The sequence below is a fragment of the Lolium rigidum genome, chromosome 6 (assembly GCF_022539505.1).
Source record: "Lolium rigidum isolate FL_2022 chromosome 6, APGP_CSIRO_Lrig_0.1, whole genome shotgun sequence".
Taxonomy (NCBI): Eukaryota; Viridiplantae; Streptophyta; class Magnoliopsida; order Poales; family Poaceae; genus Lolium; species Lolium rigidum.
In genome coordinates this window covers 72778818-72850288 of record NC_061513.1, presented here as the reverse complement: position 1 = coordinate 72850288, position 71471 = coordinate 72778818, and the positions used below count along the sequence as shown (strand labels likewise).

The 71471-nt window shown below is 44.3% G+C and overlaps 4 protein-coding genes, 1 non-coding gene and 1 pseudogene across 5 annotated transcripts; 2 read left to right on the top strand and 4 right to left on the bottom strand.

Annotated features, from left to right (window-relative positions):
* The first annotated feature begins 7756 nt into the window (after positions 1-7756).
* On the top strand, positions 7757-13628 carry LOC124665322 (probable methyltransferase PMT11). Its single transcript, XM_047202737.1, has 9 exons — positions 7757-8497; positions 8744-8893; positions 9162-9432; positions 9555-9665; positions 10634-10793; positions 11271-11528; positions 12223-12345; positions 12706-12783; positions 13156-13628. Exons 1-9 carry the CDS (start codon positions 7757-7759, stop codon positions 13358-13360), a joined length of 2097 nt encoding a protein of 698 aa, XP_047058693.1. The 3' UTR covers positions 13361-13628.
* Positions 13629-14230: 602 nt separating this feature from the next.
* Positions 14231-14391, top strand: LOC124668907. Its single transcript, XR_006991973.1, has one exon. It is a non-coding gene; the product is annotated as a U1 spliceosomal RNA (small nuclear RNA).
* Positions 14392-14505: 114 nt separating this feature from the next.
* LOC124665321 lies at positions 14506-25444 on the bottom strand (annotated as a pseudogene).
* An 11791-nt stretch (positions 25445-37235) lies between these two features.
* LOC124662799 (protein HESO1-like) lies at positions 37236-39774 on the bottom strand. The gene is made up of 8 exons (XM_047200592.1): positions 39730-39774; positions 39065-39224; positions 38360-38521; positions 37939-38117; positions 37759-37854; positions 37605-37665; positions 37384-37511; positions 37236-37256 (listed from the first exon to the last, which is right to left on the bottom strand). The coding sequence occupies exons 1-8, from the start codon at positions 39772-39774 to the stop codon at positions 37236-37238; spliced, it is 852 nt and encodes a 283-aa protein (XP_047056548.1).
* A 5984-nt stretch (positions 39775-45758) lies between these two features.
* On the bottom strand, positions 45759-49004 carry LOC124662798 (protein HESO1-like). The gene is made up of 9 exons (XM_047200591.1): positions 48951-49004; positions 48695-48854; positions 47943-48104; positions 47491-47669; positions 47307-47402; positions 47150-47210; positions 46931-47061; positions 46247-46348; positions 45759-46145 (listed from the first exon to the last, which is right to left on the bottom strand). Exons 1-9 carry the CDS (start codon positions 49002-49004, stop codon positions 45759-45761), a joined length of 1332 nt encoding a protein of 443 aa, XP_047056547.1.
* A 15824-nt stretch (positions 49005-64828) lies between these two features.
* LOC124668398 (protein HESO1-like) lies at positions 64829-69339 on the bottom strand. Its single transcript, XM_047205546.1, has 8 exons — positions 69183-69339; positions 68289-68450; positions 67702-67880; positions 67522-67617; positions 67360-67429; positions 67150-67280; positions 66136-66246; positions 64829-66034 (listed from the first exon to the last, which is right to left on the bottom strand). Exons 1-8 carry the CDS (start codon positions 69331-69333, stop codon positions 64958-64960), a joined length of 1977 nt encoding a protein of 658 aa, XP_047061502.1. The 5' UTR covers positions 69334-69339; the 3' UTR covers positions 64829-64957.
* Positions 69340-71471: the final 2132 nt, after the last annotated feature.

The following is a 71471-nucleotide window of genomic DNA, read 5'->3' as shown; positions in this document are numbered from 1 at the left end:
TTGAATGCAGGGGAGTGACAAGCAACCCCTAAGGTTGTGGATGTGCTTGTTGCCACTAGGGATAAAACATCAATGCTTTGTCTAAGGATATTTGTATTGTTTACATTACGCACGATACTTAATGCAATTGTCTGTTGTTTGCAACCTAATACTCGGAAGGGGTGCGGATGCTAACCCGAAGGTGGACTTTTTAGGCATAGATGCATGCTGGATGGCGGTCTATGTTCTTTGTCGTAATGCCCTAAGTAAATCTCATAGTAGTCATCATGATATGTATATGCATCTCTATTTGTCAATTGCCCAACCGTAATTTGTTCACCCAACATGCTATTTATCTTATTGGAGAGACACCACTAGTGAACCGTGGACCCCGGTCCTTTCTTTTACATCCGAAATACAACCTACCGCAATCACTCGGGTTCTCTCGTTGTTTTCTCGCAAGCAAACATAATCCTCCACACCATACGTTTAATCCTTTGTTTTCAGCAAGCCGGTGAGATTGACAACCTCACCGTTAAGTTGGGGCAAAGTAGTTTGATTGTGTTGTGCGAGTTCCACGTTGGCGCCGGAATCACCGGTGTTGCGCCGCACTACACTCCTTCACCAACAACCTTCACGTGGCCTTCATCTCCTACTGGTTCGATAAACCTTGGTTTCTTACTAAGGGAAAACTCACTGCTGTACTCATCATACCTTCCTCTTGGGGTTCCCAACGGATGCTTTACCGTCACAAGGAGCTGCCTCCCACGCAAGCATCAGTGTGCATCGAGCAACCACACCTCAAGGTGAGGCCTCTTGTGGCGTTCGGGAGCACTAAGCCACCGCACCTCTCCAACGTAGATTAGCACTCGCAAGAGTGTGAACTTCGGGATTAATCATCATCTCCCGCGTGCCTCGGTTATCTCTATACTCGATATCTTTACTTATGCACTTTGCTTTGTGATAGCCTTCGTTCTTGAAGTTATATATATCTTGCAATCACATAGTTGCTTATCTTGCTTAGCATAAGTTGTTGGTGCACATAGGTGAACCATAGTATATAGGAGTCGGGCTTGACAAAGTAAACGCTAGTTTTATTCCGCTTTTGTTAAGCCCATCTCGTAAAGTTTTGAACCGCCTATTCACCCCCTGTAGGCGACATTCGAGTTCTTTCAATTGGTATTAGATCAAGGTCTCTCATCTCAGGCTTCACCGCCTTGAGAGTAAAGATGTCGGCTAGGGAATTAGTGCACAATGACACTCTTATATTAGATGGCACATATTATGATATTTCGAAAATTTGCATGCTTAGTCATTTTTGGGACATTGACCCTCATATGGAGAAAGTTGTACATATAGGTTTTTCTCCTCCTATGGATTCATAAAATCTATCTTTAGAGGATGGGAAAAATCTATATCTCAATTCTCAAGCTTCTAATGTTCTTATGAATGCTTTGAGAGATGTAGGTCTTTTTCCATTCTTGCCTTTTTGGAGCGCTCATGAGTTATGGACAAAGATTCAAGATAAATACGATGTGTCCAATATTATTAAGGATGATTGCATTGCTTCCACTTCCGTCCGTGATGAGTTCTCATCTTCATCCACTTCACCAATGTGTGGCAAGACACAAGGTAATGATATGGTGAGTGGTGATGAAAATTGCAATAATGATATTGAGCTTACCATTGACGATCCCTCATCTCTATCTCATTGCAATGCTTCATATTTGGACTTAAACACTTCTAGAAATGTATAAAGATGAAGCAAAAAACCAACCAACCAACTTGATTGAAAGATGAAGAGGCTTAGGTCCAATCGTGATGTAGAGTTTTTTTCTAATGAATTTTGATTCCTTTTGTGTGGAACATGGTATAATCCATGAGAGGATGCCTACCGACTCACACTAGTCAAAGGGTTTGCCAAAATAAAATACCACACCCTAACTGATTTGGTTAGCATCATGTCCAACACATTGGGTCCCCCCAAGGCATGGCAGGGGATGCGATATTGACTGTGTGTCATGTCCAAAACTAAGTTCCCACAAAGAACAAAGAGATGACTCCGTTTAATTAACTAGAGAAGAAGAGTTTAAAACTCTCTTACTTATGGACTTGTTGTTTGCCAAAGTTAATGTGCCAATTCCAAAGAAGCGCAATCTTGGACTAAAAACCCTAAATTTTGTATTTCTTGCTATGTTCTTCATAGAATTGGTTGTAGATTCTTGATAGTAAAATTAGAGGTATCTGACATGTAGTTGGTACAATCATGGACTTGAACCGTGCGACTTTATTTGAGGATATATTTTCCATGAAGAATATGCCTATAGATCATCGAATTAGGAGATGCTTAGCTCATCTGGACAGGAATGAGAAACATTTATTGAACCTACCATTCTAATTGAACATTTTGAATATCATACCGAGGGAGAGAATGAAACTCCTAAAAGGAGAAAGAGAAAAATTATTGCGAAGTATTTTTGTGATGATTGTACTGTGTGCCTCGTGGACGACACTTCCATTTCTATTTAGAAGTCTATGCATCTTCGGATGCTTACTAATGGAATGAAGTTGTTCATAGTGATATGGATTCCATCTTGGCTAATGGAACTTGGGAGATCAGTTGTTGTCCTTATAGGTGCAAACATGTAGGATGTACGTAAGTGGATGTTCAATAAGAAGTTTAGGTTTGATGGTACTATTTAGAAGTACAAGGCAGAACTTGTAGCCAAGGGTTACACCCAAAAAAGAAGGCAAGGACTTCCTTGATAATGACTCAACTTTAGCCATACTGACCACCATTCAATTACTACTCTCATTGCTTTGCTCACATTTGTCTTCTCATTCATTAAATAAGCATTAAGACGAAATTCCTAAATGGGGAGTTGGACGAGGAAATTTAGTAATTTGCGTGCAACAACCACATGGATTTGTAGTAAATTGTCTAGAAGGAAAAGTATGCAGGTAGTTGATACGTCTCCAACGTATCTATAATTTCTGATGTTCCATGCTTGTTTTATGACAATACTTACATGTTTTGTTCACACTTTATGATGTTTTGATGCATTTTCCGGAACTAACCTATTAACAAGATGCCGAAGTGCCAGTTCCTGTTTTCTGCTGTTTTTGGTTCCAGAAATCCTACAAAGGAAATATTCTCGGAATTGGACGAAATCAACCCCCAAGATCTTATTTTTCCCGGAAGCTTCCAGAGAGCCACAGAGGCGCCAGAGGGCTGGGAGCCAGGGGGGCCCCACCCCACAGGGCGGCGCGGCCTGGACCCTGGGCGCGCTCCCCTATGGTGTGGCCCCACCAGGCCCCCTCTGAGGCTGCCCTTCCGCCTATATATTCTTCCAGGGGCGAAAACCCTAAGGAGATAAGCCACAATACGAGAAAAGTTCTAGAGCCGCCGCCATCGCGAAGCCAAGATTCGGGGGACAGAAGTCTCTGGTCCGGCACGCCGCCGGGACGGGGAATTGCCCCCGAAAGGCATCTCCATCGACACCACCGCCATCTTCATCAACGCTGCTGCTCCCATGATGAGGAGGGAGTAGTTCTCCCTTGAGGCTAAGGGTTGTACCGGTAGCTATGTGGTTAATCTCTCTCTCATGTACCCCAATACAATGATCTCATGAATTGCTTTGCATGATTGAGATCCATATGATGAGCTTTGTATCGCTATTAGTCTATGTGCTACTCACGTGATGTTATTAAAGTAGTCTATTCCTCCTTCATGGTGTAATGGTGACAGTGTGTGCATCGTGTAGTTCTTGGCATAGGTTATGATCATAATCTCTTGTAGGTTATGGAGTTAATTATCACTATGATAGTATTGATGTGATCTATTCCCCCTTCATAGTGTAATGGTGACAGTGTGTATGCTATGTTAGTACTCGGTTTAGATTGCAAAGATATCTATTATGCTCTAAGGTTACTTAAATATGAATGCCGAATGTTGTGACGCTTGTTAACTCCGGCTTGAGGGAGCTCTTGTAGCCCTACACAATGAATGGTGTTTGTCATCCAACAAAAGAGTGTATGTAGCACAAGTGAGAGAAGTTATTTATTTATTATGTGATCAATGTTGAGAGTGTCCAATAGTGAAAGTATGATCCCTAGGCCTTGTTTCCAATACTGCAAACATCGCTTGTTTACTGTTTTACTGCATCTTTACTTCCTGCAATATTACCACCATCAATACCACCTGTGTTTTACTATCTCTTCGCCGAACTAGTGCGCCTATACATCTGACAAGTGTATTAGGTGTCTTGGGGACACAAGAGACTTCTTGTATCTTAATTACAGGGTTGCTTGAGAGGACTATCTTTGACCTCTACCTCCCTGAGTTCGATAAACCTTGGGTGATTCACTTAAGGGAAACTTGCTGCTGTTCTACAAACCTCTGCTCTTGGAGGCCCAACACTGTCTACAAGAATAGAAGTACACGTAGACATCGGTAGTAGAAGCATTTATATGGTTCTAAGTAACCCCATAAGAAGTGGCATGAGAAATTGAAAGAACTTCAACTCTTGCAAGATTTTTTATAAACGAGGTTGAACTATCATCATGGTGGGGACAAGAGACACATACTAATTTTTGGACCAACCTTAGTGTGAGGAGGTCTAAGATTTCTTGTCTTGTTATTTTAAGATTGAAGGATCTAACATTAGATGATGTTATCTTGAACATCAAGCTATTCAGAGATAACAATGGTGGGATTACCCTGCTTTAATCTCACTATGTGGAAACGATCTTGATTCGTTTTAGGTATAGCAACGAGAGTTATTCTCGAACACCATATGATTGTAGTGTGTTGCTTCGAAATAATCGGAAGATGGCTAGAGATCAACGGAGATACTCTCAACTTATTGGTTCTCTTACTTATTTAGCTAGAGTTACAAGGCATGCCTTTTTTTGCTATGAGAAAATTTTGTAGATTTGTTTCAGACCCGAGATATGATCATTGGAATGCTCTTGAGAGAGTTATGCGTGGTCTAAAAGACACTTTGAGCTATGGAATTCACTCTACTAGGCATCCGTGGGTAGTTGATGGTTATAATGACAAAAAAATGGATATATGATGCTTGTGGGATTAAGGTCTTGAGTGGATATGTGTTTACACTTGGTGGTGGAGCAGTTTCTTGGACGTCTTGCAAACATACCATCTTAACATGGTCAACAATGGAAACATAACTCACAACATTAGACACAACCACCGTTGTTCAAGTAGAGTTTCTAACTTGCTTTTAGTTGTAAAACCAATACCCTCTATCCTAATGAACTTATAATCAAACTATGATTATTAAGGTGCACAATTCTAAGTATAATAGGAATTCATCAAGATATGTGAAGAGGATACATAAATCAACCATAATAGTGAGAAACTATGTAATTATTGTGTTGGATTACATCCAAACATCTAAAAGTTTGGTAGATCTTTGTGAAGGGTTTATGAAGCAATTTCATAGAGAATGCATCAAAGGAGATGGGTATGAGATCCACAATATGAGTTGTCCAATGTGGTAACCCGCTCTATATGATCGGATATCGTGTAAAGGATAATGGGGAGATAAATTGTTGGTCGACTGAGAGGACAATATCCTTACTTTTGAATAATACCACTTCATGGAGATGCAATACTCTCCTAATTTTCATTGAAGGTTGATGTTTATCTTAATGTGTTATAAGAGACTTCTTTAAGCAAAGATGTTTTACCGCAGAATATCTTTTGAAGAACATACCTATATGAGTCCGAATGTTATATGTCATAGTCCATGAAAATTGGGTGCTCTAATTAAAATCATGAAATACCTTGGGTATGACACATAAAATCGACCCGTGGGGAAGCTCTGCGGTAGCAAAGAACTGGTTAAGTCTTTGCGTGAAGCTAGATTCGCATAAGCTTGCAGTTCAAGACATAATCCGCTGTTTAAGCTGCAAGCTAGTGTAGCACACATGTGAAAGTTCAACTTAAGAGTCTTCACCATAGTACCAGTATATACATAATATTTGGAAACCTTAGGAAAACTCTATGTGCCTCTGGGATCTGGTAGGGTAGTTGAAATTATTGGGATAACCCATTAATCTTTACCCAACAAACCAAAGTAGAAAATATCAATGGCCCAATTGTTCCATCCATGCATGGGAAGAGGTGAGACTAAAGTTTAGTCACACATTGCTTGTTTAGTGAGAGTCACACATCCTCATTAGAGTCTATTGTACCAGTTGTATGAACTCGAGAGGGGCACTCCTACATGTGGGTTCCTCCTTTGCGACCCGCTCATCATACCTTTCCCTCGTCGACTTGTGTGCATCGGGTGTTTCGTGAATGAGCTAAACCGAGGTAGCACATATGGGTTCGATTGTTGCTTGTTCGGTTTTTCTCCCGGCTCTTCATTTCATCTTCTGTCTAGACTATTCGCCTCCTACTACCGTGTCTATATAAATAGTAAAATACACCACAAGTACTAAAACTATCTAAGGGTTGACCCGTTAATCCTACTCCTACTGGTATGAAAGTGCATATCCAAGTCCTAAGAAACTCACAAAGTGCGTCACCCAAGGTCCAATTCATGACACATCAGCTTTAACTTATGCTTGTGGCATGTTGTGTGATGGCAATTTTTTTACACAAAACTCCCTAATTATTCATTTCTTATATTTTTTGCCCTTCCTGGTTATGTGCCCTTCGCCACCTTCCTATCTAGATTTGCCTCTGTCGGCTGTAGACTTGTCAAGATCGCTGGATGTAGCACACAACAACGAGCTCTCCCGTGAGAAATGTTATTGCAGTAACTCATCTCATCCTTTCTCCCTGGCAGTTGGGTGTATATTTTGGTTTCTTAGGTCTTGCTTTCCTCCACCTTCCTGCTTTTATAGGTCAGTTTTCACATGGACTTGGGCAAAAAATCTGTTCAGTGTTCAACAAGGACCTAGGGCGTGTGCGCCGCGGTGAGGGAAACGCGGAGGAGGGGAGCGATGCCATCGATGAGGAAGCATTTGGCATCCTAGACGTTGAGCGACGCGACTGACAACATGAGGGATCTCCCTGCGGCTCCGAGCCGTGGTCGATGGCGAGCGTGACAAGATTGTACGTTGCGGGTTAATGGAGAATGTGCATTTGAATTACAAGTTGGGTTGTAACTGAGATAAAATCTTCGGATTATCCCAATTGAATTTCGGATAATCCATATCCGCGTGCTATTTGCTATACCATATCCTATACCGTATCTGGAGCACCACTTCAAAATCGAATATCCTTATCTGCCGGATTCATTTAAAATTAAATATAAACACCTTAAAAATGAATACATGATCGATTTCAGCGCGAAAATTATCCTACCCACTTACATCCTAACTATTCCCTCCGTTCATAAATAGATGTCTTATATTTGTCTAAATTTGGATGTATCTATACACTAAATAATATCTATATACATTCAAAATTTGATAAGTTTAAGACATCTATTTATGGACAGAGGTAGAGGTAGTACTAGACACAAGCTTTGTTCTCGCTTTACTTAAGAACTAGCAATTCCAAAAAAAAAAAAAACCCTACAGATTGACCAGATGCACTAGAGAGCCATTGCGTCACTGACAACCATGGCCCATCTGAGAACAAACAACGACAGAAGTAGAGTTTCCTGTTGAAGTAACACACCGGAGTCCAGTTCACTCTGCCTCCGCGATACGATCCCATCCCCTCCGCATCCGCAAGGCACCGCGCCGGCGCCGACGCCGACGCCGACGCCGATCGCTCCCCGCTCAACGGCGGGCCACCATGAAGGCCCTCGGCACCGACCTGCTACCCGGCTCGCGCCTCCTGCGCGCCACCCTACTCGCCTTCGCCTGCGCCGCCGCCTTCCTCATCGGCTACCGCTGGTCCGGCGCCTCCCCGAGCCTCCTCTTCTTCTCCTCCTCCTCCTCCTCCCGCCTCTCCTCCGGCTCCCCCTCCGTCGCCATCTCTCCCAACGCCAACGTCTCCTTCGACCCGTCCCTAATCCCCTCCCCCGCAGCTGCCCCGATTGCTTCACCTCCAATAAATAAAAAGACGGCCGCTTTATCTGCTACTCCCAATGCCTCGCCGCCGGCTTCAGTGCCGGCTCCGGCGCAGGCGCCGCCTCCTCCCCTCCCTCCCCCGCCACCGCCCCTGGCCCCTCCACCGCCCGCCCGCCTCGGCATCGTCGGTGACGACGGCGCTATGCGCGACGACTTCGACATCGGCGCTGTCTCCAACGACACCGATCTGGCCACCGACGTGGACGCGCCGCAGGAGCCTAGCAACGCGGAAGCCGGCGGCGGGAACAAGGTTCGGATTGGGAAATTCCCGGCCTGCCCCGAGAGCATGAGGGAGTACATTCCCTGCCTCGACAACGACGAGGAGATCAAGCGGCTGCCCTCCACGGATCGTGGTGAGCGGTTCGAGAGGCACTGCCCTGCCAAGGACAAGGCCCTTAGCTGCCTGGTGCCGGCCCCAAAGGGGTATAAGGTGCCAATTCCCTGGCCTCGGAGCAGAGACGAGGTGAGCATTTGTCTTCACTCTTGCCATTTCAATTGGTGAAACTTGTCTCTGTATTGTAGCCAATTGTTTCGGGGGGTTTGTTACTTAATTTAGGTTTTGTTTGAACGAACTATATATGAATCAAACAAAATTTGTTGTGTGCAACTATTACTATTAAAACAAACTGAACTAACCGATTCAGAGATTTTTTTCCTGAAACTGCGGCATCGATATAAAGAAGATCTTATAATGTACTATGAATTGCAGGTGTGGTTCAGCAATGTACCTCATACACGGTTGGTTGATGACAAAGGAGGGCAGAATTGGATTACCAAGGCTAAAGATAAATTTACATTTCCTGGAGGAGGAACCCAATTCATACATGGAGCAGATCAATATTTGGATCAGATATCTCAGGTTTGCCTTGATTATATTATAAATTTCTCAGAGCTTTCCTCTTTGGCAACAGAAAATAGCAACTTTAGATTTCTCACAACAGGAAAACAACCAAGTAGTTCTTATAGTGTGTTTAAATGAAAACATAGTTCAAAACATATGTGTTCTACATGTGTCAGTGCTGAACAGGAACATGCAAAAGACAAATAAATGACTAAAGTTTCATGGACTACATCAGTAGTTTCGATTGCTAAACCCTTGAACCATCTGTTTCTCTCTGTTTATCCAGATGGTACCAGATATTGCATTTGGCTCTCGCACTAGAGTTGTTCTGGATGTTGGCTGTGGAGTAGCAAGTTTTGGCGCATACTTACTTTCGCGTGATGTGTTGACATTGTCAATAGCTCCCAAAGATGTTCATGAGAATCAAATACAGTTTGCTCTTGAGCGTGGTGTTCCTGCAATGGTGGCAGCATTTGCAACGCACCGACTATTATATCCCAGTCAAGCATTTGAGATTATCCACTGCTCCCGCTGCAGAATAAATTGGACCCGTGACGGTGAGCTGATGTATAGCTGTAGTTCGTCCCTTTCTTGATAATGCACCTAAGCACTACCTACTTTCATTCCTCTTTTTGATAATCCGCTTAATTCCTGTTATCATGATTTACCTATTTTCAAGATGGGATTCTACTCCTGGAGGTTAATAGAATGCTCAGAGCAGGTGGGTACTTTGCTTGGGCAGCACAACCAGTTTATAAGCATGAAGAGGCCCAGCAAGAGGCATGGAAAGGTATGCTGCTTAATACTATGTGGTAAATTTGTTTCTTCAGGGCTATAATATACTAATGTGTCAGCTTACATTGTTATTGTTTTTCACATGAGAAACCCGTATTTGTTCATTGGTTAACTTAAAGATTTATCCCTAGTAAACTGTTCCTTTTGTTGACATATTGTCGTCTAAATTGGTACCTTCTTTCTTCAACTGTGTTCACAGTTGAGAACTGGGTACCGACCAGTTGGTAGTGGCTGCGGGTGCGCGCCCAGCCCACCTGGGTTCTCAAGTCCCCGAATCCCCCATGGTGCTCATGGTTGTTTCTTCTATAAAGAAAATTCTACAGGGGCTAGTAGCAAGAAGTTCATCTTGGCTAAAGCAAAACAATTCTAACACAGCTAAAAAAACCTGATCTCGAGCTATATGGTGAAAAGCCAGGCAGCACATGTTATAACTTATATGTGTTTCTGACTAGTGCTGTCCTAGTACAAACTGATCTCAGTAAAAACTAGTTCTGCATACAAATATTCTTTGACCCATATGCCCTTCTGTACTACTCCCTCCGTTCGGTTTAAATCGACGCGAGTTGTGCACAGAAAATAGCTTATGCATGTGCATTCCTTGCGTCAATTAAACATGGACAGAGGTAGTACCTATTTAGCTGCCCCTGCATAAGTTTATTTGCACAACAACTGTCAAGAGGCTGTATTCTTATTGTTACACATGAACAGTAGCTCTCTAGTAACAATTATCTACACTGAACTATTTAATATGCACTGACCACCTGATTAAATCCACACTATGGCCAAGGGATTCTTTCATGTAAAAGACGAGAAGTGGAACTGCATAGTTAAACTGCAAGTGCTTGTAATGTTGTAATAACAGTTCTTCATAACACCACTTATATATCAGCTTTTCGTAATGAAATTATGCATTCTGTTTGTTGCTCTCTCCGAATGATCGCTTACAGATACAATTATGTGTAGAGATGGAGGACCTCACATCCCGACTATGTTGGGAACTTGTGAAGAAAGAGGGATATGTTGCTATATGGAGGAAACCTCTAAATAACTCATGCTACATGAGCCGTGATCCTGGGGTCAAACCTCCACTTTGTAATGCTGATGATAATCCAGATGATGTCTGGTATATTTCAACCTCACTTGGCCTGCTTTTATTGGTGAAGACCTTATCTAATATTGTAGTCACTGCTTAGACAAGGCTTGGTGTCGAAAGAACTTAATAGCACACATGACTCGCCGCACCGTTTTCTCCCCATTAATATCTTTATTTCTGTCGGGTCGTAAATTAACACTTGAGATTAGGATAATATTTCATTTCCATCATCATTAGATTTGCCAAGACATTTACCATCAATATGACAATACCTGATAAATACAGAGCATTTTTTTCAGCAAAATCTGCAAGAATTTGGTGAAGCATTAAATGTTGGGGCTGCAATCTGGTCTAACATGATCATCTTGCTGTTTGGACTATGGATCGTTTTAAACCCTGTTAAAAGTGATATATATATGTTGCTTCTTCATGCCTGCATTGTTACTGGTGTTGAGCTTATTACCAAACCTTCTTTTGTACTATTTTGTACGTTCTCTTCTGTTTCAGGTATGTTAATCTGAAAGCGTGTATTAGTCGACTACCTGAAAATGGTGATGGATCAACTCCCTTCCCATGGCCTGCACGCTTAACAGAACCTCCAAGGAGACTTCAAGGTGTTGAAATGGACGCCTACTCATCAAAGAATGAGCTTTACAAAGCCGAAACAAAATTTTGGGATGATATAGTCGAAGGTTATATTCGTGTTTTCAAGTGGAAAAAGTTCAAACTCCGGAATGTAATGGACATGAGGGCTGGATTTGGAGGGTAATTTACTTGGTCAAAGCTCTTTCTTTCCTAGTCCCTCCATTTATATTTTGCTGCTTGTTTCAAACATAGACAGTCTTCAATACGCACCTCTGACCATTAGTTGTTAGTACGAGTTAAGAATACGATGGCTTTGAGGTACTTCTGAGAGCAAAGCTACTAGTAGTTGTATTTACATGTGACAAATCTGAAGTATTTTGTGTACATCAGCAGTAAAAGATTGTAAGTACCCTGGTACGATGCTATGCGCCATGCATGACGAAACATTGAATTTTCATCCAATTGTATGAATGGCAGGGCCGGTAAATTCGAAGAAAATATAAATTCAACCAAAGGAAATTCAAAAAATATCAAAAACTTGTGCATGGACTCATTGTGTGCGATATAATTACTAGGAAAACTTACAAACTAGCTGTGTGGTGGTTTGGGAACAGATAGAGTACTCGCTTTTGTTTGCATGATATTGAAAATACATAGAAGTACGGATCTTCTTTTCCTGCAGTTTTTTAGACAGTTGGTAATAGGGGCTAGAGCCCATGACCTCAACTAGCACCACTTTGTGCTCTAAGACTAGGCTATGGGTGATTGGTTGTCCGGAAGATAAAATAATCAGCCAATCAGACTTATTTTTGTGCTTGATGTAGTATTGTTTTGTTTGCTCATATCTCATTTTTCTTGCCAATTATGTGTGTAGGTTTGCAGCGGCATTGATCAACCGCAAGCTTGATTTCTGGGTGATGAATGTTGTTCCTGTTACTCAGCCAAACACACTGCCCGTAATTTATGACCGGGGACTTCTTGGAGTGGCTCATGACTGGTACGCATCTGTATATTCTACACCTGGTAAAATCTGTAGTTAGAATTGCTTTTCTTAAATATGTTGCACTTCATTATGGAATGTTCTAGGTATGGCATAGTGACTACTTATATTTTTGTCTCATTGCATCTTTCATCCTGAAGTGTTTGAGTTACTCAGAACGAGTAAGTTGTCATGGATTGATATAAGCCAACACGTTTGATTAAAATGGTTCTCAATGTCATGCTTCCTGTTTGTTTCAAGCATCGTATTTCTTTGTAAGAAGCAATAGGTAGATAGTTGACGTGGATAAGCTCAGTGTCGCCCGGTTCCACCTTGAATTGTTGCTCATTCTGCCACTTTATATCTTAATATGGACAGGTGTGAACCATTTGACACTTATCCAAGGACTTATGATCTACTGCATGCATTTGGCCTATTCTCAAAGGAGCAGATAAGGTATAGCTCTTCTGAATATGAAATTCATATTTATTTATCTGTTCAGCTTGCTCCAAAAACATCCGTGGAAATCTCTATGCCTTTTAACCTAAGAAACCCAATAATGCAATTGAGAACAAATAGATAATGCAGCAATCTAAGCAAATGAGTTGCTTACATAAGAAGAGAAGGTTCTCTTATATGGATTCCTATTGATGTAGCTATATTCTCACTCTTTAAGCACCCGGTTAACAACAGCTTGCAATGCATAAGGTGCTTAGATTGTCGTGTTATTCACTGCTTTGAGGTAGTTGTATGCAGAAGCACCGATCTTATAGCATCGATCAATCAGATACCTTATTTGCATCTCACCATGTTTTCTCTTATCTACAGGTGTAACATCTCAAGTATCTTGCTTGAGATGGATCGCATACTCAGACCAGGTGGCAAGGCTTATATTCGCGATAAAAAGGAAACGATACAGGAGATCAAAGAAATTACAGACGCCATGGGATGGAGGGCTACTATACGTGACACTTCTGAAGGTCCGTATGCTAGCAGGAAGGTTTTGATGTGCGACAAGCCGACGGTGCGGTAGCTGTGCTGCATGTCTGTGGCTTAATTTTCCGCCACTGTTAGAACTGACTATCAGATCGAGCTACATTGGAGTGGAGATTGACATTTGTTCCGTAGATAGGGTTGTTGGATGTCAAAATCTGTAACTTAATCAATTTGATTCATCATTCGTTTGTACAAAGCCCAATCTAGCCGTTGAAGCTCGGCATGTTTTTGTTGTTGTAACTTATACGGTAAGTAAAGAATACTCGAGAAAGATTTTGGTGAATAGAGTGGCTGAGATTTCGTTAGTAGAGTTGAAAAGGAGCGATGGCCTCCTTAGCCTGATGAGTGTCTCCGTTTGCACGTAATCTTACTCATTGGGGTATATAAATGTTCCATTACTGTTATCTCGGTCTACTCAGACTTTGTTCTATCTAGAATTGGAGTTGTCTGCAATTTGTCATGTCTACTTATATGCAGCCTTGATCTGTATATACATCGTCACCTTAAACTCAGATGTTGGTACTATTCAATATACTTCCACGCTATTATGTGCAAGTTTTTTTAGAAAATAGAGAAATCATACACAAATTCGGGCGGAAAGGGAAATCAATCAATTTTTTAGTTTGCAGTCTTTTTTTTTTTGCGTGTTCCGTCTTTCTGCGCTGTAGTTCTGCGGGGAGAATTGGAACACGAACTACTCTGATTTAGTTCAGGTTTACGAACGGCTTCAAAACACCATGGGCTCTAACAAAGCCCAACAGGCCGAACAATAAGAGCACTAACTAAACTGGAAGTCATCACAGATAACCTGCCGTGTGGTAGACACTGCGTTTAGTCCCACCTCGCTCGTTCTAAATTGGAGGCACGATGAGGAGGCTATAAAAAGGATCAGCCTCTACCTTAATCCTTACTTACCTGGACGGGGTCTACGAGCGATCAAGAAGACTCGTGGCCTAGGTTAGCAGCCTCCATTGCACTTGGGAGGAGTGCTTGCTTACCATCTCCCCAACGGGGAGAATGGACGTCATAATTTATGGTAGAGGGGGTACGCGTTCGCGCGGCCCCTGCCAAATTAAAGAAAAAATGTTTATTTTTGTCATCAAGTCATCTCCTGACATTTGTAAAGTATGCATGATATATTCATTACAAAATCAGTATTCACGTTTGTGGTTAAGTGTTCATCTATCTCATCGTGTATTCTGATACGAGCTTCGAGAACATGGATGATTTGTCCTCCAGCAGCTTGGCCGGCGTTTCGTTCTCCACAGCCAAGCCTGCAAAACTCGACAGATTGGACAAATTTAGCAAGACGTGACTGTAAATTTGTGTGAAGTGGCGATGACTGACCATTGTCAAGAAGCAAGACGATATCACTGTGGAGGACCGAGGTGATCCGATGCGCAATCGTGATGACAGTCGACCCTGAGAACTGCTGCCGCAGTGTGTTCTGGATCAGGTTATCTGTTGCAGTATCCACCGATGCAGTGGCTTCGTCCAGGACCAGTATCTTGGTCCGTCTCAGAATCACCCTACCAAGACAGATAAGCTGACGCTGGCCCACGCTCCAGTTCTCTCCATTCTCTATCACTGCGAGAGGAGTTTTGGATTTCAGAATTTTCACGAGATTAAGAATATTAGAATTTCAACTTGTATGGTTTCAATAGATCAGACCTGATGAGTCAAGTTTCAGCTCCTTCTTCCGGACTTCATCTCCTAGCTGACAGTGATCCAAGGCCTGTAATGTAGAATAACCTTTTTCAGATAAAAAGTAGGGCCTCTATTTAGAATGCATGCAGCCATTGTAGCCAGTTACAAGGTTCTCAAAGTCTAAGTATCAATGGAGACAAATAGGTTCATAGGATTACTATATGAATACATGTGGAGACAGATCAAACTATTTTATATTGCGAGCAACAGACTCACAGAACTACAAGTTCTCTTAACTGAGTGCTCAATAATTCGAGAGATGCCAAGCAATGAAGTATGTGAAATCGAGACTACCTCCCAGATTTGATTGTCCGTGTACTCTCCTAGAGGGTCAAGGTTGTTTCTCACAGTCCCCTCGAACATCGTCGGGTCTTGCGGAATGATGCTCAATCTAGATCTCAGATCATGCAACCCAATGGTGCAAATGTCGATACCGTCTATTATTATCTGACCCACGGTAGGATCCATGATACGGAAAAGGGCCTGTATGAGAGTTGATTTACCACTGCCTGTTCTGCCAACAATACCCGTCTTCATGCCTCCCGGAAAAGTTACTGTAAGGCCCTTCAGAACAAATGGTAGTTGGGGAGCATATTTCACCTGCATCATTCTAAAATTTTATAGAACGATTATTTTGTTCATCTGGCAAAGCACTGAATGAAATAATTCGTTTGCCCGTGAGTCTAGATTTCTGATTACTCATAAGTGAAACAATGGGCTGCTCGATGGCACGCCTCCTCTCCCTCTGTTTCTATTTATATGCCCAAGGACTTGAGGTACAAGTCAAGTTTACAAGTATTGTTACACAAGATATATCCCTAACTAATCTTGGTTAGCCGCACGGGAGGATGTCTCCCTAACACGCCCCCGCAGTCTGAACTCGGTGCTTCGCCGATGTGAAGACTGGATCGAAATTCATGAAATAAGGCAGACGGTAGCCCCTTAGTGAAGATGTCAGCAAACTGGGAACTGGAGGGTACATGTAGCACTCGCAGAGCCCCAAGAGCCACCTTCTCACGCACAAAATGTATATCAAGTTCAATGTGCTTGGTACGCCGATGCTGAACTGGGTTGGCCGAGAGATAAACAGCGCTCACGTTGTCACAGTAGACAATCGTGGCGCTGTGAAGAGGACGCCGGAGCTCCTGCAGAAGGTTACGGAGCCAACAAGTCTCAGCAACGGCAGTGGCAACAGCACGGTATTCAGCCTCAGCGCTAGAGCGGGACACGGTGGGCTGTCGTCGAGATGACCAAGAGACCAGATTGTCACCCAAGAACACACAGTACCCTGACGTAGACCGGCGAGTGTCTGGGCATCCTGCCCAATCAGCATCCGAGTAGGCAATGAGAGAGTGAGAGGTGGAGGAGTGGAGAGTGAGACCATGATCAAGAGTCCCTTTGAGGTAGCGAAGGATTCGTTTGACAATGAGGAGGTGAGGTTCACGGGGATCGTGCATGTGAAGACAAACTTGTTGAACAGCATAGGAGATTTCGGGCCGAGTGAGAGTCATGTATTGAAGAGCGCCGGCTAGACTACGATAGAGAAATGGATCGGCCACAGGAGGACCGGTAGAGGCAGGGAGCTTTGCTTTGGTATCAACGGGTGTGGAGGACGGATGGCAGTCACTCATGCCGGCACGGTGGAGGATGTCTAAGATATATTGGCGTTGAGATAGGTGAAGAGAATGGGGTTGACGAGTGACAGAGATACCGAGAAAATGATGAAGGGGTCCGAGGTCTTTCATGGCAAACTCGCGGCTGAAAGTGTTGATGATAGAATGGAGAAAGGAAGTGGTGGATGCGGTTAGAACGATGTCATCAACATAGAGAAGGAGATAAGCGATGTCAGAACCGCGATGGAGAGTGAAAAGAGAGTGATCAGATTTGGATTCAAGAAAGCCAACAGAGCGAGCAAACGTAGCAAAGCGTTGAAACCAAGCCCGAGGAGCCTGTTTAAGACCGTAGAGTGATTTGAGGAGACGACAAACATGAGTGGGACGAGAGGAATCGATGAACCCCGAGGGTTGTTGGCTGTAGACTTCTTCGGAAAGATTGCCGTGAAGAAAGGCGTTTTTGACGTCGAGTTGATGGATGGGCCAATTTTGAGACACGGCGAGAGAGAGAACAACACGGATGGTGGCTGGTTTGACAACGGGGCTGAAAGTCTCATCGAAGTCAATGCCAGGTTGTTGTGTGAAACCACGAACGACCCAACGTGCCTTGTGACGAGCAAGAGATCCATCGGAATTGAATTTGTGACGAAAAATCCATTTGCCACTGACGATGTTGGCACCAGGAGGGGGAGGGACGAGAGTCCAGGTTTGGTTATGGAGAAGAGCATCATATTCGTCCTGCATGGCTTGGCGCCAGGAAGGATCACGAAGAGCAACTAGATAATTGTGAGGAATAGGGGAAGATACGGTGGCGGAGAGATTGAGTTTATCGATGGGAGGTGGGAGTTTACCGGTGGTGCTACGAGTGCGATGGATGATGGGTGGTGGTTCCGAAGGGCGGCGAGTGTACACATGGGTAAAGCTGGGCCGCGCCGCTGCCACGGCAGGAGACAGAGCGGCGGCAGGCTGCCGTGTAGGCGAGTCAGGGGAAGAGGCTGCCGCGGCAGGAGAAGAGATGGCGGCAGGCTGGCGTGGGCTCGCGGCAGCAGAATTCTCTGCCGCGGCAGGGGGTGGAGTGGGAGGTGGTGGCGCCGACGTGGGAATGGTGGGAGGGTTTGGTAGGAAGTGGGGGTCTATGGGGTCGATGATGGCAGGCGGTGGAGATGTTTGTGTGGTAGAGGCGTAAGGAAAAGTGTGTTCATCAAACGTGACATGTCGGGAGATTAGAATGCGGCGGGAGGACACGTCGAGACACCTATAGCCTTTGTGGCGGGATGGATAACCGAGAAAGATACATTTGGTGGCGCGTGGGGCTAGTTTGTTGGGACTAGTGGAGGATACGTTGACATAGCAGAGGCAACCGAACACGCGTAGGTGATCATAGGATGGATGTGTACCGTACAGGGTGAAGTGTGGGGTTTGTCGACGGAGGGCTGCGGTGGGACGAAGGTTGAGAAGATGAGTGGCGGTGTGGAGGGCCTCGGCCCAAAAATTGGGAGGCAGGGAGGCTTGGAAGAGAAGGGTGCGGATAACATCATTGATGGTGCGAATGGCTCGTTCGGCTTTGCCGTTTTGTTGAGAAGTGTAGGGGCATGAGAAGCGAAAAAGGGTTCCATGGGATTGAAAGAAGGAGTTTAGTTTAATGTTGTCAAATTCTTTTCCATTATCGCATTGGATGGTTTGAATAGGGAGGTTGAAGTGGGTGGTGACAAAGGCATGAAAAGTAACAAACGTGGCAAAGACATCGGATTTCTTACGAATAGGAAAACTCCAAAAATAATGAGAGAAATCATCGATAATGACTAGATAGTAGGCAAAACCAGACATGCTAAGGACTGGGGAGGTCCATAGATCACAATGTAAAAGTTCAAACGGTCGAGTAGTAGACGATTGCGACAAAGAAAATGGTAACCTAACATGTTTTCCTAATTGACATGCATGACACAGGGAGGATCCTGTTTTATTCGGCAAGCTGGTGGGTAGAGATGGCGTGGAGCTGTGGCCGGGGTGTCCAAGGCGGCGATGCCAGAGGTCGTGGGAGATGGTGGCGAGGAATGCAGCGGCGTAGGCAGGTGGGTTGACGGTGTAGAGAGGGCTCCGGACTGTTACATCGGAGAATCACGATCCCGCTGGGAAGGGCCTTCACAGAAAAACCAAAACGATCAAATTCAATGGTGCAGTGATTATCGATACAGAATTGACGAACAGATATGAGATTTTTGATGATTTGTGGAACGAGGAGTATGTTGTGAAGATAAAGTGGTTTAGTGAGGGTATTAAGAGTTTGGGAGCCGACATGAGTGACAGGAAGAGTTGCACCGTTCCCGACGGTGACAAATTGTGATGAGGATGGAAGGAGGGAGTGGAGATTACCGGGATCGGATGCCATGTGAGAGGATGCACCAGTGTCCATGTGCCAATCGCTGCCGGGTAGCTGCAGGTTGTTGAGGGCAGCGAGGAGAGCCGGGTCCATCTGTTGTTGCTGGTGGGTGTTGGGGACGTAGGAGCCCTGGGCTGTGTACGCCTGTGGTGTCATGCTGGGGCGCGGGCCGAGGAGGCCTGGGGACGGCGGCTGCCATGCCGTCGGTGAGCGCGGCTGCCACGGTGTTGATGGAGGTGGCTGCCACGGGGCCTGCTGTAGCTGGGCGCGAGTAGGGGCCCCCGTCCAGGGATTGAACTGCCAGGGGTTGTCGCGGCCGCGCCCACGTCCTCGTCCGCTGCCGCGTCCGCGGCCTCCGCCGCGGAAGGTGTTGGTGAAGTAGTTGGTGCCGCGGCCGCCGGCGCGATCGCCCCCGAAGGGAGCAGACGATGAGCCCCCGAAGGGAGCAGACGATGAGCGATCGCCAGAAGGAGGGGCGCGGGCGCCCCCATTGTTGGGCAGCACGCTCTGGCCCATGGCCCAGAGTGCGGTGGAGGCGGCGTTGCGTGCGTCGGTGCGTCGCTGGGTTTCTTCCAGGATGAGGGCGGAGCGCGTCTGAAGAAACGAGGGGAACGGCACCTGAAAGGGGAGAAACGAACGCAGATGGGCGTAAGTGTCATTAAGGCCTCGGAGGAGCGTCAGAACCAGCGTTTCGTCGCTGATGGGCTGGCCGACGTCAGTGAGGGAGTCGGCGAGGTTCTTGAGCTTGGCGCAGTAGTCGCTGATGGAGAGATCGCCCGTGGCGTGTTGCGGAAGTCGGCCTCGAGCTGGATGGCGCGGTGCTTCTTGTTGTCGCGGAAGAGATTCTCGATGGCGTCCCAGATGGTGAGCGCGGTGGAGCCGGGACGCATGACGATGCCGAGGAGGTCGGTGTCGATGGAGCCGTAGATCCAGGAGAGCACGGTGTAGTCATCACGGCCCCAAGCAGAGGTGGGAGACGTGTCGGAGGGAGTGGCCTCGCCGGTGACGTGAGCGGTGAGACCGTAGCGGCCGAGGGCGACGAGGAAGAGCTCCCTCCAGCTTGTGTAGTTGCCGTCGGTGAGGCTGAGGGTGATCGGCACGTGGAGCTTGATTGAGGTGGCGTAGGTGGAGGGACTGGTGGTGGTGGGTTCGGTGGGGTTAGGGTTTGGGGAAGGGGTTTGGCCAGCCGGAAGAGAGACGGCGGCGGCGTTGGTGGCGGTGAGGATCTGCTGGTTGATGGAGGCTTCGCGGTCATCTAGGGCTTTGGCGCGAGCCTCGAGCTCGCGTTCCTTGGCGGCGATCTCGTCGGGAGTCATGGTGGGAGAGGGGAGGGAGGTTGGCGGCTAGGGTTAGGGTTTTTGGAGAGGGAGGGAGAGGGTTTAGGCGGCGGGGAGGATGACCCGCTCTGATACCATGAAACAATGGGCTGCTCGATGGCACGCCTCCTCTCCCTCTGTTTCTATTTATATGCCCAAGGACTTGAGGTACAAGTCAAGTTTACAAGTATTGTTACACAAGATATATCCCTAACTAATCTTGGTTAGCCGCACGGGAGGATGTCTCCCTAACAATAAGGAAAAAAAAAAGCTGCTTCTGAACATGGCAACACAGAAAACTAAAAATGTAACAGGGGTGGGCAGGAGGAAAGGGGGATGAGGGTATTTACATGGAGGTCATGGAGCTGAATTACTCCCTTGGATGGCCAGTTATGAGGCAACCCATCTCCAGAAATTGACAGAGGGGCCTCTTCAGGAAGGCTTAGGTATTGCAAAATTCTCTCAACTGAGATGATCTTGTTCTCCAAATTGCACATGGTTGACACAAGCCATACTTGCATTATGTTCAGATTAAGCCCATACGTCACTACAAGGCCAGCAATTCCTGGATGGAATTTCAGTTGGAAACTCAGATCCTATCTGCCACCATTTGTTCAGTATAAAAACTGTTTGAAACGTTTTTCACGTGTTTTTGTTTTGTTTATACCAGTGTAGATCTCCCCTCTATCTTCAAATGAAATACAGCTTGCAGTCAGTTATTTTGAAGAAAAACTGTCAGGAACTAACATCATACCTGGATTAATGAGACCAGTTGGTAGATTGATCAAAAATATCAAAGAGACGGCAAATGTAAGGGATGACAGCATATCCAAGCGGAAGCAAAGCCACTCCATTGCTCCAGAATTGTAGAATTTTGGTCGTGAGTAGGAATCCATTAAATGGCTATTAGTTGACACAAACTGAATTTCCTTGCCAAAACTTCTGATGATTGTTGATCCAGTTATTGATTCTACAAAGTGTTGTATGATAGGAGCTTTACAAATCCCGACCATCCTTTGCAACTCTCTTGCCGTATCAATGTAGTAGTGCTGAAAAATGATAAATATAAGCAAAAAGCCCCTGTGTACCACCGAATAAGACCATAATCCTCTCTATACCGCTGAATACAGGAAAGTTGATCAATTTTCCTTAGAAAGAGACTCCCAAGTTTGTTAAGAAACTTAGATCTTTTTGTACAAGTTTCTGTAAAAATGAGTCAAGATTTATGTACAAATATGTGTTCAGAATTTCTTCAAAATTTCTTCCCAAAACTTACAGAAATTTGTTGAAAACCTATGTACACATTTATGCAATGTTCATACCAAAATTCTACTCCGACTTAGAATCAATTTTTGGCGCCAAGGACTTGATTGTACATAGGGAAATTAATACTAGGATACATCAAAGGAATCATATTACAAGCGAAACACAAAGGGAAAAAGTCCTCTACACACTTAACGGAGATGGTTAGATGGAAGGTTAACAAAGATGGCACACAAGCAATCGAAACGAAATAGTGGCATTTACTGGTACTGAAGATTTTTTTCTCTATTTACAATGATATGTTGATCTTGCGGCTAGAACAATGAGGATTATAAGTAGGATATGCTATAAAGTACCTGATACCAGAGGCAAACAGCAAATATCGGCACGAAAACAACAAAGACCTGCCATGCAACCTGAGACATCACAGCAATAATTCCAGAAAGTTGTATGACGTAAAATGCAATAGAACCCATCTTGTTAGCAATGCTGGTGTCCACTAGGCTTTGATCAGTTGAAGCCTAAAAAGTTAGCTCTCGTGTTAGCATGCTCCAAGCAAATAAACTGAAATTATTGTGAGATTGTAGGGGAAAAAACGACTTACCCTGTTCAAGATGCGCCCACTTGGAGTGGAATCGAAGAAAGCCATTGGAGCTCTGAATATGGATATATGCATCTTGTTAAACAACAGAGTCGCTGTCTTGTATGCAGCTGGTACAAGAAACAGGGCTCTTACGAGGGTGCACAGCGAGCTTCCAAGAGCCAATGCTACGTAGACGTATATCAGTCTGTATAAGCTCACTGGAGGCTCGGCGTCCTTCGACGCAGGAGCAGCCCAGGCCATCCAGTAATTGCTAGCAATGTGAAGTACTTCAAAAAGTATCTGCGCGAGCAACACAAATGGTACAAGAGCCCCTCCATAAGCTAAGGTGAGGTACTTCCGGTAGACCCAAAACCCCACCCTGCCTCTCTCCCTTTCTTCCTCGTGCACCAGCTGCCCGCTCTGAAGATTGCCACTATCTTGTTTGACATTTTGCTTAACCTTTTTCTCAGCTGATGACAGTGACCTGGACAGGCTGGTCACGCCACTAGAACAGAAAGCCTCACTGGATCCATTCGCAACATCGATTGCGTCGATTGCTGCAAGAGCATCCTGGTGAGCAACAACCAGTTCCATAAACTCTTCCCCTGAACCAAGTATTTCGTTGTATGTGCCTGCTTGTGCTATTCTCCCCTCTTTAACTACCTGTGATACAGTTACTTTGTAAAAAGAAATTCTTTATGGCAACAAATACACAAGCAGGTCCCTCAAAAAGACATATACACGATTTTTTTTTGCTCAGGAAAATCTCACCAGAATAAGGTCTGCTGCAGGTAAAAACTCAACCTGATGAGTGACATACACCACTGTTTTTAGAGCCAAAGCCCCGAGCAAGCATTCCTACAGGCGATAGAAACCTTAAGCAATGTGTTGTCAAACTCCTGTTGAACATAAAAGATATCATTATACCTTGAATATGTGGGATCCTGTATGAGCATCGACTGCACTGAAGGGATCATCGAACAAATAAATGTCAGCGTCCTGATACAGAGCTCGGGCTATCTGAACTCTTTGCTTCTGCCCACCACTGAGGTTGATGCCTCGCTCTCCTATGACCGTCTGGTCACCCAATGGAAAGTTCTCCAAGTCTTTCTTCAGCGAACACAACTCAAGCACTCTGTTATACTTCTCACTGTCCATCTGCTTGCCGAACAGTATGTTCTCCTGAACCTTGCTGCTCTGTATCCATGCTGACTGGCTGACATACGCTATTGTTCCGCAAGTCTTGACCACTCCTGACAGCTTTGGAACCTCTCCAAGAATGCAAGAGAGCAAGCTAGATTTTCCGGAGCCGACTGTCCCACAGACAGCAACGTGCATGCCTTGCCGAGCTTGAAAGTTCAGGTCCTTCAGTGTTGGCATTTCAGGCGAGGCATTCCAAGAGAAGCACCCACTGCTGACCTCAATTGCAACATCTGAGCTACAACTTGGCAGTCTCTGCACAGCATCCGCTGGGAACTCCTCGAGGCACAGGAAGGAGGCTATCCTGTCAAGAGACACCTTGGTCTGAATCATCGAGGAGATCCTGTCCGGAAGGTTGTATATCGGTTCCTGCAGCACCCGGAATGTTGCCAATGCAGACAGCACTTTCCCAGACTCCAGTGGTATCCCCATTAGGATGCAAGCACCGAAGGTAACCACTGCGATGAAGGTCGGGGCACTCCAGAACACGAAGTTGACCATGGTCGAGGTATAAAGATACTTCTTGAGCCAGTCTGTCTCCGTCTTCCTGAGGGCGATGATCTTGGACAAGAACTTCATCTCCCACCCCTGCAGTTTGAGAATCTTCATGTTGCGTAGGATCTCAGACGTTGCCTTCATCCTCACGTCCTTGCACCCCATGAGCTTCTGCTGGAGTTTCTCCTGAACTTTCCCCGAAGGCACATTGACGAGCATGACGAGCACGGTGGCGCCGAGCGCGGCGAGCGAGGCGAGCCCGAGATTGGAGTAGAGGACGAACAGCGCCATGCCTACTTGGAGCGGTACCAACCAGAGGTCGTGGATGTACCATGAGGAGTTGCCGATGCGGTCGGCATCGACGCCGACGATGTTAATCATCTCGCCGCTCGAGTGGGTCTGTCTGGACCGGCACGAGAGGGCCAGCCCTTTCTCGTAGACGACGGCGACGAGCGCGGACCGCGCGCGTATCCCGACTTGCTGCAGCCGGAAGCACGAGTGTTGTTGCGACAAACACTCGACCACCTTGGCTGCGACAAAGGCGAGCACAAGGAGCTGCCCATTCGTTGTGAGCCTCTCCTCGCCGCCGTTGAGGTACTGCACGAGGGAGTTGATGAGGTACGGGGCCGACGTAGGTGGCCACGTTGTAGACCAGCGCGTAGAGCGCGGTCACCGCCACGTGCCACCGAAAGGTGCGCACCAGGACCTTGGCGAGCTTGAACGCCGTCAGCTTCGGACCCGCGGCGCCGTCGCGCGCGAGCGCCTCGAGGTTGGCCTTAAAAGGCGGGAGCAGTCCAGCCACGCTATCGCCGGGGTCAAGGTCCGGGACGTCGTCCAGGCCGAGAGTCTTCTTGTGGCCGACGGAGAGCAGGGGAGACATCCAGGAGAAGGTGATGACGCTGAGGAAGCCGGCGCCGGCGAACGCGGAGGCATAGGCGGCGTTGTTCTCGCCGGCCGTACCATCCAGCAGAGGCTCTTCGGTAGCAGAACCGCTTGCTTCAGCTTCCCTCTTGCCCAGGAACCCGGCTACGAGCAGTACCCCGGCAGCGAGGACCGACACGGCGTCGAGCGCCCACGAATGCAAGGGCACGGGAAGCCCGTCGAGACTTGTCGCGGTGTGGACGGCGACTGTGAGGACTGAGAGCAGCAGAAAGAGCGCCCACCAGAACCTAAGCGGCGCGGGGAACCTGTCATCGGGGCGGCGACGGCGGCGGCGCCGAAACTCGAACTGCAGGTACGCCGCGAGAAGCAGCCACGCCACCGCGCGCGCAGCGGCATCCGCCTGGTCTGCCACCGCGTCGAGCGCCCACCCTGCGCCCGTACCCGAGTAGCAGGAATACGCGGCGAGGAGGAGCTCGAACGCCGCCAGAGCCCACGTGGTGCGTACCGCCACCTCGTAGCCTCTGAATCCACCCACGGCGCCGATGCTGCTCCCGGCCACAGCCGTGTCTTTCCCGCGGCGGGCGATGAGCTGCCTCCCCGCGACGGCGAGCGCGAGGAGGAGGTGCGCCCCGGCGCTCACGCCGTGGAGCAAGAAGGGTAAGGATCGCCCAGTCGCAGCCATCGCTCATGCGGCACCGAGATGCGTAGGTGGCTGATGTGTATATATAGGACACTGCACCGCCAGTCGCTGTGGCCTGACGGCGACGGTGGCGCACTGGCGCGGCTCCTTGCGGTGCAAGGCAACACCACTCACCCTCTCCACGTTTCACCGTGGCCGCTGGGACTGCGACAGCGAAGGAGAACTGTGGTGTACTGGTGTGCCACTCCAATGCGAGCAAGCCACGGTTTCTTGGTCAATTACTTAACTTAAGTTTGTTGGTGCTGTCAGGTTGAATGTTGTATTGTCGGTTGTTCTGGCTTATTCTGTGTCTTTTCCTGCTCGATCATTCAGTAGTACAATACTAAAAAGTTCATAAGATGAGACAAAGCTGGCACCACAATACCAGCCTCGGTGGAGCTGGTGTCACCGATCATCATGACGGAAGGTAATGTACGTCAGCGGATTCAAGTCCCACCATGACACAGCTGGATGGAATGTGCGTCCTCTTTAGCTTTCAATTGGTCCAGACTTTGTAACTGACAAAAAATGTCATAAACCTCGTTCTGTAGTGCACTCGTACTGCAGGAGTTCTTGACTACAAACAAAGGCAAAGCAAAGATCAATTGTTGGCACTCTAATACTCCGTTAATAATAAACAAGTTTGATGTTGATCCACGTCCCATGCCTTAAACAGCACATGCATGGAGGAGAATTTCCAGGAAGGTTCCTAAACCTACATGTTTTGGATCCTTAGAACCGACCTAACCACGGGCTTAAACTACACATCAGTCGGCTGGGTACTACATCTGTTGACAGTTAAGCTGCTGACTCTCGTACGGTTTAGCTGCTCTGCCTGAACTGTGACTTGGTCTGCTTCCTGTGGATCCTCTGGCTCTCTGGTCATACTGATCACGGTACCCATTAGCTGCCAGAAATCCCCTCAATCCGTGCTGCTGATGACTCGTTCCAGGATTTGTGTAACGGCCAGCCGTGGCTGCTACACCTAATTTTGAACCAACTTCAGGCGTACACAGCAGCGAAAGCAATTCATTCCGGTCAGCACGGCTATCAGAGGAGATCATATTTTTCGCGCGTGTAAAGGCTCTGGCAATACGCGGAAGCTCTAGCATATCAACTGTTCTAGCTGCATTCTCAGGTCTTTGAAATGGATCTTCCACCTAAATGGTGAAGAACAGTGTACAGACAGGGTATCAACTTGAGGCTAAGATTTTCAACAATATGAACATAGACACCAAATGCACCATGAAGGAAATACTTACAAACAAGCAGTAGTATCTGGTCCCCCAATATAGGTTGCGCTTGATCTCACCCGTGTAAGTGGATATGCGACGCTCACTAGAATAGGTACCAATCTGGCAAAACTGCAAAAAAGTAAAACATCACCGGTTAAGATCATTTTTACCTCATGCAGTATAATACATTTTGACATGGTGCATGTAATGTCTTTTTTTCCAATGAAAATTATTCATGCCAAATTTCATTATGGTACTGCATACACGTACTGCAAATAGTGCACTTCACCTGGAACTCAAATGTACTTTTAATGAAAACATCTCGAGCTAACAAAAATGAACTAATTTTGATTTAGCTCATTTGCTCATAACTGTAGTTGCCAAAAAGGTCACGCAATATAGGTTGGCTTAACTGGACTTATATGTTGCAACACCAGTAAGGATCATAAATGCTTGAAAAAAGACAACCAAGTCACATAAGAACCTCCCCTTCTCATGTGGCTTTGCTTCAGCTTATAACTGGATAATGTTTCAAACTCATCAGTTTGTGCAGCAGCGGCCTTTTGTCCAGCCGAGCTACCAGCAGCAGCAGCAGCCTTACCCTATGCCGCCTTTTGGACAGTTTCCACAACAGCAGCAAGTCCCTCCAAATGCGCCGGCAGCGGGTCAGGTTGGGACAAGGAATAAGCGAAAGAAGAAGAAGGGTGTACCGCCGGGTCAGGTGGAGGGGAAGAAATCCGGAAAGTGTTGGAAGTGTGCAGTTGATTCTCATGCCACTAAGGATTGCACGGTTCAACACTACTGTCTTGTTTGTGATAACTTCAAGCACCCTACCTTGAGATGTCCCACCTTGCGCCTTCCAAGGCCGTCATCTTTCGATACTACCGATGATGCTTTGTTGTGCTTGCCTGACAGTGTGCATAAGGCACACCTTGCTCCGACCTGCTCTCCTACAGGCTACAGCCCTGGTGACTATTTCGGGTGACAAGGTTCCTGCAAAGGCGATCCAAGATTTGATGAAGAGGATTTGTCCGCTTAATGTGCCCTTGAAGTGGGAGGCTGTTGCTCATGGTGATGATGCTTTTCTTATTGGGTTCCCTTCGCCGGCGTGTTGATGGGTTTCAGATGGGTGTACCGGCGCATAAGGCTACAACTTCGGTCACAGTTTGGAAGGCTCGGGATATCCAGCATAAGACCGAGCTGAAGCCGGTTTGGGTACATGTGGAGGGGGTTCCTTATACGGTGAGACACTTCCATGGTCTTTGGGCGGTCGGGACTCTTCTTGGTGTTCCGCTTGATGTCGATCTTGTCACTTTGCGGAGTCGTGGGGTTGTGCGTCTATACGTGGCCATGGTTAACCCCAGGCTTTGGAGGGGCAGGTTGATGATACGGGCCCTTTTCTTGCCATGGCATGGGCTGCCAAGCTGAAGTTACTTGACTTTGTTTTCCGTAGTGAGCCAGCTGATTTTGTTGCGGACCCATCTTTCACCCCTTTTTTCTGGAGACGGAAGGGTGATGATGTGGATGAGGAAGATTTGGGTAATGACAAGGATCATGATTCCTTTGGTCCTTCGGGGGCTACCGCGTCCCAAGCTTCTAATATGGATGTGACTCCTCTCTTCTTTCTTCCTCGGCGAATAAAGGAAAGTCAGTGGCGGCTTCTACTGTTTTATGTTCGGTCATTACTCCCTATAATGCTAATCCGAGGACGCCGAGAGGTATAGATTGTGGAGAGGGTCCGTAGGGTGTCTCCTCAACTGGTGAGTCGCGCTGCTGTGCTACCTGTGGCGATGGAGGTCGGTTCTCCGGCTTCTCCGGTCTATGCTCAGGAGGTGGCCGGGGTGGTGTCCACGACACCATCTACCCCTTGGTCTTCGGCGACGACCCACGTGTAGGTGGCGGAGGGGGGGCTGCTACACCATTTGTGCCCCCTTCTGCGACACATACGCCTATGTTGGGGGGCACCCGAGCCCCCCATGCTGGTGACTCGGCGGGGGTGGGGGCCTGCTACATCGACTTTGCCTCCTCCGACCACCGCGGCTGCGGATCCGGCGTCCGTGGATTCGACGATGGGGTCGGACGCCATGGCGGTGGTGGTGGGGGGCTGCTTCACCGCCCGTGTACCCTCCTACTACGGCTGCGGCTACGGCTTTGGTGCTGGCGGGATTGGGGTCGGGAGTGTCGTCTCTAGGACTGACACCGACGCCTTCCCCTTCCGCGCCATCGACTTCGCCGCCGGCGTCGACGTCTACTACATCTACACCGCCTCCGGCTCAGGCCCCATCCTCGCCCATCGTGACTCCGACACCGACACCGCCTACTACGCCGCTTCCACAGCGGGATGTGGGGGTGGATGTGGTGCCACCTCCCACACCTGTGTCGTCGAGTGACACCTATGGAGGGTATGTCACTCCGGTCAGGCGGAGTGGGAGGTTCGGCATGGATGCTGATGGGGGGACGATGACGGATGAGGACTCTATGCAGAAGGCGATGCGCCGTAAGGCGGCGCAAAACCTTGACTCTGTTGGTATGAATTCTTCTCATAAATCGAAATCTTTTCTCTCTTTTTCATGGCCTGTTATTTCCTCTAAGCTGAATAGTTTAGGTGTTAGGCTAGGCAGTAATAAAAAAGAGATATCTGTTTCAACTAGAGTCTTGAAGCATATGGAATTTGATCGTCTTACGGTTATTCCAAAAGCCTGGACCGTGTTGGATTCCACCTATTTAGATGAGGAAGAGATTGCCACATCAGATGGTCAGCTTCTTTCTCACCTAGTTGGTGAAGTGTCGGAGGTGGGTTTGGATGAGGATGATCTTTACTTTTTATATGAGTTAATAGCATCTCGTCGGAAGTCCAAATCCTCCTCCAATAAGAAACCGCGGAAACGGTCTAAAATTTCCAAATCTCCGATTGTTTCCATGAATGGCATGTTTGCGTCTTGGTGACTTGGCTAAACACTTACATTTTGCCGATTGCATTAGGGATCATAATTTGGATTTTTTGGCTATTTCTGAGACGGGGAGAAGGGATTTCTCGCAAAGTCTGCTTAACCGTATATCCGGTGGTATTGACTTTACTTGGATTTCTTGTCCTCCCCGTGGAAGATCTGGTGGTATCTTACTCGGTGTCAGAACGGACTCAATGGAAGTGTTAGCACATTCGGTGGGGGAATTTCATATCAAATTCCACATCCGCAATCGAACTGACAATTTCATTTGGAGTCTATTCGCCATGGCCGCCTTTCTTCGAGAATTGGTGATTCTAGCAAAGGAAAACCCTTATCCTATTCTCATACGGGGGATTTTAATTTGTTGAGATTTCCATGCGAGAAGAGTAGGTGCAGTTTTGACAATCACTGGCCCTTCTTGTTCAATGCGATCATCGACAACTTGGATTTGAGGGAGGTGTCAATGATTGGCGGACAATTTACCTGGGCTAACAATCTTCCGGAACCAACATATGAAAAACTAGATCGCGTACTCATGGATACCGATTGGGAATTGAAATACCCAATGGTGTCGGTGCGCGCGCTAGAACGTATGTTGGGTTTTCGGATCATGCTACCATCTTATTATCCACTGGTTTACCTAGACCTCCGTCTAACCGCCGATTTAAGTTTGAACTCGGTTGGTTGAATGACCATGGTTAAAAGGATATGGGAAAGACCGGTTGTAGGTTAGGTGGAATAACAAAATGCGTGATGTACGCAAACACCTCTGTGGCTGGGCACGACACACAACTGGGATTCTTAAAAAAGAAAAGCAACGACTATCATCCATTATAGATGACCTCGAAGCTAAAGCAGAAGTTTGGCCTCTTTATGCACAAGAAATTGAGCAAAAAAAGGCAATCGAATGCGGAAATTGCAAAACTCCTGCGCGGAGAGGAGATGAAATGGTACCAACGATCTAAGGCCCATGTTATTCTAGAGAGAGATTCGAATACAAGGTACTTTCATTGTGTTGCCAATGGCAGACATAGGAAGAAACTTATTCGTACTCTTGTGCAGCATGAAGAAGGGTCATGAACAACTGAAGTCGTATATTACGAGCTATTATAAGGGACTTTTTGGTGCGCCCAAGGAAGGAAATTTCTCGTTTGATGAGACTAGAACGGGTGATATTCCTCAAGTCTCTCAAGCGGAGAATAATTTTCCCACTTCTCCTTACACTGAGGAGGAAGTAAGAAAAGCTGTTTTCCAAATGGAGCATAATAAAGCCCCTAGTCCTGATGGCTTTCCAGCTGAATTTTATTAGGTATGTCATCAAGTTTGACATGCTGGCTCTTTTCGCGGATCTTCATGCTGGTCAGTTGGAGTTGTTTAGGCTCAACTTTGGTGAAATTATCTTATTGCCGAAGCTTAATGAAGCATGAAGGATCCAACAATACCGTCATATTTGTCTTCTTAATGTCAGCTTTAAAATATTCACTAAGGTGGCCACAATCCGGCTCAACATAGTGGCTGATCATGTGATTAGGCCTTCACAAACTATTTTTATGCAAGGACGGAACATCCTCGATGGGGTTGTAGTCCTCTATGAAATTGTTCATGAATTGCATAGAAAGAAGTAGAATGGTGTGATTTTAAAGATTGACTTTGAAAAAACCTATGATAAGGTTAAGTGGTCTTTGTTGCAACAAACTCTCAGAATGAAAGGAGGGAGTGTTGCCATTAAAGTAAAGGGATTTCTATTTTCGTGCCCTCGGGTCCTTAGTTGTACTCAGTTTTCCGCAGCTACTTAGTTTTTCCTCAGTTTTCCCCAAGCCCTTTTCTGAAACCCTCAGAAGGAGCTCGGACGGGAGGATTCCCGTTTAGTTGACCGTTCTGTGCTGATGTGTGGGGCCACGTCGTGTGGGGCTGGTAGAAAGGGACCGCATGGGACAGGACGAGACCGCGTTTGGTTGTACGTGAGTGCTCGGTTCTGTCTCTCTCGGCCCAAATTGACATTTTTCAGAGCGTCTTTTTCCCCTCTTTCTCTCTTTTCACCAAACTAGTATCAAATCTAGGGATGCTTCTATTTCTGTCTTTCTTCAATGATTGTTGCCTTTTGGCCCTCGTTTTTTGCCCAATATGGTAACAAATCTAGAAGCTAGTATAGGATAAATTCACGGCAGCATAATAAATACAGAAAACTAAGTATAATACATAAACTGCATACAGCAGCCAAAAGCAGGCAATAACGATGTTAATGTTCACGACAAACTAATCTGAAAATAATACAAGAAGCAATGTATGGCCAACATGAAGATTAGGATACCCCATGATGAATAAATCTGTTCTTCATTCAGCATATATTTTTTCGTCGCTCCATTCTCTGATCTGAAGGAAATATTCATTGAACTTCTTCCGTCTGAGTGTGCAGCCAATACATCATCAAAACGGTATGGCCTTTGTTCATTTCTCAGACCATAGTTTCCTAATCTATCCACACGTAGTGGCCACTCATCCCAGGCCTTTATATCATCATAGTACTCTCTAATATAACCCAAATCCGCGTAGTACATGCAGCCAGGTCGAAGTGTCGGGTGCACTCTGGTGTCGACGAAGATACACCGGATATAATGGACGAATAAGGCACGACTGCGAATGTTACTGACGCATGGAGAGAGCGGCTCTCAGTATCCACACGGTACACCAATGGTTGACCTTCCTCCAAATGCCTGTTGTCACTGCCGTCAACCAACAACACAAGCAGCAGATCAACATCCAAGTTCACAATGTAGAATTTGTCATTTCCAAGTTTTAGAAATGAAAATATTGTCTCAATGTTGACAGTGCTCGCGCGTTGCTCCAACTGCACATTGTTGGTGCACACTAATTTTCCGAACTCAAAATTGTTCACAGCTATTGCATACAATTCACCATTGAACGGGGTAATGCAACGCAGAGAATGGTGCTCGATTGAAAATCTTCCTTCTCCCCAATCTTCATCTATACCCTTAGTTGGAGTGCTCTCATCGACCCAAGCAATTTCCGTCGGGTAATCTTTGAAAACGAAGAACATAGTCGGGGCTTCATTATAGCGACTGACTCAAGAATAACAGATGGCATCTCCGCCTCAAACATAGTGTTCAATGTCTTTGTGAGTGGGTTCAGAAGCCGTATCTTGTGCGGCTGGTTCCTCTGGACAAACACGATGACGCCACGGCAAAAGCCGACGAAGTAGTATCTAAAATATATTGATGAAGATAACATTCAGCAATAAGATGTTTACGATTGAAAATAAAAATAGATTAACTCTAAAGATATGGAGGAATTTGAACCTTCCATGAACTTCCGTTAGATCGATGGTGACGTAGAGGGATGTGCGGAGGTGGAGGAAGGTGAACTCAGCGGCGCGTAGAAGGGCGTGTTCTACCATGATCAATTCGTGCAGGTGCACGTCGGGCTTAGGTAAACCTGGGCGCCAATTTCTACAAACTTCCCTGAAAGCAGAGTAGGTGTCCACGTACTCCTCTTTCGTTAGTAAGCAGTCGCCGAGGCACAGTTCACGGAGGCGCCGCGCTTGGATGCGCCGCCCTCGGAGGCGACGGGCTCGGCGGCGACGGCCTCGGCGGTGATGGGCTTGGATGCGACGGGCTCGAAGGCGATGGGCTCGGAGGCGACAGACTCGAGCCCGTCGCATCCGAGGCCGTCGCCGCCGAGCCCGTCGCCTCCGAGAGCGGCGCCTCCGTGAACTGGGCCTCTCTCATGGCTGACGGACCACTTCACAAGATCGGCGACTGCTTACTGGCGAATGAGGAGTACGTGGACACCTACTCTGCATTGAGGCAAGTTTGTAGAAATTGGCGCTCAGGTTTACATTAGCCCGACGTGCACCTGCGCGAATGAATCATGGTAGAACACGCCCTTCCACGCGCCGCTGAGGTCACCTTCCTCCACCTCCGCACATCCCGCTACGTCACCATCGATATAACAGAAGTTAATGCAAGGTTCAAATTCCTCCATATCTATAGAGTTAATCTATTTTTATTTTCAATCATAAACATCTTAGTGCTAAATGTTATCTTTATCAATATATTTTAGATACTACTTCGTCGTCTTTTGCCGTGGCGTTATCGTGTTTGCCCAGAAGAACCAGCCGCACAAGATACGGCTTCTGAACCAACTCACAAAGACATTGAACACTATGTTTGAGGCGCAGATGCCATCTGTTATTCTGGAGTCAGTCGCTGTAATGAAGTCCCCGACTATGGTCTTCGTCTCCACAGATTACCCGACGAAAATTGCTTGGGTCGATGAGAGCACTCCAACTAAGGGTATAGATGAAGATTGGGAAGAAGGAAGATTTGCGATCGAACACCATTCTCTGCGTTGCATTACCCCGTTCGATGGTGAATTGTATGCAATAGCTGTGAACAATTTTGAGTTTGGAAAATTAGTGTGCACCAACAATGTCCAGTTGGAGCAGCGCGCGAGCACTGTCAACATTGAGACACTATTTTTTCATTTCCAGAACTTGGAAATGACAAGTTCTACCTTATGAAGTCGAATGGTGATCTGCTGCTTGTGTTGTTGGGCGGCGACAGTGACAACAGGCATTTGGAGGAAGGTCAACTATTGGTGTACCGTGTGAACACTGAGAGCCGCTCTCTCCATGCCGTCAGTAACATTGGCAGTTGTTCCTTCTTCGTCCATTATATCCGGTGTATCTCTGTCGACACCAGAGTGCACCCGACACTTCGACCTGGCTGCATCTACTACGCGGATTTGGGTTATATTAGAGAGTACTTTGATGATAATAAAGGCCTAGGATGAGTGGCCACTACGTGTGGATAGATTAGAAAACTACGGTCTGAGAAATGAACAAAGGTCATACCGTTTGGAGGATGTATTGGTTACACACTGCAGACAGAAGGAGTTCAATGAATATTTCCTTCAGATCAGAGAATGGAGCGACGAAAAAATATATGCTGAATGAAGAACAGATTCATTCATCATGGGGTATCCTAATCTACATGTTGGCCATACATTGCGTCTTGTATTATTTTCAGCTTAGTTTGTCGTGAACATTAACATCGTTATTGGCTGGTTTTGGCTGTTGTATGCAGTTTATGTATTATACTTAGTTTTCTGGATTTATTATGCTGCGGTGAATTTATCCTATATTAGCTTCTAGATTTGTTACCATATTGGACAAAAAACGAGGGCCAAAAGGCAACAATCATTGAAGAAAGACAGAAATAGAAGTTTCTCTAAATTTGATACTAATTTGGTGAAAAGAGAGAGAACTATTACACAGAGAGAGGGTAAAAGGGCGCTTTAAAAAATGCCAATTTGGGCCGAGAGAGACAGAACCGAGCTCTCACGTACAACCAAACGCGGTCTCGTCATGTCCCACGCGGTCCCTTTCTACCAGCCCCACGCGACGCGGCCCCACACGTCAGCACGGAACGGTCAACTAAACGGGAATCCTCCCGTCCGAGCTCCTTCTGAGGGTTTTAGACAAGGGCTTGGGAAAAACTGAGGAAAAACTAAGGAGCTGCGGAAAACTGAGTACAACTAAGGACCTGAGGGCGCGAAAATAGAAATCCCTAAAGTAAATGATGACGTGGGCAAATACTTTCAAACCAAGAAGGGGCTAAGACATGGAGATCCATTATCGCCAGTGCTATTTAATATAGTGGCGGATATGCTTGTTGTTATGATTGAACATGCAAAGTCAGAGGGCCAGATTGAAAGGGTCATTCCTCATCTTGTTGATGGAGGATTGTCCATCCTTCAATATGCCGATGATACAATATTTTATGGATCATGACATCGAAAAAGCTCGAAATCTAAATTAAATTCTTTCAATATTTGAGCAGCTTTCGGGTTTAAAAATTAATTCCATAAAAGTGAGTTGTTTTGTTTTGGTGAGGCCCAAGATAATGTTGCAGATTATGCCGAGTTGTTTGGCTATGGGCAAGCCCAATTTTCGATTTAGGTACCTGGGTATTCCGATTCATTATCGGAGACTAATCAATGCCGAATGGAAAATGGTCGAGGAAAGACTACAAATTAGATTACGCATTTGAAAAGGCAAATTACTATCCTTGGGAGGAAGATTAGTTCTCATAAACGCGGTACTAAGTAATATGGTAGTGTATATGATATCTTTCTTCCAACTTCCTAGAGGTGTCTCAAAACGACTGGATTATTTCCGATCTAGATTCTTCTGGCAAGGGGATAGTGAGAGGCGTAAATATCGATTGGCTAATTGGAGTGTGCTTTGCAGCCCCAAAGACCATGGAGGACTGGGCATCCAAGATCTCCAGGTCAAGAATAGGGCCTTACTTGGTAAATGGCTCTCTGAGCTACTTACCGAGGAGGGAGTTTGGCAAACACTCCTCAAGAGAAAGTACATTAGCTCAAAGGCTCTATCTCAGGTTCTTTGGAGACCAGGAGATTCACACTTTTGGACAAGCCTTATGGATACAAAGAAGTATTTCTTTCCATATGGATCTTTCTCTATTAAGGATGGGTCGGAAATTCGTTTCTGGGAGGATAAATGGCTTGGTAATGCCACGCTCCGAGAACAATATCCGGCATTGTACAATATTGTGCGCCACAAAAGTGATACTATCGCTAAGGTGTTGGAAACTTTCTCACCGAATGTGACGGTCAGAAGAAGCCTCATCGGACCTAGACAAATCTCCTGGCATGAATTGCTACAACGTCTTGAACTAGTTCAATTAACGCAGGTCAGATGTGTTTCGCTGGGACATCACCTGAGACCTCACCGGAAATGGTTCATTCTCTGTGGCTTCCATGTACAATGCTTTGATTCAGCCTGATATTCCAGTCGATAATAATTCTAAAATTTGAAAGATGAAGATACCGCTCAAAACAAAAGTGTTTGCATAGTATCTTCGTCGTGGGGTCATCCTCACTAAAGATAATCTTGCCAAACGCAACTGGCATGGAAGTAAAAAGTGTGTTTTCTGTCACCAAGACGAGACTATTAAACACTTGTTCTTTCAGTGTAAGTTTGCTAGGTTTATATGGTCAGCTGTCCAAATAGGGTCTATCTTATACCCACCGTGTAGTGTTGCCAATATATTTGGCAATTGGCTCAATGGTGTGGCTGATAGATTTAAGCGTCTTATAAGGATGGGAGCGATTGCCGTTATTTGGTCGCTCTGCCTATGTAGAAATGACAAGATTTTCAATAATATTTATTCCTCTCTTATGCAGGTCATATAGGGGTGCACAGCTACGCTTCGCTCATGGGTGCCTCTTCAGCGGATGGAGCATTGAGACCTCTTTACGGAGGTGCCTTCACGGTTGGAGGATACGGCGAGGGATATTTTTCCCCAACATGGGTGGCAGCGTGAATCCACCTAGCTAGTTTTTTTATCGAGAACTTTGGATTTTGTCGTCGGATTGTTTGGTGTTTTGTAACATATTTGTACGGATGTGTGAAAGGCCGGGTCGATTGCTTTAAAGTAATAAAGTGCCCATTTTCGAAAAAATGTTTCAAACTCATTAGCTAAAGCCCAAATAGGCCAATTGTTTACCCACTACGCTATGAGCATTATGATATGATGAGCATCTCAAGACAATATAAAAAGTGGCCTAAAATATGGCAGTGAATGGCTGTAACACAGATAGAAGATGTGCTTTGAGCGAGTATCATACTTGCCATATTTGAACAACAAACGTGTATTTCAAATTTAGGCAGATAGGGACAAGAATGAATTGGTCAACATATATTTTCAATTACCTTCTCAAAAAAAGTTGCAAGGAGATGGGACAGAGAGCTCTGATTTCTTTGCCCTGTGTCTTTACGTCGAAATTTTGCTATATTTTCCACACACATCTTATCAAGATTTTTTTCATTAAACGGCCTTCCTGCATGAGAAAGCAATGGGTACATTACTAGCATTGATACACAGCACACCAGAAAATCATTTAGTCTGACAAAAAAAGTCCATTTCGTCTCACCTTCTGGAATATCCACATCAAAAATCTCCTTCAAAGGTGGTAAAATTGCAGGCTTACATGTCTGAAAAATGCAAGGTAAAGAGCATGAGAGATAAGCTGCAAACTCTGATCAAACTATAAATACGAATGGGTGGCTTCTAGAATAAAAAAACACCTGAAAATGAAAAAGAACAAGTAAGCAAAGCGAATAGGAGTTCAGGGTTCCATTTTTTGGATCATTAATGTTTTGAGCTTTTGCCCATTCCTTGACCTGCAAAGAAAATATGATGCTGAGCCTTGGGCTTAACTTAAGAAATTGTGGAAACAGAAACTCTCTTGGTTACACAGAGCTTACCAATAAAACCATATCACCAAATCGCGCATCTATAGTACTGATCCAGTACAACACTTTGGATTTAATTCGACCAGTGTAGTTATCGATAGATATATCACACGAAATGCCAAAGCGGTTGCTCACATACTGAAGAATTGGAACTCTTGCAGTAGAAATGAAGTTAACATTTCTAGCAACATCTGGATAGAGTATGGAAATAAATTACTTACTGCATACACCAATCTCACAAATTTGAATGAGCACATTCGCACAGGCATCAAAAGGTATCGCATTCAATCAAGCAACAGTGAAACATGAGTTTTGGACAAAATTGATGTCAATGCCTCAAGCAACCAAAAGGAAGAGGATACTGTTGACCAAACATATCAGAGTACAAGATAGTTCATTCTGATCGCAGCTGCATGGATCTAAAAGAAATTACCTTCAAGTTGTAAAGCTATCATTAGTTCTCTCAAGACATCCTGCTTCTTTTCCTTGCTTGTAGTGAAGCCATACTTATTTGGAAGCTCAACTGATACGTCCAAATCACCTGATTTTGCATACAGATTTGATACAAAGGATCCAAAAGGTTTGACAGCAGCATCTGTTCAATGAAAAGAAAAACCCAACAAAACTATAGTCAGAGAATGTACAAGGCGAACTCATTAGGCATAGTATAAGAAAAGAATAAAAGTAGTAGAAGTGTGTTCCGTTTAAGCAGCTTACATATTGGATTCATTGAGTTGCCAATGCCTTTCACAAACCAAACTTGACCGTTTTTACGATTATGGATTTTACAATTTTGTCACTTATCAATTGTCTTCATCATCAATTGATTTCATAGGATGCAACTATTAACAAGAACCTCGAGGAATAAAAGTAATGGAAGTTACGTTAAAGTATTCAGATGGGGGTCTATATTAAAGTTTCCTAAGAGGAATCCACATCCATGGTAGAGCACCAGAGAAAACACAAGAACGGAAAACATTTTCCTTCTATAGTTTATATAAGCATTACCCAATGTTTATGTCAAACAATTACATAATGACATTGTACCCTCAATAAATAAGAAAATATTTAGGGTCCCAAGTGGTTATTTCCAAGTAACGGAAAAGAGCAATGTGGTAACCAAATAATAAGAAGTTACCTCCCAAGCAACTGGGTAAATGGATGGAATTCACAATCTCCTGAATCGCATGTAGTCGTTTGTTCCGATCGTCCTCAGTTGGCTTGATTACAGAGAGAATATCTTCTGTACACCTCTCCAGCTCATTATAGTTTTGGGCGAGCTCAGCCATCTTGAAACCCTGCGGGGGAAAATACAATTAATAAGTTTGAAAGGGTATGAAATAGGGTTACCTAAGAATTATAAATCATATATAACAAAATTCAACTAAGAATGTTCCTCTCCAATTAAGCGCAAGAGCCTTGCGTCTTGCTAAAGCGCCGCACACCAGCTGTAGCGCACAAACGTACTTCAGTTCGGATGGTGAGTGTAAAGCGTGATCTCTAGCAGATACCGCAAAACAGTAGGTAACGTAAAATAACAGCCATTTTGCAGCTTTAGGCTGAAAAATCATCCCAAGCAGAAACCACAAAACAGCCCGACCTCCAAAACTTTTTGCGGTAAACCTCACACTTGCCTCCGAAACCTGAGGACTAGGTCAGTTCACTGTGTAGTTTCCTAGTGCATGGTGAGAGGGACATTTCAGCCCCACTTCCCTCTCTCGCGCGCCGCCGCGGTTGATCTAGTCGCTGCCGACACCTCTGCCCTTTCCACGCTGCCAAATGGTCAACATGGGGTTCACTTACCTGCCACCCATCGGTTCCGAGGTCAAGCCACCCCAATCTGACCATCCCGTCGCGCCGCAGCCCCAAATTGCCCCTCCCACCGCGCCGCCCAATCTGGCCCTACCGACACGCCTCCCAAACTTGCGAGGGAGTACTGGGAGAGTGGGAGATTGTAAGATCTGAGATAATGCAAATGGCGAGGGACCGAGAGGCAGCATATGCAGCTTCGACGAGCGATGGGCGCAATGCTAGGTGATCTGAGATAATCACACTTAGTATTCCAGTTTATTTTAGTTAGTATACTACTAGTATTCTAGTTTATTATTACCAGTACTATGTTGTAATATTTCAGTGGACACACTTATGTGCGAGTTGTAGTATTCAGTTATCCAATTTGCGGTACCGAAGAAGCAAATATGCTAGACCGGATCTCGTAAACTGGTACCGCAAAACTGGTTTGCGGTTTACCGTGTTTAGTGGTACCGCTTTTTGCGGTATCTGCTAGAGATGCTCTTAGACGTACGGCAGCTCGCCATCAAAGGCACATGCCTTCCCGTTGCTTCCATATCCACCACTTAAGAACACAAAACAGAATGTAAATGAAAGCATGAAGCCCTGTTCTGAATGAAATACTCTCACAGTTTATTCAATGTTCCTGGTTGGAGTAAATGCTCTAACGGAATTAGTAGACATATCTCCCCTCTTCCTAAAAATAGAACATGTTGAGACAACCCAGATCTGAAACTGAGGACCGCTTTCACTACCACCTTCCGTCACCGCACAATGCAGCAAGCCAATGTGCATACTAAGTAACTATGAATGAAAGCAGAGCAAATCCAAAACCGAACATAAGTACTAAATAGCACATTTCCACGTGCCAGGGGTAATTAGGTTGGTTTCGTTACAAATCCCATCATATGACAGAACACCCCCTCCACAATTTCGCAAATGCACCACACAGAGTACCACGTGCACGAGCGCGTCCGCAGGCAACCAAAGCCCCCCAAATCTTACAAAACCCTCGAACTGGAACCAAAATGCCCTCGAGGAGTACATTGCTCGGTAAGAACGGCGCGGCCCCGTATTTTACCGTCCAACCACGGCACGGCGGCGGGGTAAACCCTAGCTCCGGGTAAAACGGAACCCACCCACGGAGTAAGCAACGAACCGGTTGCACGAACTAACCGGAGAGAGGCCAGGGGTCTACCTAGATGAAGTTGCGGGCGAATGGGAATCCCGTGAGGCGACCGCCGGCGGCGGCGACGGGGAGGCGGCAGTTTGCGGCGTGCTAGGGTCGTGGTCTCGTGGAGATGGAGTGGGGAGGGGGGCTAGATCATGGCATACTGGCAGAGCCGCGTCAGAGCGGTTTCTTTGTGGGAAGCCGAAGTGCATAGACCACAGTCCACCGAGGAAGACCGGATTTTGTTGGATTCGGCGGGCCCATGCTGGGCAGTGGACGCTGGGCCTTAGTTCTAGGCCCCATTCGGATTAAAATAGAATTTCTCTATTTTTTTATAGTATTAGAAAATTGTAAATAGAAGTTTTTGGAAGATAAATTGATGCCACCAAAATTGCATTCCTACACCTCGATCAGGTAGGTTTCAATAGCAGGTTAGACATATTTTTTCTGCTTATATGCACTTTTTTCTTCTAATTCCAGCAAACTTCATATGAAGCAACCAAAATACCATGTCGTCGAGTTCCCTTCTCAATTTCGGTTAGGAATTCGGATTTCGCATTATTCAAGAAACTCGGACATCTCAATCCTATATACTCCCTTCGTCCAGGAATAAGTGTATGTTTAGCTTTGTTCTAAGTTTTAAAAGAGAATTGGCCAACTTCATAGAAGAATAAAAAATATTATAACACCAAATTGGTATGATTAGATCTATTTTAAAATGTAGTTTCATAATATACTCATTTTATGTCATAGATGTTGATACCTTTTTTATCTAAAGTTTGTTGATTAAGAATAATTTGACTTATGGACAAACGTGAACGTATGCTTATTTCTCCACGGGGGAAGCATGTTCTACAAAAGAGACAATAACATGTCAAAATGGAACGTGTTGGAAACAATGGTGGAACGTGCGTGTCTCTTCATACATAGTCGCAACACCATATGAGTAAATGATGCATACGATGAGCTTAACCGAATACCCTCGTACGAGGCACGACAAGCCGGGTAGGGATGGCAACGGGTATGCTCCTTGTTGGTTAATATTTTAAGAGACTTTTTTTTATCCTCGTCCGCATGAGTTTTATTATGTATGTGGTAAAATGACAATAAATTAATATGATATGTTAAATATTATTGAAATATACTACTTCCTCCGTCTCAGTTCGCAAGGCAAAGTTCCAAAAAATATTTGTCCCAAAATGCCTCACCTCCTAGGCACATTTGCATTTAATGTGGGAGTAAAACTGATTAATTATTGCATGCAAAAGACTCCTTGGGCCAATGAGAATTTAGAGCCAATGAGTAAAACTGATTCATAATGTGGGAGTTAACGTTTTTACGTGGAAATTTAGAGCCAATGGGAATTCACCTTGGGCCAAGATATTTGAAAACTTTGCCTTGCGAACTGGGACGGAGGGAGTACACTAGACACAATATTACAGCATATTTTATACTCTCTCCGTTCCTAGCACGAAAATTAAAGAACACATGTGGAGGGAAAATAACAGCAGGTTTGAGCGAGATTACCGATGGATAATTGACGTGAAAAAATAGAAAAGTTTGCAGAAGATAAGTAAACACATTCAAATTCCTAAAAATATTGTCCAAACAAGTTGTGCAATGCAATAGACCTTGTATTCTGAATTTTCTCTCAAAAAACTATACACCTTATATATAAGAACGGGGAGAGTATAAAAATATACCAATTTCTATGTATATATAAGTATAACCGGGATGGGAAGAACTTATAATCCCCATTCCCATTTTAAATAGCGGGGAAGATGTTCCACATACCCATCACCTAGCTAATAGATGAATTCTCCAAGGGTTTGCGGGGAACAGGTCCCCATTGCCAACCCTAGTCAAAGCGCAGCCAACCCCGTGGTCGTGACAACGAGCAACAGGGGCCTCACCTACGGTTCCTTTTATATAAATGAAACCATACATGTACTCCCTCTGACTCAGTTTATATAACATAAATTGTACAAAAAAATCATTAGAAAGTTAAACACCCTTAAAATGAACAAAAGCTCTAAGTAACTAATCTTAATTGCAGCAAAAGCCCCTCACAAGTGTTCCACGAAAGGGCCGCCGGCCTGTTCCAAACCTAGACCTCCTTCATAGATCGGTTCAACCTCTTTTGGCCAACCTCGCCGGCGTCGGAGGGGTGGGGAACTTGATCTATGTGTGGAGTTTTTAATAAAAGTAGTTAAATTTTGGTAGCATCTTCTTTTTCGTCTCCGCGTCAGCGTAGATTGCAACATCTATAATAAGTAATCTCCAGTCCTTTATTCAGCGACGAGATCTCCTTTCCAATGTTAATGGTGCTGGTAGAAGATAAATTTCTCTGGGTATGGTATTCAGATCTTGCTTCGCCAGATCGTTTATGGATTTTTTTCTCATGGTTGCCGCAAGGAGGATTGTCCTTGCAATATTTGTCTCGGCTGCTACGTTTGTTTTCTTGTCTCCCAGCTGAAAGGATCGTATGCCGCACCTAGAGGGGGGGTGAATAGGTGCTAACCAATTTTTAGTTCTTTTTCAATTTAGGTTTGACACAAGGGTAAATTCTCTAGATATGCAACTAAGTGAATTTACCTATATGACAAGGTTACCAACTAAGCAAGATATAGCTACACAATATATAGGAGATAGAGTGGGATAGAGGTAACCGAGAGTGGAGCACGCGTTGACACGGAGATGATTCCCGTAGTTCCCTTCCTTTGCAAGAAGGTACGTCTATGTTTGGAGGAGTGTGGTTGCTACGCAAGCCAAACCAACAGCCACGAAGGCTTCACTCAGATCTCCTGTGAGCAACGCCACGAAGGCCTAGCCCACTTCCACTAAGGGATTTCCTCGAGGCGGAAACCGGGTCTTTACAAGGTTCTTGGGGCACACATCCACAACTGAATTGGAGGCTCCCAAATCTGTAACAATACAACAATCAACAACAACACATCAACACAAATCAACTAGGGAACCAAATAGGAACACTAGCATGAGATCCCTCAAACAAATGAGGGGGAAATGAAAAACGCTTCGGTGAGGATGTAGATCGGTGGTTTCTCCTTCGAATCTCCAAAGATCAAGAGCTTTGGTTGGGGGAGGAAGGAGATCTTGCAAATCTTGTGTTTCTTGAGGTGGCTCTAATGGTGGTGAAGCTTGGCAGATTTCTTGTGCAATGATTGAGCAACTTGTCCCTTTGGAGAAGAGAGCTATTTATATGATTGGAGCTCTCAGATCTGACCGTTTGAACTTTTACTCGTAACACCGGAAGTTCCGGCCAGGAGGGCCGGAAGTTCCGGCCGGCACCGGAAGTACCGGCCAGGCGAGCCGGAACTTCCGCCAGGACAAATCTTCGTCAGGCAACCTGTCAGAAAAGATTGGGGCGGTTCCGGCCAAGTTCCGAAAAAGCGCGAAAACCATACTGGATGTTACTGAGCCACAAACGCTGACTTTCGGAACTTGTCCGGAAGTTGGGCGGAAGTTCCGCTGACCGGAACTTCCGGCCAGTTTCACCGGAACTTCCGGCCCGAGATGAAAAACTGCAAACAGAACAACGCTGGAGGGCTACAGCAGGAAGTGCCAGGGCGGAACTTCCGCCTGCTGGGGCCGGAACTTCCGCCAGAACCAAAAAGGCCTTCAGAACTCCAGAACTGCCATACCATTTCACCGATCAAACATGTTTATCGAAAACTTGTACATGTCTACATCAACACACATAAATATATACCTAGTGTTGACATCAAACACACAAAACCCAAAAGGGCGGGAAATGTTCTTTCACCAGCAACGCCGGCCAAGTTGTTCGGTTGCTTTTTTTTGACATAACTGGTGTTGGTATTCTTGCCAATGTTGATTAACTATTTGAATTGTTGCATATAGCCTTGACATTGCGGCTCAAATTAAAATTATGGGAGAATATTTCTTGGTATTTACATGTTTGTAGTTTGGTATTTAGGTTCGACTGCCCTCGAAAAAGTACAAGATTGTGTAATGAAAAAGGAAAGAGTTTGAAGACCATGAATATATTTGCTCGTTTCTTGTAGATTTTATTTTGTATAATCGCTAGAGACAACTCGTGCACCTTTACCATGAACTATTTGCTACTATAGATATACTCCGTATATGGTATTGATTATTAAAAAAAAGAACCTTTCAGGTAAGTTTTTCTGGCCATCGGCAAAAAACTGAGATAGAAGGAGAGTAAAGATAGACTATGTACAACAGTACAACACCACCCACCCACCCCACGTTTCACCGTGGCTCGTAGCGACGATGTGAGTCTTCGTCATGCTATGGTGTGTTACTGCAATGCGAGCAAGCCACGGCAAAGTTGGAGTGGACTGCCAATGCCCAGTAGTCTATAACTGTAGTTCGCTGCTAAGTCCTTGGTTAATTCTTAAATTTGTTAGTGCTGTGAGGTTGGATGTTGCCTTGTCGGTGGTTCTGGTTGATTTCGCGACTTTTCCTGATTTTCCTGGTTGATCACTCGGTAGTATAAAAAGGTTCATAAAATGAGTCAGTTGGCAATACAATTACCAACCTTGGTGAAGCTGGTGTCTCCTCTTTATCTTTCAATTGGTGCAAACTACAGAAAACTAATAATGGAGGGCATTGTAACTGACACAAAAGATAAGATAATCCTCATTCTGCCGTGCACGCTACAGCAGGAGTGCATGATTACATGGTACTACTACAAACAGAACAAAGCAAAGACCTGACAGACAAGAGATAAGCTTTGGTTTTGATCGCCTCCTTTTTTTGTCTTTCACAGCGCATGCATGGAGGGATCCAGGAAGGTTCTCAGTACAATTTTTTGATCCCAGAACTATATAACCACGGGCTTAAGTACACATCAGTCGGCTGGGGACTACATTTGGGCACAGTTCAGCTGCTGACTCTGGTACGGTTTAGCTGCTTGCCTGCCTGAACGAACTGGTCTGCTTCCTGTGGATCCTCTGGCTCTCTGGTCATACCGATTAGAGTGCAGATCGGCTGTCAAATATTCCATCAGTTCCGTGAATCTGTGCTGCTGAGGACTCATTGCAGGATTTGTGTAACGGTCAGCCGTGGCTCTTGCACCCAGTTTTGAACCAACTTCAGGTGTACACAGCAGTGAAAGTAATTCATTACAGTCGGAGCCCCTGTCAGAGGAGACCATATCTTTAGCACGTGTAAAGGCTCTGGAAATACGATGAAGCTCCAGCATATCAACTGTTCTAGCTGCATTCTCATGTCTTTGAAATGGATCTTCGACCTAAACGGAAAAGAATGGTGCATAGATGAGTATCAACTTGAGGCTAATATTTTAAACGTTATGAGCATAGCCACCAAATGCACTATGAAGGAAACACTTACAAATAAGCAGTAGGATCTTGCCATCCAATATAGGTTGCGCTTCATCTCACCCGTGTAAGTGGATATAAGATGGTCACTGGAATAGGTACCAATATGGCACAACTGCAAACAGTATAGCATCACTGGTTAAGATTACTTTTACCTCAGGTTATTATAATGCTACAGTAGTACAATGCATTTTGACATGGTCCATGTTATGTCCAATGAAAATTACTCATGCGGTCACTGCAAACAATGCACTTATAGCTTGAGCTACCAGAACTAATTTTATTAGGTGAGTGATTAGAAGCCCACAAAACTGTAGTTGCCAGAAAGGTCATCTAATATAGGTTGGCTTAATTCGACTTGTAAGTAACAACCCCACATAAGAACCTGCCCTCTCACGCGGCATTGCTTGAGCTTCTCTCTGGATAAGTGTTCTAAACTCATTAGCTAAAGTCCAAACATAGACCAATTGTTTACCCATTATTATGCTAAGTATATCATGATATGATGAACACCTCAAGATAAGATTAAAAAAAGTGGCCTAGAAATATGGCAGTCTATAACACAGATAAAAGAAAATGTGCTTTCAAACATGAGTATCATGTTTACCCTCATTAAAACAACAAACATGTATTTAGAATCTAGTTAGTCAGGGGCAAAAATGACTTGGTGAATATAGTGGACAATATGTTCAGTTACCTTCTCAAAAAAACTTGCAAGGAGATGAGACAGAGAGCTCTGATTTCTTTGACCTATGTTCTGCCGTTGAAATTTTGCTATATTTTCCACACAGATCTGGTCAAGGCTTTTTTCATTAAAACGCCCACTACCTGCATGTGAACAGAACGGGTAAATTACTAGCACTGATACACGGTACACCAGACAATCATTAGTCTCACAAACAAGACAAGCATTCACCTTCTGTAATGCTGACATCATAAATCTCCTTCATAGGTGGTAAAATTGCAGGCTTGCATGTCTGCGAAATGCAAGATAAAGAGAGTGAGAGACCAGCTACTAACTTTGATCAAACTATAAATTAGAATTAGGTGGCGTCTAAAGTTTAAAAAACCACCTGAAAATGAAAAAGAACAAGTAAGCAAAGCGAATAGGAGTTCAGGCTTCCATTTTTTGGATCATTAATGTTTTGAGATTTTGCCCATTCCTTGACCTGCAAAGAAAATATGGTGCTGAGCCTTGGGCTTAACTAAGAAATTGTGGAAATGGAAACTCTCTCTTTGTGGTTACACAGAGCTTACCAATAAAACCATATCACCAAATCGCTCATCTATAGTATTGATCCAGTACAACACTTTGGATTTAATTTGACCAGGGTAGTTATCGATGGATATATCACAGGAAATGCCAAAGTGGTTGCTCACATACTGAAGAACTGGAACTCTTGCAGTAGGAATGAAGTTCACATCTCTAGCAACACCTGGACAGAGTATGGAAATAAAAGTTAATGAAAACTTTCTGTAAAAACCGACATCAGAAAATTTGAATGAGCACATCCGCACAGACATCACAAGGTACTGCATTCAATCAAGCAACCGTGTAACATGATTGTCTGACAATTTATCTCATATCAATGTCTGAAAAAAACCAAAAACGGGAGGATACTCTTGAATATATTGATCAACCATATCAGACCGCAAGGTAGTTCATTCTGGTCACAGCTGCAATGTTGCATGGATCTAAAAGAAATTACCTTCAATTTGTAATGCCATCATTAGTTCGCTCAAGACATCCTGCTTCGTTTCCTTGCTTGTAGGGAAGCCATACTTATTTGGCAGCTCAACTGATACGTCCAAATCACCTGATTTTGCGTACAGATTTGATACAAAGGATCCAAAAGGTTTGACAACAGCATCTGTTTAAGGAAAATAGAAAAACCAACAAAACTATAGTCAGAGAATGTGCTTTGACTCACTAGGCATAGTATAAGAAAAGAATAACAAGAGTGGAAGTGTGCTATGTCTAAGCAGCTTACATATTGGAATCATTGAGTAGCCAATGCTTTTCGCATACCAAACTTATCTGCTTTTAGGATATGGATTTTACAATCTTGGCAGTTATCAATTGTCTTCGTTATCATTTTTTTTTCATAGAATGCAACTAGCCAACTACTACCCAGAACCAATAGCCTATAGTGCATTGAAGGGGGAAAACTTCCTGGAGGTCCTTAAGTAATAAAAGTAACGGAAGTTACGATAAATGTTCAGATGGGGTCTATGTTAAAGTAGTCGAAGAGGAATCCACATCTATAGTAAGACAGAGCAGCAAGCACAAGAAGGGAAAATGTTTTCCTTCAATAGTTTATATAAGCATTAACCATTTTTGATGTCAAACAATTACATCATTACATTACACCCTTAAGAAATAGATTAAACATCTGGACTGCAAATGGTTGTTTCCAAGTGATGGAAAGAGCCATGTGGTAACCAAATAATAAGAAGTTACCTCCCAAGTAACCGACTAAATGGACGGAATTCACAATCTCCTGAATCGCAAGTAGTCGTTTTTTCCGATCGTCCTCTGTCGGCTTGATTACAGAGAGAATATCTTTTGTACACTTCTCCAGCTCATGGTAGCTTTGGGCAAGCTCAACCATGTTGAAACCCTGCAGGAAAAAAAGATATAATCAATAGGTTTAAAGAGTACGAAATAGCATCACCTAAGAATTATAAATCATACACAACCAAATTCAACTAAGAACAATCCTCTCTAAACTAAGCGCAAAAGCCTTGTGTCTTGCTAATGCCCCCGCCATGCTTCAGTTCGGCTAGTGAGCATCAAGCGTTAGATGTTCGGCTGCTCGCTATCAAAGGCACAGGCCTTCCATTGCTTCCAAATCAACCACTTAAGAACACAAAACATCTCAAGCCTTATCAAAGTTGCAAAGAGGATGCTTGCCCTGATTTTCATTTGTACATATTTGCTCTGAACAGAATGTAAATGAAAGCACGAAGCTATGTTCTGAATGAAATATTCTCACTGTTTATTAAACGTTCCTGGTTGGGGTAAATTCTCTAAGGGAATTAACCATGTCTTCCCTCCTTCCTAAAAATAGAACATGTTGAGACAACGCAAATCTGAAACTGAGAACTTGCACATGAGAAAAATTGCAGGTATGAGTATGATTAATTCTTTCGGCATTCACTACCACCATCCGTCAGCACTGCAATAACCAATGTGCATACGTGACGATGAATAACAGCAGATCAAATCCAAACCAAACGTACTAGATAGCGCATTTGCACGTGCCAGGAGTAATTTGGTTGTCTTCATTAAAATATCCCATCATACCACACAAAGGGACCCGCTCCACAATTTCGCCAATGCACCACACAGAGTACCACGAGCACGAGCAAGTCCGCAAGCAACCAAAGCCCCCCAAATCTTACAAAACCCTCGAACTGGAACCAAAATGCCCTCGAACTAGAACCGAAATACGGAGTACATTGCTCGGTAAGGACGGCGCGGCCCCGTATTTTACCGTCCAACCACGGCACGGCGGCGGGGTAAACCCTAGCTCCGGGTTCAACGGAACCCACCCACGGAGTAAGCGGAAAACCGGTTGCACTAACTAAGCAGAGAGAGGCCAGGGGTATACCTAGATGAAGTTGCGGGCGGATGGGAATCCTGTGAGGCGACGGACCGGCGGCGGCGACGAGGAGGCGGCGGCGTGCGGCGTGCTAGGGCCGTGGAGATGGAGTGGGGAGGAGGGGCGAGATCATCGCGTACTGGCAGAGCCGCGTCAGAGTGGTTTCTTTTTTTTTTTGAGGAAGTCAGAGTGGTTTCTTTGTGGGGAGCCGAACTGCATAGACCACAGTCCACGGAGACACACCGAGGAGAACGGAATTTGTTGGATTCGTCTGGGTACGCAGGCCCATGCTGGGCAGTGGACGCTGGGCCTTAGTTCTGGGGCCCATTTGGAGTAAGATAGATAGAATTTCTCCATTTTTTAGTATTAAAAAATTATAAATCATATTTAAAAAAAATAAAAAATTATAGAGGTAGCCAATGATGACTACTCCCACCGTTCATAAAAGTATGTCTCAACTTTATCTCAATTTGCATGTATTTACACACTAAAATATATCTAGATACATGTATATTTTGACAAACTCGAGACATCCTTTTGTAGAAAGAGGGGTACTTTGAATTCTAGGCTACACAAAATTAAACTTTCAAATAGGAATTCTAAGTGTTTTCTCATAAAGGCTACGTGTAGCTTGGCATCCGTTTTCAATTCGCCTCCATCCATCCCATAAATGTCTCAACATTATCTAATTTGAATATTTCTATGTACTAAATCGCGTCTAGATACATCTTAATTTAGAAAAAGTTAAAACATAATTTGTTAGATGGGGGGAGTATAAGTTTTTGGGATGATGAATTGATGCCATCAAAATTGCATTCCTACACCTCGATCTGGTAGGAGAGTATAAGTCATGTCGCAGAAGTGGTAGAAGTCCTCCTCTAATTGCCATTCCATGAGTATATTGGGATCATGCCACTTGGTAGGATGCACCGACAAGTTCTCACATCTTGCAAGCATCATGTCCTCCCGTTCCTCAGCATCTTCAAAGTTGAGAGAGGCTTTCTTGGAGGACCTCCTTGGCCTTGAATCCTCCCCAAAGAATTTCATACCTAATGGAACCTTGTAGCAACTAAAAAAAAGACACTAAAAAATTAGATGTATCAAGTAATACCAAGTTCTACATGTTCATGGAGGCTCTACCAAGCAAGACTGTACAACAATTCAAATGCGGAATAAAACTAGAGTTTAATTTATCAAGCACAAAACCTATATACTAGGGTTCACCTATGTGCACCAACAACTTATGCTAAGCAAGACAAGCAACTATGTGATAGAAATATATATAACTTCAAGCACAAACGCTATCACAAAGTAAAGTGCATAAGTAAAGAGCTCGGGTATAGGAATAATCGAGGTGACGCGGAGACAACGATGTATCCCGAAGTTCACACTCTTGCGAGTGCTACTCTCCATTGGAGCGGTGTGGAGGACAAATCACTCCAAACGCCACGAAGGCCTCGTCGTATTCTCCTCGAGCCTTCCCACTGATGTCTACGGGTGCTTCTTTTCTTGTAGACAGTGTTGGGCCTCCAAGAGCAGAGGTTTGTAGAACAGCAGCAAGATTTCCCTTAAGTGGATCACCCAAGGTTTATCGAACTCAGGGAGCAAGAGGTCAAAGATATCCCTCTCAAGCAACCCTGCAATCACGATACAAGAAGTCTCTTGTGTCCCCAACACACCTAATACACTTGTCAGATGTATAGGTGCACTAGTTCGGCGAAGAGATAGTGAAATACAAGTAGTATGGATGTATATGAGTGGTAATAGCAATCTGAATAAAATATGGCAGCAAGTAAACATGCAACGTGAACGGTAAGTAAGCGGTGTTTGCAGTATTGGAAACAAGGCATAGGGATCATACTTTCACTGGTGGACACTCTCAACATTGATCGCATAATAAATAATAACTTCTCTCATTTGTGCTACATACACTCTTGTTTGATAATGAACACCACTAATTGTGTAGGATTACACGAACCCTCAATGCCGGAGTTAACAAGCTCCACAACATTCGATATTCATGTTTAAGTAACCTTAGAGCATAATAGATCTTTGCAAAATAAACCAGAGTACTAACATAGCATACACACCTGTCACCTTTACACTATGAAGGGGGAATAAATCACATCAATACTATCATAGCGATAATCAACTCCATAACCTACAAGAGATTATGATCATAATCTACGACAAGAACTACACGATGCACACACTTGTCACCATTACACCATGCAGGGAGGAATAGACTACTTTAATAACATCACATGAGTAGCACATAGACTAGTAGCGATACAAAGCACATTGCAATCATAAAGGGATATAAATAAGCACTTCAATATGCTATTCATAACGAGTGAATAAGTATTATGTGAAATATAGCCTAAGAGACCCACACGGTGCACACACTGTCACCTTTACACACGTGGGACAAGGAGTCTCCGGAGATCACATAAGTAAATCCACTTGACTAGCATAATGACATCTAGATTACAAGCATCATCATATGAATCTCAATCATGTAAGGCAGCTCATGAGATTATTGTATTGAAGTACATAGGAGAGAGATGAACCACATAGCTACCGGTACAGCCCCGAGCCTCGATGGAGAACTACTCCCTCCTCATGGGAGCAGCAGCGGTGATGAAGATGGCGGTGGAGATGGCAGCGGTGTCGATGGAGAAGCCTTCCGGGGGCACTTCCCCGTCCCGGCGGCGTGCCGGAACAGAGACTCATGTCCCCCAGATCTTGGCTTCGCGATGGCGGCGGCTCTGGAAGGTTTCTCGTACCGTGGCTTATTCGTATCGGGGTTTTAGGTCAGGGAGCTTATATAGGCGAAAGGGGAGCCTCGGAGGGCTGACGAGGCGGTGACACACTAGGGGGGCGCGGCCCAGGCCCTAGCCGCGCCACCCTGTCATCTGGTGGCCCTGTGGCCCCCCTCTGTTGGCTCTCGGGTGTTCTGGAAGCTTCGTGGAAAAATAGGATGCTGGGCATTGATTTCGTCCGATTCCGAGAATATTTCCTTACTAGGATTTCTGAAACCAAAAACGAAGAAAACGAGGACCGACACTTCGGCATCTCGTCAATAGGTTAGTTCCGGAAAACGCATCAAAACGATATAAAGTGTGAACAAAACATGTAGGTATTGTCATAAAACAAGCATGGAACATCGAAATTATAGATACGTTGGAGACGTATCGGCATCCCCAAGCTTAGTTCCTACTCGCCCTCGAGTAGGTAAACGATAACAAGAATAATTTACGAGGTGACATGCTACCATCATAATCTTGATCAACATTATTGTAAAGCATATGACATGAATGGTATGATTCAAAGCAATGATCTATAGTTTGCTAACAAATAGATAACATATAGCAAAACCTTTCATGAATAGTACTTTCAAGACAAGCATCAATAAGACTTGCATAAGAGTTAACTCATAAAGCAATAAATTCAAAGTAAAGGCATCGAAGCAACACAAAGGAAGATATAAGTTTCAGCGGTTGCTTTCAACTTTCAACATGCATATCTCATGGATAATTGTCAACATAGAGTAATATGATGAATGCAAATAAGCAAGTATGTAGGAATCAATGCACAGTTGACACAAGTGTTTGCTTCTAAGATGGAAGGAAGTGGGTAAGCCGACTCAACAATAAAGTAAAAGATAGGCCCTTCGCGGAGGGAAGCGAGGATTAAATCATGTGCTAGAGCTTTTCAAGTTTTGAAATCATATAGAGAGCATAAAAGTAAAATTTTGAGAGGTGTTTGTTGTTGTCAACGAATGGTAATGGGTACTCTAACTACCTTATCAACCAGACTTTCAAGAGCGGCTCCCATGAAGGACGTTATCTCTACCGGCAAGGTAGATCATCCCTCTTCTCTTTTGTTTACACATGTACTTTAGTTTTATTTATTAGATGACACTCCCCCCAACCTTTGCTTACACAAGCCATGGCTAACCGAATCATCGGGTGCCTTCCAACATTCACATACCATGGAGGAGTGTCTATTTGCAAATTTAAGTTGCTTACTGATAGATCAGGGCAAAACATGTGAAGAGAATTATTAATGCAAGTTAATTAATTGGGGCTGGGAACCCCATTGCCAGCTCTTTTTGCAAAATTATTGGATAAGCGGATGAGCCACTAGTCCATTGTGAAAGTCTTTCAAAAGTAAATGACAAGATCGAAAGATAAAACACCACATACTTCCTCATGAGCTATAAAACATTGACACAAATAAGAGATAATAGCTTTTGAATTGTTTAAAGGTAGCACATGAAGTATTTACTTGGAATGGCAGGAAATACCACATAGTAGGTAGATATGGTGGACACAAATGGCATAGGTTTTGGCTCAAGGTTTTGGATGCACGAGAAGTATTTCCTCTCAGTACAAGGCTTTGGGCTAGCAAGGTTGTTTGAAGCAAACACAAGTATAAACCGGTACAGCAAAACTTACATAAGAACATATTGCAAGCATTATAAAACTCTACACTGTCTTCCTTGTTGCTCAAACACTTTTACAAGAAAATATCTAGACCTTAGAGAGACCAATCATGCAAACCAAATTTCAACAAGCTCTACAGTAGTTCTCCACTACTAGATTTAACTACATGATGCAAGAGCTTAAACATGATTTATGAGAGCTCAAAACAATTGCCAAGTATCAAATTATTCAAGACCATATGAAGCATTTTCTGATTCCAACAAAATAACAACAAGTGAAGCGATCAACTTTCGCCCTTGAACATTAAAAGCATAAACGAAGAACACTAGTGTTCATATGAAAAAGCGGAGCGTGTCTCTCTCCCACACAAGGATGAACTTATTCAGAGAATGAAAATAACAAAACGAAAATAAAAGCACACAGACGCTCCAAGTAAAGTACATAAGATGTGACCGAATAAAAATATAGTTTCAATAGAAGAAACCTGATAAGTTGATGAAGAAGGGGATGCCTTGGGCATCCCCAAGCTTAGACGCTTGAGTCTTCTTAAAATATGCAGGGATGAACCACGGGGGCATCCCCAAGCTTAGGTTTTTCACTCTTCTTGATCATATATCACCCTCTTCTCTTGACCCTTGAAAACTTTCTCCACACCAAACTTCAAGCAAACTCATTAGAGGGTTAGTGCATAATCAAAAATTCACATGTTCAGAGGTGACACAATCATTCTTAACACTTCTGGACATTGCACAAAGCTTCTGAAAGTTAATGGAACAAAGAAACTCATTCAACATAGCAAAAGCGGCAATGCGAAATAAAAGGCAGAATCTGTCAAAAACGAACAGTCCAGTAAAGACGAATTTGGCAGGGGCACTTAACTTGCTCAAATGGAAAAACTCAAAACTAATGAAAGTTGCGTACATATCCGAGGATCACACACGTAAATTTGCAGATTTTTCTGAGTTACCTACGGAGACTTATGCGCAAATTCGTGACGAACTGACAAATCTGTTTCACGCGATAATCCAAATCTAGTATCAACTTTACCATAGAGATTTTACTTGGCACAAAAACATGATAAGGAGAGGTTGCTACAGTAGTAAACAACTTCCAAAACTCAAATATAAAACAAAAGTGATGTAGTAAAATAGACACATGGGTTATCTCCCAAGAAGTTCTTTCTTTATAGCCATTAAGATGGGCTCAGCAATTTTAATGATGCACTCGCAAGAAATAAGAGTTGAAACAAAAGAGAGCATTAAGAAGCAAATTCAAAACAAATTTAAGCCTAACCCACTTCCTATGAAAAGGAATCTTGTACACAAATAAATTCATGAAGAACAAAGTGGCAAGCATAGAAAAGCAACACAAGCGCAATTTCAAGATTCTCAACATAAAGAGGGGAAACTTAATATTATTAAGATGCATATAACCATGTTTCCCTCTCTCATAATAACTTTCGGTAGCATCATGAACAAACTCAACAATATAACTATCACATAAAACATTCTTGTCATGAGCCACATGCATAAAATTATTACTCTCCACATAAGCATAATCAATTTTATTAGTTGTAGTGGGAGCAAATTCAACAAAGTAGCTATCATTATTATTCTCATCAAGTGTAGGAGGCATAGTATAATCATAATAAAATTTACTCTCCATAGTAGGCGGCACCAAAAGACCACTATCATTATAATCATCATAAATAGGAGGCAAAGTATCATCAAAGAAAATTTTCTCCTCAATGCTTGGGGGACTAAAAATATCATGCTCATCAAAACCAGCTTCCCCAAGCTTAGAATTTTCCATATCGTTAGCAACAATGGTGTTCAAAGCGTTCATACTAATATCATTGCTACTAGCATGCAAATAAGATTCCATAGGTTTTTTAATTTTCGCAGCAAACAATCCATGTCTTAACTCAGGAAATAGAATAAGAAGATCATTGTTACTTTCCATTATGCCTAACTAGTGTAAACAAGAAACCAAAAGATGCAATTGCAGGATCTAAAGGAAATAGCTTCGAGCACTTACAACGGCGCCGGAAAATAGCTTAGTAGCCGAGATCCGGAGTGTGAGTACCTTTTACCTTTCCTCCCCGGCAACGGCGCCAGAAAATAGCTTGATGTCTACGGGTGCTTCTTTTCTTGTAGACAGTGTTGGGCCTCCAAGAGCAGAGGTTTGTAGAACAGCAGCAAGTTTTCCCTTAAGTGGATCACCCAAGGTTTATCGAACTCAGGGAGGAAGAGGTCAAAGATATCCCTCTCAAGCAACCCTGCAATCACGATACAAGAAGTCTCTTGTGTCCCCAACACACCTAATACACTTGTCGGATGTATAGGTGCACTAGTTCGACGAAGAGATAGTGAAATACAAGTAGTATGGATGTATATGAGTGGTAATAGCAATCTGAATAAAATATGGCAGCAAGTAAACATGCAACAGAACAGTAAGTAAGCGGTGTTTGCAGTATTGGAAACAATGCCTAGGGATCATACTTTCACTAGTGGACACTCTCAACATTGATCGCATAATAAATAATAACTTCTCTCATTTGTGCTACATACACTCTTGTTTGATAATGAACACCACTAATTGTGTAGGATTACACGAACCCTCAATGCCGGAGTTAACAAGCTCCACAACATTCGATATTCATGTTTAAGTAACCTTAGAGCATTATAGATCTTTGCAAAATAAACCGAGTACTAACATAGCATACACTACTGTCACCTTTACACTATGAAGGGGGAATAAATCACATCAATACTATCATAGCGATAATCAACTCCATAACCTACAAGAGATTATGATCATAATCTACGACAAGAACTACACGATGCACACACTTGTCATCATTACACCATGCGGGGAGGAATAGACTACTTTAATAACATCACATGAGTAGCACATAGACTAGTAGCGATACAAAGCACATTGCAATCATAAAGGGATATAAATAAGCACTTCAATATGCTATTCATAACGGTGAATAAGTATTACGTGAAATATAGCCTAAGAGACCCACACGGTGCACACACTTGTCACCTTTACACACGTGGGACAAGGAGTCTCCGGAGATCACATAAGTAAAATCCACTTGACTAGCATAATGACATCTAGATTACAAGCATCATCATATGAATCTCAATCATGTAAGGCAGCTCATGAGATTATTGTATTGAAGTACATAGGAGAGAGATGAACCACATAGCTACCGGTACGGCCCCGAGCCTCGATGGAGAACTACTCCCTCCTCATGGGAGCAGCGGCGGTGATGAAGATGGCGGTGGAGATGGCGGCGGTGTCGATGGAGAAGCCTTCAGGGGCACTTCCCCGTCCGGCGGCGTGCGGGAACGGAGACTCCTGTCCCCCGGATCTTGGCTTCGCGATGGCGGCGGCTGCGGAAGGTTTCTCGTACCGTGGCTTATTCGTATCGGGGTTTTAGGTCGGGGAGCTTATATAGGCGAAAGGGGAGCCTCGGAGGGCTGACGGGCGGTGACACACTAGGGGCGCGGCCCGGGCCACGGCCGCGCCACGCATGTCATCTGGTGGCCACTGTGGCCCCCCTCTGCCGGCTCTCGGGTGTTCCGGAAGCTTCGTGGAAAAATAGGATCTTGGGCATTGATTTCGTCCGATTCGAGAATATTTCCTTACTAGGATTTACGAAACCAAAAACAGCGAAAACGAGAGCGACACTTCGGCATCTCGTCAATAGGTTAGTTCCGGAAAACGCATCAAAACGATATAAAGTGTGAACAAAACATGTAGGTATTGTCATAAAACAAGCATGGAACATCAGAAATTATAGATACGTTGGAGACGTATCACCCACCAAAAGGGAAGCCATCGATCCACTATGGGACCTTGAGGGTGGTCACGGAACCCGCACAAAGCTTAGGGTTATCTCCACAACTTAATTGGAGACTCCCAATATTTCGCCACAAAGGCCTTGCACTTGAGGAATCTCCACAACTTAATTGGAGGCCCCAAGAACACCACAAAGACCACTAAGAAGTCTAGGGTCCAAATACCCAAGAGGAACAAGCTTCCGAAGTGAATATCTCACGAACTTTCACCTCCATGTATCACCGCGGAGAACGCAAACCGATGCACCAAATGCAATGGCAAGAACACCACTAAGATGCTCAAATCCTTCTCTCTCAAATTCCAACAAAGCTACAAAAACTATTGGGGGAATAAGAGAGGGAGAACAAAGAGAAGAACACCAAGTTCTCCAATATCTAGATCCCAAAGATTTACCCACAAAGAGATGGGCTGGTTCGGTCGAAGTGTGGATCTAGATCTCCTCAAACTTTCTCTCAAATTGATGTAAGAATAATTGGTTGGGGAGAGAGATCAAGCTCACAAAAATTCAACAAAAACGGTGGAGAGGAGAGCTTGAGAGGGAGGAAGAAGAAGCAGTAGTCCAAAAGAGAGAAAAAGGCCTTTTATATGGGGGATAGAAATTCTGCCCGTTGGGGGCTGGTAGCGATCTGGGCATGGGCCGGTAGTGCCGGCCCAGAGGGCGCGGTACTACCGCTGGACAAGCAGCATAAGCGAGGCAGGCACAGCGAGCAGCGCAGCAAGTGGTTCAGCGAGCGAGGCAGAGTGGCGGGCGAGCAGGAGTTGCGCGAGCGCGGCAGGCCATCGAGCGGCGTGGGACACGGCCACATGAGCGAGGCACAGGCTCGGGAGGGAGATGCGCGAGCGGCCTACAGCCAAGCGCGATAGGGTCGGCCCGGTACCACCGGGGCGAGCTGGCCGGTATCACCGGTGCGGTACCGGTCTTCGGACCAAACCATGTGCGGGGGGGGGGGGGGCTGCATGTTGGGGAGCATCCCCGGTACCGCAAGCGGTACCAGGTGCGGTGGCACCGGCCCGGAACCAACCACTTTTTCTTTTCTTTTCGAAACAAAGGCAAACTTAAAATCGCAATATCTAGAGATTGGAAACTCCGATTGACACGAAACCAATTTTGTTAGAAAGAGGACGACAAGAGCTACCCCAACAAAACATAGAGAACCGAGAAAAACCCCAATATCAAAACGTAACAAGTGATCTACGCGAAATCCATTTTCGATGAACTAGAGCTTGTCATGGAAATAATCACAAGTTCTAAAACACCACTTAAATAAGATCCAAATAACAAACAAGAAAGATGATGAAAGGATGCAAAGGTTTGACCACATTCTGAACAATTCAATCAAGTTACTCACTCGAGAGCCCCTTGATAGTACGATGTATAGCTTATAAACTGGTCTCCCAACTAAACCAGGAGACCGGTAAGAAAGAAACCCTATCAAGAGAAAACCTTAACCTTGCGCATTCCACTTGAGGTAGATGATGCTGATATTGACCGCGAAAAGATGGAATACCATTCTTGATTGTCCTTGCACTATGAAGTCTTGTGGATTGCTCCCCTGCATTCCACTATGGGAGAGCTCCTTCTTCGGTTCATCTTCACATATCCATGTTCACCATATGGATTGCAAGAGCTTCAAGCATATGATCTCCTCAGGATGGCTCATCTTGAACTTGCACACCATTTCTTCTTCCTTTCTTATGTTGATGTCTTGAGGATATGCATGAGAGCTCACACCATCTTCTTCTTCAAGACATACTTGACACTTGATCTTCTTCATTTTGTTATTCTTGCAACCTTGAAGCCAACATATGGTTCAAGCATTGCCTATGGACAAACCCTACAAATATAACTCGATGAACATTAGACCATATGGATTATCATTAATTACCAAAACCACACATGGGGGCACCATGATCTTTCAGTATCCTCACTAGCACTTCCCCAAATTGTTCTTTGCTATTAGGTTTAAAAGACCAGGACTTACTTCAAAGGTTTCAACAGTTATTTCAGGTGTTGTAATAGGCTTACAATGAATTGCTCATTAGGAGTGTTTGTGTAGTCACAAAGTTTTGTACCTCTTTCTCCCATGTTTGCAAGCAAAAGGTTGATACAATCTTTTATGTGTTTTTGTTGTGTTTTAAAGAGAAACTAAAAAGAAAGGCTAAAAACAAGACAAAGAAAATTACTTTGAAAATATAAAGGAGAAACAAAAGCTCAAAGTGGTGCGACCTCCCCAAGCTTAGGTGTGTTGGGATTCGTAGCATAGAAAACAAAAAAAATTCGTACCACAAGAACGAATAACACGCCAAGATCTACTCTAGTAGATGGTAGCAACGAGCAACATACCCTCGAAGATCGCTAAGCGTTAACGAGATAAATCTCGTGGATGATGTAGTCGATCACTTGGCGCTCTCAGGAGCGAGTAGAAGATCTTGACGGTGCTGCAATCGGGTAGCACCTCCGCACTCGGTCACATGTACGGTGTTGATGAAGACGTCATTCTCCATGTTCCAGCAAGCAGCGGAAGTAGTAGATCCTCCTTGGAATCCCGGCAGCACGACGGCGTGGTGACGGTGGTGGTGGAGAACTCTGGCAGGGATTCGCCGTAGCCGTGCGGGAGATAGGTGGAGGAGGGTGGAACTAGGGTTTGGAGAGAGGGGCTAGGGCGCCGTCCAAGGAGCCCTTGAGGTGGTGCCGCCAAAGGTGTGGCCGGCCCCTCCCCTCCTCTCCCCTTTAAATAGGTGGAAAACCCTAGGATCCAATCATACTCCTCATGGGAGTCCAATTGAAAACCTACCATAATGGGAAACCTAGTCAAGGTGGGATTGCTCCCCTTCCTTGTGCTGTGGCCGGCCAACTCCACCTTCCCACCTAGTGGGTTGGCTAGGGCTGGTGGAGTCCCACCTACCATAGTGAAATATTCCGGATGATTCTAGAACCTTCTAGAACCTTCCATAAATTAACCAGACCATTCGCAGACTTGGAATTTGACTTCCCATATATGAATCTTATTCTCCGGACCATTTCGGAACTCCTCGTGATGTTCTGGATCCCGTCCGACACCCCGAACAATATTCGGACTCCATTCTATATTTCATATCTACTTAAAATGACATCAAACCTTAAGTGTGTCACCCTTCGGTCCACGAGCTATGCAGACATGACCGAGACACTTCTCCGATCAATAACCAATAGCAGGACCTGGAGATCCATGATGGCTCCCACATATTCAACGATGACTTTGTGATCGAAAGAACCATTAACATACGATACCGATTCCCTTTGTCGCGCGATACTTTACTTATCTGAGGTTCAATCGTCGGTATCTCTATACCTAGTTCAACCTCGTTACCGATAAGTACTCTTTACTCGTACTATGATGTGACATCCCTTGTGAGCCAGTCACATGCTTGCAAGCTAATTGGATGACATTCCACCGAGAGGGCCCAGAGTATATATATACGTCATTTGGATGGACAAATCCCACTATTGATCCACATGCTTCAACCTATACTTTCCGAATACTTAATGCCAACTTTATAACCAACCATTTATGAAGTAGCGTTTGATGTCATCAAAGCATCCATCCGGTGCAGGTGATTAACATGATCTCATGGTCGACGGATTAGGTTACTATATATCTTTAAAGCTTGTACCAAAACGAACTAAATGACTTGATCATATGCTACGCTTACTATGGATGTGTGTCCATCACATCATTCACCTAATGATATGATATTGTTATTAATAACATCCAATGTTCATGATCATGAAACTATGATCATATATTAATCAACAAGCTAGTTTAACAAGAGGCTTACTAGGGACTCTTTTATGTTTACAAAACACACAAGTATTAATGTTTCCGGTTAATAAAGTTATAGCATGGGATGCAATTATTTATCATAAACACAAAGATATAACAATAACCATTTTATTATTGCCTCTTGGAAATATCTCCAACAAGGTGTTTGCACAAAGTAGATGAAGATGTTGATGTGATGTCCTTCTTGCAACTATGGAGCGAGAATATGTTCTAGCAGTTGATGTGGGGATTAACCACACTGCAACCAAATTGATGTAGCTTCTTGCAACTCCCTGGCAACGGCGCCAGAAAATTGTTCTTGATGGCAACGATCTGTGTGTACCAATTCGTTGGGACTCCAAGTGCAGAGTGTTGTAGAAAACATATTTCCCCAAAAGGGTGACTCCAGGGTTTATATCGAACTCTCGGGGAATTGGCTTAGAAGCTGAATTCTTCATTCTCCTCTTCTAGCAACCTGCAAAATAAAGTTCTTCCATGTGTCCCCAACTTCACCGTGTGGTTGTCAAGCACAAGGTTTCGTATTAGTAATAGGAAATACAAGTAAGAAATAAAATAAAATAAAGTAAACAACTTAAGTAAACTAAATAAAAACAAGTAAAGGCTAAGGATATTTGAGTTCGGTGTATATGTATGTAGAGATAATATTTTTGTTATTTTCGGATTAAATAACAGTAGAAAATATAATGCAAGGTAAATGTATTGGAAATGTGTTTCTAGTGATCAATAATGGATCGGGGTTCTTGCGTTCACTTGTCTACTGTCTTTTTAAGTCGTAGTGGACACTACAATTCATTAATGGCATAATATTGGTGGAACTTTAATGTGTGTTTGATAAACATTCATATGGGCATTACGTTCTAACATAGAAATGATGCAACACATCCTTCTTATACTCCTCAAGAAAGGAAAAACTCCAAGCAATCTTGAATTAAGAAACAACATAGTATAGCCTTAAGCAATATGACATAATGTTTGAGTATCAAATATGCTACCTTCAACAAACAAGATTATCACAATGTCACATGATGAATAGACCACATGTATTCACTTTATCCCTGCCGAGACAGCAAAAGAAAGGTAAATACCGTAGTAGATCATAAATTTGGTGTCACTATTCAATCACCACCGCCATGCTACTCCATCTAATACACACTTATCCCCACACATGTTCTTGCATACAAGTTGGATCAGAACAAGCACTTAAGAACGGAGTACATGATATGCATCTATCAGTACATCTTACACATAATAGATTCCAATATCATATATCAGTATCCTAGAATAAAGATTCACCACATAGAATTTATATATATGACCATAATCATGTTGGGCAGCTCATATGGTACTATTATCTATGAATAACACGAGAGAGATAGAGATCAAGCTACTCGCACAAACCCATAGTCCAGAGGTGGACTACTCCCTCTTCATAATAGATGTTGGAGAAGGTGGAGATTCCTCCGGCGGTATCTCTAGTGAAGTTTCCCCCTCCAATCTTCGCTAGTTTTGGCTCTGTTTTGGTGTTTCTCTGTTTCCTCCGCGCTCTCCTCGAGGAAGCCCCACATCAACGTATCATGCCTATCCTATCTAACAATAACAAATAAAATGCTAAATTGGGGCTAATCCGTGTTCAAAGCCTCCTAAAGTGTGATATTTTGGTAGAAATTTCACTAAATGGGGTAATATGTATCACAAGTATGCACAACTATAGGGTAAAAAGTGGAATTTACTCAAAAATTAATATCATTAGATTCACATTCAAAAGCCCTCCTTTGGTATTAATTAATACTTCCTCCGTCCAAAAAAAAACTGCTCAACTTTATCTAGATACAACGGTATATATTATAGTTTAATTATAGATACATCCATATCTAGAAAAGGCTGAGCAAAAAATTTTTGGAAAGAGGGAGTATAGCTTATGGTGAAAGTTAAAATTTGGACAGTCAAAATACATCTTACACCGTCAAACAGATGGAGCGGAAAACTTTGCATTGGAAGTTTAGAAGTGGAAAAAATGAAGTAGTACTACTTTCTCGTGACAGAGACTTTTGGCTCCTAGGCCTGCTGTTTTAAGAAAATAGAAAAATCACACTTATGTGTTTCAAAAATATTAGAAAAAAAATCATGGTGTATCCAATAAATTTTCCCATAAACGTGCCAAATTTAAATTTAAATACAAAATATTTTAGGTTACACAAAAATGACAAGTATGCATATTTCAAATCTCCAAATTTCAACAGATTTTGTTTTTTTTGTGTAGCCTAAAATATAAAGAATTTTATATTAGAATTTTACGCGCTTGTAGGTTACATCATTTACTATGTACAAATTTATTTTTTAGGATTTTTTGAAACAAATATGTATGACTTTCCATTTTTTTTTAGTGTGACGGTCAGCTGTGTAAACCACACCTCTGGCCCATGCAGTAAGCCGGGTAAGGGAGATAATGTTTCGAGGAAAAAAATTGACCGCTAATTTAATCGAAATATACAATACATGCCATAAAATTTATATCATTGGATTCATATGTAAAAGAAATTTCTAATAATATTATTTTTATGGCATACATCTCATATTTTGTTGATAAAATTAGTGATTTTTTCTCAAAATACATAATATCCTAATAAATTGGTATGAAGTATGATGAGACTTCACATGATCCTGGTGATCACATCAAAGCTCAGCAAATGAAGGCAACAACATTCTAATCGTCGTCAGTGGAAGTGGGGAACGCATGGTTTGCCATTCCACCAACGAAACATTCTTTGGGTCGACATTTAATCTACACATGATATTAAGTGCATGTGGCATCATTCTAATGACAATCGTAAACTGAACGGAAGCTGAAGGAAAGAAATGCTGTCCGGCAAAACCATCTTAAATAGCATGACATGCATAAGTGACTTGAAACCAATACACTTTGTCAGGCCAATGGATACAACAAATTGCGCTACCATGGGACAAATAATTTCGGTCAGGAATGGCGCTTGCTGCCTCCTTGCCATTCTGTACGGCTTGAGGAGGCTTGAGATCGCAAGTCCCGTGCCGGTCCCTTGAGCCCTCCAGCAACAGGCTCGTGCCTCGAACTTGTAGTCAGACCATTCCTATTGTTCCAGTTAGTGTGACGGTCAGCTGTGTATTGTCTCGTTCCCTGGTTCTGGTATACTCCTGTACCTTCAGTATACATTGGCTGATTGTGATATCCATTATGGTATAGTTCCGGTGTATGAACCAGCGGATGACTCTGATATCCATTAGGGTATGATCCAGGTGTTTGAGCCCCGTTCATATAACCCTGCGGTTGATAATACTGGTATTGTCCTGGTGTTTGGGCCCCGTTTGTATGAGCCTGTGATCCACTCGGATACCAGTATGACCCTGCTGCTTGGTGCCCTGGGGTATACCCCTGTTGATAGTTATTATGATTCTGGTATGGTACCCCTGAATGGGCATATGCATTGTGCGCCTGTGGATAGCTCTGATTCTGGTGTAGTCTTGTTTGGTGCCCCGGAGTATAGGCCGATGGGCGGTAATGATTTTGGTATTGCCCAGGCTGTCTTGGTGACTGGTGATAGTGCCCTGCAGTATTAGTACGAAACTGAGGAGGATCATGGTTTCGGTACTGTCCTGGCGTTTGGCGCCCTGTAGTATTATCAGTGCTTACTTGAGGAGGATCATGGTTTCGGTACTGTCCTGGCATTTGGCGCCCTGTAGTATCAGTGGACACCTGAGTAGGATTATGGACTGGTCCGCTTCCTGTAAATCCTCTGGCTCCCTGGTGATTTTTTTTACCAGATATCTTAGCTCCCACCTGCCTCTTAGGTCCCGGAGTCCTTCGTGGGGTGCTTGTATAAGGCTTAGCTATGACTGTTCCCCCAAGTTTAGAGCAAACAGCAGGAGTGCACAACATTGCTAATAAGCCGTCTCGGTCAAAATGCTCGAGGGAAGCAAACTTCAGATTAGCTTCCTTCAAGGCACTAGCAATTAGGAGGAGGCCTTGTATACCAACTGCTCTAGCGGCATTGTCAGGCCTCTCAACTGGATCTTCGACCTAAATAAGAATAACAAGCAGATGGAATGTCAGTACGCAGGCTAACAATTTCAATTATATCAGCCACAATAGCCGCAAAATGCACGAAAAATGGGTCTTACAAACAAGCTGTGGGATTTCTTCATCCGCCGATTTGGACTGTCCTCGATTTTCTCAATCTTACCCGTGTAAGTAGATATCACATCACTTGAAAGGGCATCGATAAAACAAAACTGCAAACAACATAAGATCACCAATTAAGCTTGTTCCTTCAGTTAAGAATGAGGTGAATTGCTGAAATGCCTTTTGGTACTAGAATGGCCATGCCCTTCTGGTATCAGGTCATCCATGCCAAATTCCAGCGCATATACATGTCCAACAGAGGGTCAATTGCAGATATAGAATTTAAACGTACTTTCAATGAAAAAAATTAATATAACAACATGAACTGATCTATGAGACCGTGAAATGAGCATATCTGGCAAACTGCAAAGAAAATAATTCGCTTTATTGGAAAAGTACCACCACTGAAAGATCCTATCAATTACTCCCGCAGTCCCATAACATAAGATTTTATTACAACCAATATACTCCTCTATTGGTTATAATAACATCTTATACTACAGAACGAAAGGAGTAGTCATAGTATTCAATACAGCAAAACGAAAGGTGCAGTGCCAAAGTCGATTGGTTAAATTTTGAAAAACATGGTTATAATAACATCTTATCTTATACTATGGAACGAAAGGAGTAGTCACAGTATTCAATACAGCAAAACGAAAGGTGCAGTGCCAAACTCGATTGGTTAAAATTTGAAAAACATGAGCCATATCAACCCTTCTTTGTCGCATGTTTTCTCGCTTGTCTCTCATTCTTGAACTCATGAGCCCAGCTCAAACATAAACAAGGTGTTCACCCCCTATGTTGAGTTTATAGCGATTGAGAGTTTAAGAAAGGTGAGGCATGGCCTAAAAGTATCAGAAAACCAAATTGTCATTACGCAGGTAAAGCGAAAAATTCCTACGGACAAAGTAGAAGCTTTTACAAAGATGTGAACTAGTACCAATGATATACGGTAATGATTGTAAGAGTGAACGTTCACTTAGTGAAGATAGTGGGGGCAAAATCCCAGTTACCTTGTTAAAAAAGGTCGCAAGGAGATGGCAAAGAGAGCTTTCGTTTCTTTGTTCCTTGTTCTGGCTTTGAAATTTTGCTATATTTGCAGCACAAACCTCATCAAGATGTTCCTCGTCGTAAAGCGTCATGTCTACATGTGACTGAAATGAATAAATTGCCAGGCACTGATACGCTAGACAGCCATCAGAGAAAATCTAAGTTAACTAAACCTGCAAAATCCTCTGTGATATTTCCTTCGTAAATGTCCTTCAAAGGTGGTAGAATTGCCGGCTGACACGTCTTGAAATTACGCGTGGGAGATACGAAGATTAATAAAAGTGAAACCATAGATGAAAATAACAGGGAATAACTTCCAAAGTAAGAAACAATACCTGAAAATGGAAGAGAACAAGTAAGCAAAGCGAATAAGAGTTCAGGGTTCCAGATTTTGGATCATTGATGTTTTGAGCTTTTGCCCACTCCTTGATCTGCAAGTAAACAAGAAGATGAGCCTTGGGCTTACCATAGAAACATGGCAGCAAAAAACGATAATAACTTAGTTAAGGGTTTACCAATAAAACCATATCACCAAAGCGCTCATCTAAAGTACTGACCCAGTAGAAGATTCTGGATTTAATTCGACCAGGGTAGTTATCAACGGATAAGTCGCAGGAAATACCAAAGCGGTTGCTTACATACTGAAGAACTGGGACTCTTGCCTGAGGAATGAATTCCATAGTTCTAGCAACATCTGATTAGAATAAAAGCAACACAATAAAATTTATGACGTATTTAATGGGTACAGAGTGCTAAAACGATTATATATGGACAAAAGACAAAAGGTATTGCGGTGGATTAAGTAACTGTGAGACAAGAATAAATTCTTGAACAATCCCTGATCAAACTAGAGGTTACCAAGGAACCATGCATAGCACTAAATAGTCAAGCAAAATATAGTTACAATGATGCTCCCTCTCACATGATATTGCATTCCTTGATGCACAGAAACATATCATGACTATTTTACTACACAAGCTATGAGTATGGCACATCGATGCTATAAACTATAATCATTTCAGGTTAATGCAATTTCCTGGATATAATACCAGGTGACGAATGACGTATGCTCATCTAATTGTGGAACAGATAAAAAAGGTACCTCCTTTTTGCAAAGCTTTCCTTAGTTGTCTCAAGATAGTTTGCTTCTGTTTCTTGGTTCTAGGAAGTTTTGAGCCATTCATGAGCTGAACTGATAAATCCAAATCTCCTGATTTTGAGTATAGATTTGATAGAAATGATCCAAAAGGTTTGACGGCAGCACCTGTTAAGGAAATTCAGAAAAGCAGGTAAAGCAACATTGAAACTGCACCATGAAAAACTTCTCTGGCCTTCCGGTTGTCATTATAGAAGACAAGACATAAATTTCTCCTGAAGTAAAGATCACTTATATTCTAGGAAGATAAATCACATATTGTCATCACAATTTTTTCCAGTGCTAGGTAGCTGCTGTGCAGTGTGATTAAGAGATAAAAAACTGTAATACAGATAGATCACTAATTAAACAGTGGCAGCCTCACGGACTTGTCAATGAATTGCCATTGCCAAGACCGTCGCTAACCCAACAAGACCAAACAGTATACAGTGAGTAAAATTTCAAATTCTTATGACTTCTTATTTACTCATGTTTTCATATAACTACTATCCAAATGAAGTGCATTCGCAGTTTGATCGTAGCTTCTCTCTTAGTCTTCGCAATTCTGAAACACAAACTACTCTGAGACTCTTTATGAATACAGTACACTTTATGGCCAATTATTGGGGATATATTTAACTTGCGTAAATATTGTATGGGATAACAAACTCTGTGTTTCAGAAATCTATATATGAAATGTCCATTACACTGTTTTTCAGAAATCTATATAAAAAGTCCATGTTACAGCATGCACAAATTAACAGAGTGCAGACCATGCATGCAAATTTCACTGTCAATATTATCAGAATTTTTTTACAAACAATGAAAAAGGCTCCCATGATAGCTAGAGGAGAACGTTACCACTCAACACAGGAGCTGATTGGATGGAAACTTCCAGCTCCTGAATTGCAGATTGCCGTTTGTTTCGATCATCCTCCTCTGGTTTAATTAGAGAGAGGATGTCTTTAGTACACTTCTCCAGCACATCGTTGTCAGGGGCTTGTTCAATCATGCTGAAATACTGATGCCAAGAAGAAATATGTCATCAAGCTAGCAAAGAAAATAAGTTATATCATATGGGTATCGACTAGCGTTGCTAAACACTAGAAATTGAACGTAACCAGTGAGCATCTAAAATTTGTATGCAAAAGATACAAGTAGAGTGATTTCCCAGGTTTTCTTTGGTAAAAAATTCTTGGAACGGAATGTAGTAGCCATGTTATGTTTTCTTTGAAGTATAACCAGCTTTTGAGCAGGCTACCCTAGATGCTCGGAGAGAACCAAACATATCTTTACTGTCCTAAAAGTGCAAAACTTTATGGAGGCTACAGACAATAACATGGAATTCCCATAGTGAGAAAACGGTAAATCCAACAGCAGCTCTACAGACTTTAGCATAATCGGTTTGACACTCTCCTCAGTCGGCTTGGGAACCTATGCCACTGACATGTGGGTCTAGGATCCAGATGCAGGTGAGACACACGGGGTGAAATACCCTAAAATTCAGCTCGGGGTGCTACTCTGAAAAAAAACCCTACGGAGTAACATAACAGAGTAATGAATGACATAATGTAATCCACAGAAAAAAGTAGGCCTTCTTCCCATGCCATGAGTTGTTGCCACCTAGGAGGCGTATTTTCTCAATAATGCAGCATATGCATCTGCCATGAGCCCATGACCATCCAACGGAAAGGTGAAACTCAAGTACAACTTTGGCAATTCACAAACAGCATCAATTTGCTACTCCTACTGTTAGAGTACGTAATGGGCTTGGGCTGGCGCTATAGCCCATTAGTATTAGGGTTAATTAGAGATAAGAGTAGCTTGCTTAGGGGTCAAGTAAACCTCTCTATATAAGGAGAGGAGATGTATCAATCTAATCAAGCAAGAATTAAGAAGGAAATCCCTTTCCTCTTGCCACCGGCCGTGGGCAAGGCCCCCGGCCGGCCCTCTCGCGCCATCCCTCTAGCAGCACCATAACACTTGGTATCAGCTTTCCCGGGTTCGATCATGTCCAGCCCTCCACCGAGTTCTTCCCACCCGCCGCCGCCGCACTCCGACGTCCCCGCCGTTCTCTCCCTGGTGGAGATCACCGCAGCCCTCCGCGATCTCGCCACCGCGGTCCAAGAGATCCACCTCTACTTGGACGGCCCCTACGGGCCGCCGCCGGCCGCGCCACCAGCCGCCACCACCGGGCCGATGCTCCTGCCGTGGCAGCCGCCGCATCTGGCGATCTCCACCGTGGTCGCCGCCACCACTCCGCCCTGGTTACCGTGGCCGTCCCAGCCCCTCGCGGGCCCCGTCGCGGCCGTGGCCTCGCTGCAGCAGCCGGCGCTGCCGCCGCCCTCGTTCCCGTGGCCGTCCCAGCCCCTCGCGGGCCCCGTCGCGGAGCCGGCCGCCTTCTTCCCCGCCGGGACGCTGCAGCAACAGCAGCAGCTGCCGCCGCCACCAACGCCGCCGCTGCAGCTGCTGTCCTCACCGACGCTGTCCCTGCTGTTCGGTGGGCAGCTGCAACAGCAGCAGCAGCTGCCGTCGCCACCAACACCGCAGCAGCGGCTGCTATCGCCACCGACGCCGTCCCTGCCTTTCGGCAGTGTGGGAGCGACCTTGGCCCCGGGCTCTACACCGACACCGCCCGGGATGCCCTTCCACCAGGTCCGTTTCCATCCGTCGCCGTCACCGCTTCCGGCTTGGATCGCTATCCGCCTCGTGTCGGCGGCGGTGAGGCTGCAGGCTGTTGCGCGCGGCCTCCTAGTGCGTCGGCATGTGCGGGAGATGCGTGATCTGCAACTGCAGCTCCTCCAAGTTGCGCTTCGTTGCGCAACGGACCTCGATCTCGTCCGCTTCGTCGGGGATCTTGGGCGTGCGGTTTCCCCCACGGGCGGCGGACATGCTGTTTTTCCCGCGGGCAGCGACCTCAAAGTCTGCGCCATCGATAGTCATCCGGCGGGGAGAAGGCATGGTGTCACCGACAGGAGCGCACCGCGTAGCACCACTGCATTCCGCCGCCGGCCGCCGCACGGGCTCCTTTTGCCCCGCTGGTTTCCATGGGATCCAGGTGGCTGTACTGGTGCACGTCCGATGGGCGGATGGTGTCCACTTTATGTTCGGGGGTCAACAATAAAGCGTCCCAGTCCATTTCAGGTTGAG

Excerpts from the sequence above, each read along its gene's own strand:
- LOC124665322 (XM_047202737.1), top strand. The coding sequence starts at position 7,757 with ATGAAGGCCCTCGGCACCGACCTGCTACCCGGCTCGCGCCTCCTGCGC. Across the intron at positions 10,794-11,270 it reads GATAATCCAGATGATGTCTG|GTATGTTAATCTGAAAGCGT; the intron begins GTATATTTCAAC and ends CTTCTGTTTCAG. Across the intron at positions 11,529-12,222 it reads ATGAGGGCTGGATTTGGAGG|GTTTGCAGCGGCATTGATCA; the intron begins GTAATTTACTTG and ends TTATGTGTGTAG.
- LOC124662799 (XM_047200592.1), bottom strand. The coding sequence starts at position 39,774 with ATGGTCAGATTGGGGTGGCTTGACCTCGGAACCGATGGGTGGCAG. Across the intron at positions 38,522-39,064 it reads TTTACCCAGTTGCTTGGGAG|ATGCTGCTGTCAAACCTTTT; the intron begins GTAACTTCTTAT and ends TTCATTGAACAG. Across the intron at positions 37,855-37,938 it reads TTGGTGATATGGTTTTATTG|GTCAAGGAATGGGCAAAAGC; the intron begins GTAAGCTCTGTG and ends TTTTCTTTGCAG.
- LOC124662798 (XM_047200591.1), bottom strand. The coding sequence starts at position 49,004 with ATGGCGGGGGCATTAGCAAGACACAAGGCTTTTGCGCTTAGTTTAGAG. Across the intron at positions 48,855-48,950 it reads CGCTTAGTTTAGAGAGGATT|GGTTTCAACATGGTTGAGCT; the intron begins GTTCTTAGTTGA and ends TTTTTCCTGCAG. Across the intron at positions 47,062-47,149 it reads TGATGTCAGCATTACAGAAG|GTAGTGGGCGTTTTAATGAA; the intron begins GTGAATGCTTGT and ends GTTCACATGCAG.
- LOC124668398 (XM_047205546.1), bottom strand. The coding sequence starts at position 69,333 with ATGATTGAACAAGCCCCTGACAACGATGTGCTGGAGAAGTGTACTAAA. Across the intron at positions 66,247-67,149 it reads TTGCGACCTTTTTTAACAAG|TTTTGTTTTATCGATGCCCT; the intron begins GTAACTGGGATT and ends TGTTGTTTGCAG. Across the intron at positions 66,035-66,135 it reads AGAAATCCCACAGCTTGTTT|GTCGAAGATCCAGTTGAGAG; the intron begins GTAAGACCCATT and ends ATTCTTATTTAG.